Source organism: Rhododendron vialii, chromosome 9a (assembly GCF_030253575.1).
Source record: "Rhododendron vialii isolate Sample 1 chromosome 9a, ASM3025357v1".
Taxonomy (NCBI): Eukaryota; Viridiplantae; Streptophyta; class Magnoliopsida; order Ericales; family Ericaceae; genus Rhododendron; species Rhododendron vialii.
In genome coordinates this window covers 10,747,734-10,815,821 of record NC_080565.1, presented here as the reverse complement: position 1 = coordinate 10,815,821, position 68,088 = coordinate 10,747,734, and the positions used below count along the sequence as shown (strand labels likewise).

The 68,088-nt window shown below is 39.1% G+C and overlaps 3 protein-coding genes and 2 long non-coding RNA genes across 6 annotated transcripts; 2 read left to right on the top strand and 3 right to left on the bottom strand.

Moving 5' to 3' along the window:
* Positions 1-20,750: 20,750 nt before the first annotated feature.
* LOC131299445 (bax inhibitor 1-like) lies at positions 20,751-24,546 on the bottom strand. Of its 2 annotated transcripts, none has more exons than XM_058325001.1 (6): positions 24,242-24,546; positions 22,612-22,755; positions 22,438-22,529; positions 21,397-21,583; positions 21,122-21,277; positions 20,751-21,016 (listed from the first exon to the last, which is right to left on the bottom strand). In XM_058325001.1, exons 1-6 carry the CDS (start codon positions 24,362-24,364, stop codon positions 20,966-20,968), a joined length of 753 nt encoding a protein of 250 aa, XP_058180984.1. In that variant the 5' UTR covers positions 24,365-24,546; the 3' UTR covers positions 20,751-20,965. The 2 variants fall into 2 exon arrangements, with proteins under 2 accessions (XP_058180984.1, XP_058180983.1); XM_058325000.1 differs by having other exon boundaries at positions 22,438-22,532; positions 24,242-24,428.
* LOC131299460 (uncharacterized) lies at positions 21,577-22,027 on the top strand. Its single transcript, XR_009190779.1, has 2 exons — positions 21,577-21,746; positions 21,786-22,027. It is a non-coding gene; the product is annotated as an uncharacterized LOC131299460 (long non-coding RNA).
* A 1,512-nt stretch (positions 24,547-26,058) lies between the features above and the next one.
* LOC131299604 (protein FAR1-RELATED SEQUENCE 5-like) lies at positions 26,059-27,247 on the bottom strand. The gene is made up of 4 exons (XM_058325190.1): positions 27,179-27,247; positions 26,615-27,134; positions 26,356-26,496; positions 26,059-26,276 (listed from the first exon to the last, which is right to left on the bottom strand). Exons 1-4 carry the CDS (start codon positions 27,245-27,247, stop codon positions 26,059-26,061), a joined length of 948 nt encoding a protein of 315 aa, XP_058181173.1.
* Positions 27,248-28,384: 1,137 nt separating this feature from the next.
* LOC131299463 (uncharacterized) lies at positions 28,385-29,190 on the bottom strand. The gene is made up of 2 exons (XR_009190782.1): positions 28,854-29,190; positions 28,385-28,600 (listed from the first exon to the last, which is right to left on the bottom strand). It is a non-coding gene; the product is annotated as an uncharacterized LOC131299463 (long non-coding RNA).
* A 21,425-nt stretch (positions 29,191-50,615) lies between these two features.
* On the top strand, positions 50,616-51,934 carry LOC131299603 (uncharacterized). The gene is made up of 3 exons (XM_058325189.1): positions 50,616-50,750; positions 51,121-51,372; positions 51,539-51,934. The coding sequence occupies exons 1-3, from the start codon at positions 50,616-50,618 to the stop codon at positions 51,932-51,934; spliced, it is 783 nt and encodes a 260-aa protein (XP_058181172.1).
* Positions 51,935-68,088: the final 16,154 nt, after the last annotated feature.

The window sequence follows — 68,088 nt, the reverse complement described above, 5'->3', positions numbered from 1 at the left end:
GCCCCCCGCATAGCATGAGTCCAATATATGTTAGTTTGAATTATCCCACAAGTTAGTAATTGGCAACTATACCTCTGTCCCTTTCTCTAAAGTCTAAATTAACATTTGAATTTTATTCTCCTTTTATCGTACTCATGTAGGTTTCGTCACGTATTTTGGGATACAATTTGGATTTAGTTGCAATTATTTGGTACTTTTTTTTTTCAACCGATAACAGATATTATAACTCCAACCAAAGATTACATCATCTAAATGAAAACTCGTCCAAAAAGGACCAAGTAACCAAGACGGCGGAGATTCATTCCAGACTATACTCCAAACCAACTAAACATTTTCCTGCAAAAACAAGAAACAACCTAAAGCAACCCAACTAAGAGAAAAACTCACGGCAAAAAACCGGAGAGAAAACCTCTACAAAAGGGAGAAGAAAAAGCAAAGGATTGCAAACCAACAAGAAAATTAAAAAAAAAAACATCGCCATCATCATCCACTGACATGGATCTCCAACTCCGACAACCCAATCATGGACAAAAGCTACGCACCCACAGCCGTACATCTGAACCGCACCACTAGAGACGAGTCACCTGCGAACAACGGATATGATGGAGGAGGTCTGGCGGTAGAAGAATCTGGGAAGCTAAGGTGTCGGGAGGCGTGAGGGGAGGATAAGGGTGGAGAGTGATGAAACGAGGGAAAAAGAGATTTCGATTGGAGGCCGACGGAGAGAAAAACTCCATAGGGGAGATTGCCCCCCCTCCCGCCGCCCATTTTAGGGTGGAAACCCTAGGGGGAGGGAGGGGAAGAGAGAACCAAAGAGGTGTGTGTGTATGTGTGTGTGTGTGTGTGTGTGTGAGAGAGAGAGAGAGAGAGAGAGAGAGAGAGAGAGAGAGAGAGAGAGAGAGAGAGAGAGAGAGAGAGAGAGAATTATTTGGTCCTTGAACAAGTAAAATTGAGTAACCAATAGGAAAGGGGAAGAAAGACAGAGAAAGCTGTGGGTACTTCTTTTTTTATATCAAGGAAACATCTATTTCAATAAATTTATTCGGCACTTAGAGCATCCACAGTGGAATAATCAAAAGTTACCATATCATCTTTTGTTATCCATTTAAGGGGTTGCTAAGGTTAGCAATGTAAAGATCCACAATGGAACAATCAAAATTGAATAACCAAAACTTGCCACATCACCTTTTTGAATTTATAAAAATCTAGAAATTGTGACATAGAAAATAATTTTTTTTAAATAGTTTTCAAACTAATAAAAATAAGTTATTAGAAAAAGAGAAAATAGTTTTTAGAAAACTTTGACTAAAAAAAAGTTTTCAGGAAAAAGTTAAAAAAAAAAAATTTTTTTGAATAGAAAAAGTTATTTTTTTTTTCAAAAGAACAGTTTTTGAAAAAAAAAAGTTTTAATAAAAAAACTGTTTTGAAATAAAACTTTTCAAAAAAAAAAAAATGGGAAAAAAATTTGATTATTGGCAAAGGGTTAGTAGTTTTGATTATCCAAGAGCCAAAATTTGATGAGTTGCTAAGATGTTTCTAAGTTTGGTTATTCCAATGTGAGCTCTTTTTGAGTAAATGTTGCTAACTTTATAAACCTTTTGATTTTGATTATACTACTGTGGATGCTGAAGAGCATCCACAGTAGTATAATCAAAATCAAAAGGTTGCTAAGGTTAGCAACATTTGCTCAAAAAAGAGCTTAATCTCTTAGCAACTCATCAATTTATTTTTTATTTTGGTAAGCAAATTTTATTAAACTACCAAAAGCGCAAAAAGCTACAAAGAACAAATGGGGCATTCTCCTGAAACAACAAAAGCAACAAAGCCAACAGTCGGCCTAGGCAACATGCACAAAATTGTTAAGTGCAAAAAAACTAGAGTCCAACAACCAAGTATCACAAATCTGAGGATTCTGAGCAGAAAACTTGATGGTAGTCCAAGAGCTAGCTTTAGCTCTAACAGAGTTGAAAATTTCGGAAGTCACCCCATTCACATCCCTTGATTTGTTTTGGAAGATCCTAAGATTTTGCTCCCGCCATAGAACATAAATGGAAGCTGCTAACGACAACTTGTAAATTGTATCTCGAAGACTTTTACCCTCCCTATTCTGAACAGCCCATTCCAACTCTTGAGAAAATGGCAGAAGAGGCCTATCCAAACCATTCCGAGCTAAAATTTGCTGCCAAATCGCAGAAGAAAAACAACATTCAAAGAAGAGATGAGTATGAGACTCCATCCCACTCATCGATTTTTGGTCATTGGATAATCAAAGTTAGCAATATTTTGCCAATAATCAAATTTAGTTGTCCCCATATTTTCTCAATCATGTACACTATTATTACACAAAATATTCTCTCTCTTCTATTTTCAACATATTTCTAAGAAAAATACTTTTTAAAATAGTTTTATTTTTTTGTAATTTTTTTATTAAGATTGTTTTTTCAAAAACTGTTTTTTTTAAAAAAAAACTTTTTCCCGAAAACTATTTTTTTAAATCAAAGTTTTCAAAAAACTATTTTCTCTTTTTTCTAATAACCTGTGTTTATTAGTTTGAAAACTATTTTAAAAAAATTGTTCTCTATGTCACAATTTTTAGATTTTTATAATTTGAAAATGTTATGTGACAGATTTTGGTTATTCAATTTTGATTGTACCATTGTGGACCTTTGCATAACGACATCTTAAATGGATAACCAAAAGTTGATGTGTCAACTTTTGATTATTGACTTTTAGTTATTCCAGTACGGATGCTCTTACAAAGGAAATTAGATCCAAATGAACATAGAAATGATCAATCTCAAAACAACCCGACAACAAAGATATGAACAAATTACTATTCAGGGTCTTGGGCACCTTGTTATATTATCTTATATTTTCATCTCTTTTTTTGACTTTTTCAAAGCGGTGAAAGCAATATTTTTGTAGATAAGTATTATTGTTCTAGCTAGAGCTACAAACACTTACACACAAACTCATTCATGTTGGTGTAGGCCCCCACACAAGCAAGCAGTGTGCTTGTGGGCCCACATAAAAACACACTGTAATGACCAAGATTTTTGACCCAATTTTTTTTAACAAATTTATATTGTTAAATTCCTAATTTAATAATTGATTAGATTGAATGATTAAATACATTATTATGTGTATAATTGATATTATTTAACTCTTGTATAAGATATATATTTATACTTTAGATGGACAGGGAATCAGGGATTTATATTCATCTCTTATCTTTCCTATCTAAACCCTAACTAGAACTCTATTTGGACTAACTCTCCACTTCCCTTCCATACTCTACCACCTCCATCTTTATCCTTCAAACTACACCCCACATTTAAGGGATTTTGTTCCCCTATTTCTCTCCCTCTCTCATCCTATACATACACGCGTCCACATACATTAGAATTGAAGAAAACCCCACCAAATGTGGCACTTGTCCCCTATCCCTCTTATCATTATCAATATCCTTCTCTTTCACTCTCCTTCCCCATTCCACCACTTCCACACTTATCCTCTCACCTTCTCACTACCTTATTCTCTTTCATTATACATACCCACATAAATCCAAAAATTGAACACCAGTATATTATTTCACTCCCAATTCTACTGTTGAGTCTAGAGAGAGAGAGAGAGAGAGAGAAAGAAACGAGTTTCTACATAACATCACTCCGTATATCAAATTCGGGTTTCCACTCAACCAATACATCACCAAGCATTCACAAACCACTTTCCATTCAATTCGACACAGCCCCAGAGTTCCCCGATCCCGTCATCTTTTTCATTTTATCAAAATCATTCGGAACCTATTTCTTTCCGCTTTTCGGCCGGATTTAAGGTAGACAAATCATTCTCCTACTTCTCCCTAAGTATATTTAGTCCGTAACTGACGATTTAAAAGAGTTGGCATGGAAGAAAATGGCCCACGGATCAAAACCCAGTGATACAAAAAATTTCAATGTTTTTCCAAATAAACACTGTTCATAACCGCTGAAAAAATTTAAGAAAATGGTACTGATATTATAGCTTGCCTCTTGTGCTTACGTTGATTCCAAATTTGACCCTAAAACTATATTTTTGTCTCATTGACCACTACTTTTACACTTTAAAGTTTATAATGCAAAAAGTCTATGGGTACAGAAAAATTGGTACAGATTTTGTACATAGATTTTTTGTGGGGCCCACTACGGGTCTCATACAAATAATCCGAGCTGTTCACTAAATGTAAAACATTTTTTCAAGGGCCCTCGCAAAAATTCAGCTCAATCCGATACTTATAGATATTCGATCTAATCATCTAACTTTTTCTTATCCTGAAATCTAAATGAAAAATTAGATGATTGGATTGAACACCTATAAGTAGTGGATTGAGCTGAATTTTTGCAGGAGCCCTCGAAAAACTATTTCACATTTAATGATTGGCTTGGATCATTTGAGTGGGACCCGTAGTGGGCCCCACAAAAAATTATGTACAAAATCTGTACCAATTTTTCTGTACCAGTAGCTGGACTCTTTATAATGTTAAATGCATGTTAGGTATTACTAATTTGTCTTGATGTGATTATTAAATGTTTGTAAAATTTCATTAACAGTTGTCATACTTGTTAATACCAAAGAGATCATATTCTCTTTATAGATTACTGTTATTAGTTTCTTGGGTTACTAATAATAACACTAAGACAAAATAAAAAGAAAGGGTAAGTAGCTAGACTTTATTTTAGAAAGTAAACAAAATATTTTATAAATTGAGTAATCACTTATTTAACTTGACATTTATACTAACCAATCTTATAAATATGCCGAGTAAATAACCACGATGCTCCTTTATACAAAAATAGTATTTCAGAGCATAGTGTATTAGTAGTATAATGAAACTTAATTATCCTTATTTTCTAGTTTACTGAGTAAGATAAAACATTTGAAGTTTTAGGAATTAATAAAATTGGAATTTACATATTTAGTCAATAGAACATAACAATTCAAGAGGCATCGGCCCAATCCAAATCCATTATATGTTTAATTATTTGTACCTATCAATTGTTATAATACTGTGTCAATGAATTGTATCATGTTATGATTTGAGTTGTTATTGATTATATCATGTTGTATGTGCTAGAATGGATTTAGATTCACTGGGTGGTTACGAGTAGTGACTCACGTAGACGTGGTTAAGTAAAGGATAAAATGGTAAATTTGATTGAGGATGTTGGGTGCCGGTAAAGGACCCTAGTACGGTCCGTAAAGTACCTTTAGTTGAGTTGGGGAACTGTAAAGTACCCCGAGTACGGTAAAGTACTCAGAGTGTGTGGAGGACAATAAAGGACTCCAGGTATAGGATTTGGGATACGGTAAAGGATCCTAAATGTGGTACAGTGCCCAGTGTGTGTGTGAAGGACGGTAAAGGACTTCGGGTACAGTATTTTGGGAAACGGTAAAGGATCCCTGAATACGGTATAATACCAGTGTGTAGATTAAGGGTACGGTAAAGTACCCAGTGTGTAGAGTTGGGAGACGGTAAAGGATCCTGGCAATGAGATAGTGTGACCCTTAATACTGAGTTGTCATGGTGAATTGTTCCTTTATTATGGTTGTAGGCGAATCCAGACTAAATACATAATTTAGTAGTATTCGCTTAGAACCCTGGTGCAGGACAAATAAAGGGAGAGTTATTCCATGGAACGGTCAAAGTTGGTGGATGTGGTAGGAAAGGATCTTATGGAGAGAAGCCTTAGATTTCATGTATGTTGATGGATAGTAAAGAAAAATATGATGTGCTATTATTATGTACCTTCTGTGTATTATCAATTGTTATATTATTGAATTGTTAATTATAGAGTAAGGGTTGGTAGGGTTAGGATTATTCTACTGGGTGAATTATTACTCACGGATACGTTTGTATCTTGGTAAATCGGTTGCTTTGGCGATCAATTTGCCAGAGGGTGCAGGGTTCAATGATGGTGCTGTTTGACACAAGAGGAATACCAAGGCCGAGACTGAGTATGCTTGGAATCTGTATCAAGATTAGAGTCGCTCTGAAGATGTTTAAATAAATGTTAATTTTTTTTTGTATTTTTCTTAAATGTAAATTTTGTATAACAACAAATAGGGGCCTAGTAGCTTGTAAAATTGAGTGTATTTTAAGGTTAATGCTTTCAAAATTTCTTGAAAAATTGGGGCATTACAGAATGGTATCAGAGCATAAGTTCAACTCTCGACCTTGGGTAGATTGGGTAGATTACTTTCTGAGAGCGTAAACCTGAGTTATTAATTGTCGCGATTTCTTATTTTAAATCTAAATTATAAGTACTATTTAGCCGGCATCCAACTTAGACTTCGAGAGCGTACTGTGGGAGAAAACATAGGTCTTACTTGTTTGACTTTCATGTGATACATTACCTACTTATGTGAGGTTACTTATATAGCTAAATATTAGTATGATCTTACATATGTAATCAACTATTTGTACTATAAGTTGGAGAGTACGTTGTGAAACAAACAAAAATAATTGGACCACTCGTTAAAATGGACCTTATTATATTAGCCTCATTGAATTATTTTTGCATAAAATCCACCAAGCGATCAAATGCATGTTTTGTTACTTTATATTCTTAAAAATTTAACATTTCAATAATTTTTCCTAATGAAATGAGTGCAGTGTTGTCGTTTGATTCCAATGGTTTTAAGATCTTTAAAAAAAATTTGCAAATTTTGTATTTTTTTAGAACTTTGAACATACTAAAATATTAAAGCTATTGCCACCATTTTTCACTCACCTATCTCCCCATTGTTCACAAACCTACCCCCATCAAACCAAAACTTTAATATCCATAGCAGAATCAATCAAGCATGATTTTACATCCCAATGTCCTTCCTTCCAAATGTGCAAAATAAGACCTTAACCCAGGTGTTTTGTGCTTAACTGCAATAAAAAGGTGATTTGAGATTATCGTAATGTTGACTCTTGAGGTGATAAAAACATAGATTTTTATCAGAGTTTGCAGCGAAAGCGTAATTACGATTATTAAAACTCTTAGCTAGGGGTTGAAATTTTAGGTAATTAGGGTGTAAGTGTATCCGTTTGACTTTGCGCAGCGGTGGTATATTAGACTCTACTTAAATTCTTGATAACAAAAAAAAAAAAATTGAAAACTATAATTTCATGTTTGTTATCAAAATTAATTTTCATGAAAAGTTTTTATTTGACATACAGTTACTCATCGTCCTTAATCTCTTTGAACAAATCTCTTTTTGGAATCTAAATATAACTTTCAGGGATTCTTAAGATGGGTTCTTTTTCAAAAACTTATAAAAAAAACATTTTAAAAATATCTTTTATCAACATAAATTAGTTATAAAAAAAATTATGAAAAGCTTAACAACGTCCGTATATGATCTAACCAACATGACAAATCTCAACATCACATTAGGAATAGATTGACGTTCGTATTTTTATTTTAAGGGGGATAGAATGCAATACCCCGTATCTTCTTTATTTTTAAAAAAAGAAGAAGTTATTATTGTTTTAGTTTGAAATTCCGAAACACACAATTTCAAGGACGAAATTATTTTAAGGAGGATAGGTTGTAACGACCTGGATTTTTGACCCAATATTTTTTAACAAATTTATATTGTTAAATTCCTAATTTAATAATTAATTAGATTGAATGATTAAAATACATTATTATGTGTATAATTGATATTATTTACACTCTTGTATAAGATATATATTTATACTTTAGATATACAAGGAATCAATGATTCATATTCATCTCTTATCTTTCCTATCTAAACCCTAACTAGAACTCTATTCGAACTAACTCTCCACTTCCCTTCCATACTATACCACCTCCATCTTTATCCTTCAAACTACACCCCACATTTAAGGGATTTTGTTCCCCTATTTCTCTCTCTCTCATCTTATACATATATGCGTCCACATACATTCTCACCCTATACATATGCGCATCCACATACATTAGAATTGAAGAAAACCCCACCAAATGTGGCACTTGTCCCCTATCCCTCTTATCATTATCAATATCCTTCTCTTTCACTCTCCTTCCCCATTCTACCACTTTCACATTTATCCTCTCACATTTTCACTACCTTATTCTCTCTCATTATACATACCCACATAAAATTCGAAAATTGAACACAAGTATATTATTTCACTCCCAATTCTACTGCTGAGTCTAGAGAGAGAGAGAAAGAGAGAAACGAGTTTCTACATAACACCACTCCGTATATCAAATTCGGGTTTCCACTCAACCAATACATCACCAAGCATTCACAAACCACTTTCCATTCAATTCGACACAGCCCCAGAGTTCCCCGATCCCGTCATCTTTTTCATTTTATCAAAATCATTCAGAACCCATTTCTTTCCGCTTTTCGGCCTGATTTAAGGTAGACAAATCATTCTCCTACTTCTCCCTAAGTATATTTAGTCCGTAGCTGACGATTTTAAAGAGTTGGAATGGAAGAAAACAGCCCACGGATCAAAACCCCGTGATTCAAAAATTTTCAATGTTTTTCCAAATAAACACTGTTCATAACCGCTGAAATTTTAAGAAAATGGTACTAATATTATAGCTTGCCTCTTGTGCTTACGTTGATTCCAGATTCGACCCTAAAACTATGTTTTTGTCTCATTGAGCACTACTTTTACACTTTAAAGTTTATAATGTTAAATGCATGTTAGGTATTACTAATTTGTCTTGATGTGATTATTAAATATTTGTAAAATTTCATTAACAGTTGTCATACTTGTTAATACCAAAGAGATCATATTCTCTTTATAGATTACTATTATTGGTTTCTTGGGTTACTAATAATAACACTAAGACAAAATAAAAAGAAAGGGTAAGTAGCTAGACTTTATTTTAGAAAGTAAACAAAATATTTTATAAATTGAGTAATCACTTATTTAACTTGACATTTATACTAACCAATCTTATAAATATGTCGAGTAAATAACCACGATGCTCCTTTATACAAAAATAATATTTCAGAGCATAGTGTATTTGTAGTATAATGAAACTTAATTATCCTTATTTTCTAGTTTACTGAGTAAGATAAAACATTTGAAGTTTTAGGAATTAATAAAATTGGAATTTACATATTTAGTCAATAGAACATAACAATTCAAGAGGCATCGGCCCAATCCAAATCTTTTATATGTTTAATTATTTGCACCTATCAATTGTTATAATACTGTGTCAATGAATTGTATCATGTTATGATTTGAGTTGTTATTGATTATATCATGTTGTATGTGCTAGAATGGATTTAGGTTCACTGGGTGGTTATGAGTAGTGACTCACGTAGACGTGGTTAAGTAAATGATAAAATGATAAAGTTGATTGAGAATGTTGGGTGCCGGTAAAGAACCCTGGTACGGTAAAGTACCTTTAGTTGAGTTGGGGAACGGTAAAGTACCTCGAGTACGGTAAAGTATTCAGAGTGTGTGGAGGACAGTAAAGGACTCCAGGTACAGGACTTGGGATACAGTAAAGGATCCTTAATGCGGTACAGTGCCCAGTGTGTGTGTGAAGGACGGTAAATGACTTCGGGTACAATATTTTGGGAAACGATAAAGGATCCCTGAATACGGTATAGTACCAGTGTGTAGATTAGGGGTACGATAAAATACCCAGTGTGTAGATTAGGGGTACGATAAAATACCCAGTGTGTAGAGTTGGGAGATGGTAAAGGATCCTGGCAATGAGATAGTGCGACCCCTAATGCTGAGTTGTTATGGTGAGCTGTTCCTTTATTATGGTTGTAGGTGAATCCAGACTAAATACATAATTTAGTAGTATTCGCTTAGAACCCTGGTGCAGGACAAATAAATGGAGAGTTATTCCATGGAACGATCAAAGTTGGTGGATGTGGGAGGAAAGGATGTCGCGGAGAGAATTCTTAGATTTCATGTAAGTTGATGGATAGTAAAGAAAAATATGATGTGCTATTATTCTGTACCTTATGTGTATTATCAATTGTTATATTGTTGAATTGTTAATTGTAGAGTAAGGGTTGGTAGGGTTAGGATTATTCTACTGGGTGAATTATTACTCACGGATACATTTGTATCTTGGTAAATCGGTTGCTTTGGCGATCAATTTGTTAGAGGGTGCAGGAATGGTGGTGATGTTTGACACAAGAGGAATACCAAGGGCCGAGACCGAGTATGCTTGGGATCTATATCAAGACTAGAGTCACTTTGAAGATGTTTAAATAAATGTAAGATTTTTTTTTTTTGTATTTTTCTTAAATGTAAATTTTGTATAACGACAAATATGGGCCTAGTAGTTTGTAAAATTCAGTGTATTTTAACGTTAATGCTTCCTAAATTTCTTGGAAATCAGGGCGTTACACACACAGTGTAAAGTGTTTGTAGTTATAGATTAATTGATACTACTCCATCCGTCCCATTTTTATTATTCATTTTTGAATTGCGTATCATTTTTAATTGCTTATATCTTCCAATCTATAATATTTTTCATAATTTTGAAAACTTTGTATTATAGAACTAATCGAGATCTATCAAACAAGATCTATATTGCATATTTTTCAAGATTCACACTAGAAGATACTCCCTCCATCCTTTTTTAAGTGTCATGCTTCGTAACTCCAACTTATTAAAAATACATCATCATTATACATTTCACATCAACTTTTTCCTTCACTTTTGCTGCTTATCCATCATCATTACTCTTTTACTCACTAACTTTTTGAAATAGAATCTACTTTCAGAGACAAAGTAGACAATTGTGGGCTACCCGCCCGAAAAAATTGAATTGAAGAGTCGCCACCCGAGAAACCGTTTTGATTGAAAATGATGGTTTGAAATTGAAAACCAGAGATTATTTTTGGGTTTGAAAGCCATATTACGAGAGGGGAAGGGTTTTATGGCACCCCTCTCGCCCAACACGTGATTGATCTCTACTCAATGTTTGCGGGATTTTAACGAAAGGATTTGTTTCATGAAAACAGTTAGCATGTATGTACGAGTGCCAGTGCATGCATGTGTAAAGTTTACAAGATACGATAACATGCTGATGCAAGATAACAGAACAAATTATTACTGGAATCACTCCTGAGCGCTCGGGAGTGGTCCTGAGTGCTCGGGAGTTCTGTCAAGCCATCCTGCAAATTTGGTTAGACAAATTCACATGCTAGTACTGCCAGCAAAAACACAAAGAAATCTAAGTATAAATGTGCTCAGCAAGAGGCTTAAACAGCTAAGAACTGGTCTTAACTATTCAAACATTGCTTCCTTACAACCGTAAATAAACCTAACTGACAGAATACAACAATGGGATGATATAACACGAATATTAGCAGAAAACAAAATTGATGCTACTGAGATCACTCCCAAGCGCTCAAGACAGGTCTAGAGCGCTCAGGAGCACCACTCTGCTCCTGCAAATCAGAACTTAGCATTTTCGACAGTAAACAAAATATTCAAACACAGACATATGGATTAAAACAACATTTATACAGGTTTGCTCAGCATCAGACTCAAACAAATAAGAACCGGTCTTGAATGTCCAAGTGTCACTTCCTTGCAAATAGAAAATATACTTAACTGGGCTCTGGAGGGACCAGTGCACACCCAGTATCTACTGAAATACAGAAAATGCAATGTTTCGTAACAAAATAGAATTTTGGTGATAGCAGTACTCCTGAGAGCTCAGGAATGGTCCTGAGCGCTTGGGAATGAACATAGTGCCCAAAAAAAATATTTTGTTTCTTTGCATTCCTCTTGTTCTTGTTGCTAAACTAAAATCAAATGAGCTCATAACCAGTATGAAGAACTGGTAAGGGCCCTTGATTCCCCTCAGAAAGTTTGAAAACAGTAGATTTTAAAGTATAAAGTGAGCCTTTATACCTTTGCTTGATTTGAACTTGGCTTCTTGGACTAATTTGTTTGCTCGAAAATGGATTGAAAACAGTAAAAGAAGATGAAATCTAGGAAGACATTCTTCTTTAGGATTTTTTGCTTGATTTTCCTTGAGAATTAGAAATTTCCCTTAGGAAATGAGAATTGTTTTGAAAAGAGTTTGAGAGGGTTTGGAGACAGATTTTTGGCAGCAAAAAGGGGGAAAGAGAGACTGATTTTTCGTCCCCTTCTCAGTTGGTAATGAAGAGGTATTTATAGGGGTGAAGAAAATTAAGATTTATTTTTGAAAATAAAAGAAAATGGTTTTAGGGGGAAAAACATAATGATAATATTCATGCTGGTCTTCTGAGACATACAGGTTTGAAAGGATAGAAAAATCTGAAGAAAAACGTGGTCAAAGGGTCAAGCTCATTATCCAATGGCCTGTCAGTCCTCCCGAGCGCTCAAAAGTGCAATCCTAAGTGCTCAAGAGTGCCACTCCCGGGCGCTCAAGAATGCCTGCCCAACTTCAGAAGGGCGCTACGGGCACTTTCGAACTCGGTTTTGGGTGTTTTTTTGAAGCGTTGGAAAGTCGGTTAAGTCCTCTTTCAAACCCAATTGGTTTCATTCAAATATATTTTATACACTAAAATGTGTGTCAATTTTACTCTAATGGCGTTGAGAAAAAAATGCGTTTTAGTTTTGAAAAAGACCAAGAAGCATCGTTCAAGCTTTAGCCGAGTCTCATTTTGATTCCGTTTCATCATCGAGGAGTCTCGAGGGCATAAATTAAAGATAATTAATAGGTCCAAATTGGGGTGTCTACAACAATGCACCAACTTTTACCCACTAACTTTACAAAATGGACACTTATTAAGGGACATCCCAAAATGGAATACTGAACTCTAAATAAGGGATGGAGAAAGTATAAGCAAAAGATACTCCCTCCATCTCTTTTTAAGTGTCCTGCTTCGTAACTCCAACTTATTAAAAAGACATCATCATTACACCTTTCACATCAACTTTTTGATCCACTTTCCCTACTTACCCATCATTATTACACTTTTACTCACTAACTTTTCAAAATAAAATTTACTTTTAGGGACAAAATAGACAATACACCAACTTTTACCCCCCTCTCCCCCCCTAACTTTACAAAATGGACACTTATTAAGGGACAACCCAAAATGGAATACTGGACACAAAAAAAGGGACGGAAGGAGTATAAAAGAAACAAACAGAATAATGGACAATGAAAATGGGATGGATGGAGTATTACTGTATTAGAGACGAGTTGGTGAGATCTCAAAGTTTTTTTTCTGCAATGGTAAGGAGAAGTCCGTTGCTTTAGGTGATTGGTTTGTGTCTGGTAGCCTTATTTTGGCCCTGTGTGTTTGCATTTCTTTAATTTCAAAATCACCTCACTAATTAGTTCTACATAATGAATGGCCTAGGCTGTGCTGTTGAATCAATAGATGATGGGTATTGTCTCCGCTACTTTACATTATTATTCTTTAATTAATTAATAATAATATGCATTACTTTTGAGGAGAGAGAGACAGAGAGATGAACATGGCAAAGTGCCCAAAGATTGATGGATTAGTTCCCGATTATGATAATACATGGATCCATACTATACTTTAATTAGACTTTGGAATAGGCCGGTTTTCCATTAATGTATTTTTTTAACTTAACAAAAATCAACTAATGTGAGACCATATTGCCCCCATCGCATATTGAAAAATCAAAATGTGGAGTTGAGGAGGCAACACCGAATAGGCAAATTATGGCTGGATGACTACAATAATACTTTTTGTATTTGAGTTTCCTTGAAATTATGGTCTCACATTAGTTGATTTTTGTTAAGTTAAAAAAAAATACATCAATGGAAAATCTATTCCAAAGTCCAATTAAAGTATAGTATGGATCCATGTATTATCATAATCGGGAACTAATCCATCAATCGAGATCACTAAAAAATGGAGATAATGGGGTACGTGAAAGACACCTTCTTCTTCTTCTAACAAAAAAATATAGTTGAGAACACCATGCCATATATACTAAAAAAATTTCCACACATAAGTTTAGTACAAGCCAACATAACTAAGAAACCACGTTGATCGTACCAAAATACATATATATAATCGGGAACTAATCCATCGATGGTAGTATGGCTCTATGTGACCCGTTCTTGTATAAAATCTGTATAAAGTTAACAATATTTCTGAAACACAACAAATTCATAACCATTCTAGTCAAAACTAAATTAGGCTCAACTCACATAATTAAGCATGATTTAATAAATCCGAACCTCAACCATTTGATCCAAGAGGACCAAGCAGGTAGCTGACTCTTGAAACCTCAAAGATGAGTAAATAAATATCCATTCAATCAACTGAGGGAATCAATTTTTGATTTCATTCACTCCATAGCTTTCATAAATTTTAAAAAATATCAAGATCAATTTTGAAGATTCTATAAATGCAGTCTTATATTTTTATAGTACTGAGTGACGATGAACTACACGTACTCATAAAATTAATGGGGACAAAATTCTTAACATCCTCATTAGAAAAAAACAATGTAGAGTTTAACTATAATAATTGAAGCTCAGGAACAAGAAAAAATATTTAAATGACATGTGAATTGCTGTTGAACAATTGGAAATGAATGGAAAATCCCCTTTGCAATTACACCTAATTTGGCAATAGATAGTTGGAATGGTATACAACAGTAGCCAGTAGGTATACCACAGCACTTGTGGGTGAGCATTTTAAACTTTTTGGAGTTAATATCTCCTTAAAAGGGTCCACTTGAAGCTGTTAGCTAATGTCCAACAGAAGGATCTCTTGAGCTACTTAGGCCTTGTTGGTTTCCAAATTTTACTTTGTTTTAACATTATTTTTTAATCATTACCATATATCTTTCTCCAATCATTATCTTATTTCTTCAATTATTAATTTCATTTCTCTCTCTATCTCTCTTCACTCATTACCCCTCTCTCCAATCATTATCATATTTCTCTCTCCACCCATTACCAAAACTAAAATACCCAAAGTTACCAAACGAACAAGGCATTAAAGGCCGTGTTTGGAACTCTACTTTTTGCATTTTCATTTTGTCATTTTCAAGTTTTGAGTATTTGGCATGGGCAACCAAAACTCATTTTTAGAGAAGAGAAGTGAGAAAGAGGGGTAGGAGGAGCTTTTTGGATTCTTCTTTTCGCATTCTCTCTGAACATGTTTGCATAAAGACCATAGTACCCTCCCTAATTTTGGATAATACCCAAAACACCCTCATGTTTAGTACATTATCCTGTTTTTCTTGTATTTAAATTTGTAGATTTTATTTGGGTACATAATGTTTAAGTTGTATGTTTTGTTTTTCTTTTAGTTCGTAAGTTATTATTATTATTTTTGGATTGATGATAGTTTGAAGTGTTCTTGCTTTTTGGCAATTACTTGGATCTAACTTAATTATTATTTAAAAAAAATAAAAACATTGTTGGAGCCTTTTCATACCAACAAACAAAAGTAAGAACAAAAAAGACTTCAAACCAAAGAACATAATCGTTGTTCCGCATCATTATTTTACTTATCTTTATTTCTTCCTAATTACCAACAAATTAAAAAATAGTTCGAGACTTTCAGTTAACGAAGAAGAATTTTTTTTTACAATATAACTTCAAAAAAATTGATTAAAACATTATTCATGCACATTATACCCCATAATAAATAACCCGGACCAACATGGTAAATAACACAACTAAAATTCATTTTCATTACATATCTCTCAAATACTACTTTTGCTGCAAAATTCATTCTGCACATATTATTCAAACACTCTACCATAGTCAAAATATATTCTGACCATAATGGAAAAATAAAAAGGCAAAAAAATTGAAAATAAAAAGCCAAAAAGTAAAAGGGTGTCCTTAGGAGAAGGGCGGTGCGTATATGTATATTTTGGGTTTCTAATAAGGACCTAAGTTAAGGACCTCATAGTTTGGAGCCTTTTGGATCATATTTTGATAATCCAAACCTTTCAACTTGTTTAAAACATGTTTTTAAGGGTTCTCGCGAGAAATTGGCTCAAAATATAGACGAAAAGTACTTGATCCTAATATTTTTTACATAGAACAGTTCCTGTCAAGCTTTATGAAAAATTATTTGGATCAAGCACTTTCCAATCATATTTTGAGCTGGTTTCTTACGGGTACCCTTAAAATCACGTTCTGAACACATTAATGCTTTGTTTGGTTTGTGTTTTGAAATTTTTTTTGAAAAATAGTAGGGGTAATAAGTGGAGAGAGATAGAGAGAGAAATGTTGGAAGTAGGGGGAATCTAAGGGGTATTTGTTTGAAAATGAAAGAAAACAAGGCATAAACGGTTCGGATGATCAAAGTTCAATCGGAAAATTGGACGTCCTTAACTTAACTCAATAAGAAATCCCTTATTGGTAGGGGTATATGTGTGTGTGTGTGTATATACTGATATACAGTCCACTTCCCGTAAGAACCACCTTAACTTAATAAAATGTGGACCACCTTTTCCCGATAGAAATTCGAACAGGAAATAAGAGAAATGGGCAGGTCCTTATTTTAACTAAAATAAGGACCTCCTCATTTGAAAATGATAATATATATATATATATCGGGGCGGTTCCGGGGACACCCAAAAAAATACCTAAAAAAATACCTCATAGTTCCCGATCAAATTTTGATAATCCGAGCCGCCCAATGTGATCAGAACGTGATTTTAAGGGCACCCAAGAGAAATCAGCAAAAAAAATGATCGGGAAGAGCTTGATTTGAACAGTTTCGAACAGTTTTTTATTGAACGGTTCAATTAAAAACTGCTCAAATCAAGCCTTTTCCGATCATTTTTTTTTGTTAATTTCTCGCGGGCACCTTTAAAATCACATTCTGCACACATTGAACGGTTCGGATCATAAAAATTTGATCGGTAACTATGAGTTTGAGATTTGGGGTGTTTTTTTGGGTGTCCCTTGAATCATCCTGTATATATATATATATACATATAGAGAAATTTTCAAGTGAGGGATCCCTCATTTTAACAAAATGAGGGACTTTCATTTTCCGATCAAATTTTGAAAATCTGAACCGTTCAATGTGTGCAGAACGTAATTTTAAGGGTCCCCTCAAGAAATCAGCAAAAAAAATGACCGGGAAGGGCGTCATTCGAGCAGTTTTTTTTGAACCGTTCAATGAAAACTGCTCAGATGAAGCTCTTTCCGGTCATTTTTTTGCTGATTTCTCACGGGGACCCTTAAAATCACGTTCTGATCACTTTGAGCGGCTCGGATCATCGAAATTCAATCGGGAAGGGGAGTCCCGCATTTTAATAAAATGAGGGATCCCTCACCGGAACCTAACTCTCTCTCTCTCTCTGTCTCTCTCTCTCTCTCTATATATATATATATATATATATATATATATATATATATAATCATTTTCAAATGAGGAGGTCCTTATTTTAGTTAAAATAAGGACCTCTCCATTCCTCCCATTTCCCGTTCGAATTTCGATGATCCGAGCCGCTCAATGTGTTCAGAACGTGATTTTAAGAGTATTCGCGAGGAATCAGCAAAAAAATGACCGGGAAAGGCTTCATCCAAACAATTTTTATTTGAACCGTTCGATAAAAAATAAACAAAAATTGCTCCGATGAAGCCTTTCCGGTCATTTTTTTTGGCCGATTACTGAAAGGTACCTTGAAAATCACGTTCTGAACACATTGAGTGGCTTGGATCATCGAAATTTTATCGGGAAAGGGAGGTCCTTATTTTATTAAGTTAAGGTGGTCCTTAGGAGAAGGGGACTCTCTCTCTCTCTCTCTCTCTCTCTCTCTCTCTCTCTCTCTATATATATATATATATATATATATATATATATATATGTTCCGGTGAGGGATCCCTTACTTTTTTAAAATGCGGGACTTTCCTTCCCGATTGAATTTCGATGATCCGAGCCGCTCAAAGTGATCAGAACGTGATTTTAAGGGTCCCCGCGAAAAATCAGCAAAAAAAAAAACCGGGAAGGGCTTCATCCGAGCAGTTTTCATTGAACGGTTCAAAAAAAACTGCTCGGATGAAGCCCTTCCCGGTCATTTTTTTTGTTGATTTCTCGCGGGGACCCTTAAAATCACGTTCTGCACACATTGAACGGTTCGGATTTTCAAAATTTGATCGGGAAATGAAAGTCCCTCATTTTAAAAAAATGAGGGATCCCTCACTTGATAATTTGTGTATATATATATGTTTCGGAGAAGTATCCCCTTATTTCTTTTGGAAAATTAACCATATATGGCACCATTACTCAACTTTTTGCACCTCTGGAGAAAATAACTTGCTTCTTATGAAATGAAAGTTACAACTAAATATGATTGACATTGTATTGTTAAATCCAACTTTTTATTTTTTGGAAATTTATTCTTGCACATTTTATCAAGTTTTATTGCACCTTGAGTGAAAATAACTTGCTCCCTATCAAAACCAACATAGTACCTATCAATGCAGTGGTATACTTGTCTATATACATTATGAATATCATGTTTGTGCAATTATTTTTTGTTTGGAAAATCTTGTCAAATAACACTCTGTGGTTACAGTAAATTTTTTTTTTTATGTTTGATATATTTTCTGAATTTTTGATAGGTTCTCGTATATTTTTTGATTAATCGTTCTTCTCAGTAGGAGGAGTCTAAAAAGTAAAAAAAAAATTATCAAAAAAAAAAAAGTCTACTTAAGACAAAATACCAAACAACTAGTATTTTTGTCTTTATTACTGTTTTATATGATTTTTTTCAACTTTGGTTCATATATATATATATATATATATACACACACTCACACACACACACACACACACACACACACACACACACACCCCTATCTATCTTATTCTTCTCATCGGGACGTTTGATTAATCGCAAAAATTATGATGAAAAGCTAAACAAACAATTAGTAAAAATAAAAAAGTCTATATATATATATATATATATATATATATATATATATATATATATATATATATATATATATATATATATATCAGACCAAAAATTCAGAGAGAACGAGGCTAAGAAGGGTGTTACCTTAGTCCTACTAGTTCGATTAACTAACAAAAGCTCACATAGAATATGAGTTTTGCAACGTCGTTGAATTTTTATAAGAAATTTGGTAACAACTGTAGAGTCTAACGTTAGGTCAAAACTAAACAAACAAAATATAAAAAGTAGTTAATGAAGTGAATTCTAAATTACTACACTTAGGTTGTAGGCAATGGATATAAAAATTATCACTTCTGAGAGTGTAAACAGAACACGATATTGATATCAATAAATCTTTTTCTCCTTTTGTATATATTTTAATTTTTTTCATTATGGAATTTGTTTGAACTAATGTATCATGTATTGAATTATAGGCTATTTGGATTGATGGATGCTAATATGGGCTGAGTGTTCAAACAAAACTTTAAATTAAAACTACTAGTAGTAAAAAAATTTGAGTGTGCAGCCACCGTTGCAAACAATAATTTTTATTTTTTTTAGGATTGCCTTCTTGGTTAATTTATTTTTTCTTTTTTCATCACCGATTCTTTCTTATTGTGTCTCCTAATTGTAGCAATATCTCTGTCACATTGTTTTGAATAAAATGTCCAAATTTGTTATTAATCATATTCTTTTAATTGAAAAGCCAACCAGTAATTAAGTCTGGTTCTTGTAAATCCAACAGTAAGATGCATCTTATATCATAAGACTAGCATATTGCACCTAAAGTCCGAGTTAAAATGCTAGATAGTGGAACAGAGCTTTTCTCAAAACTCAGGTAAGGCAGCGGCCAACACATGGAAGCTATCTTCAATCCAGATCAAAATTGACTCGTTTGCAGGTTGCCAACTTGATTGCTGCTAAAGGCAAAGGAAGTCATAAGGAAGTTTAGACCATTCTTGAACACATTCTGGTACTTTCTTCTGACCTCGGTTCTAAATTTCACAATTTAGTTGGCTTAGTAGGAGAGGTAACTGTTGTGCTCATTGGCTTGCCTGCAATATTAAGGATGATTCCTTTCCTCAGCCTCCCCTTGCATCTCTCAGTGATGAGTTCCCTATTTTGGACTACTCTGACTTATTGGCTACCTTAAAGCCCCTGAGCTCGAGGTCAATTTACACTTTCTGTGATAAGAGTCGAGCCTCCTTTAGCGATAGAGGGAAGTGAGGAAGAAGTTGATTTTCGGATCGCCTAATTCAATAGCTCATAGGTGGAAGCTCGAGGTCAATTTACACTCTGTGATAAGAGTCGAGCCTCCTTTAGCAATAGAGGGAAGTGAGGAAGAAGTTGATTTTCGGATCGCCTAATTCAATAGCTCATAGGTGGAGTCCACCCTTCGATGCAGCATAGTGAACTGTTGCAACAGGGTACTTGTTCCGAGAACAGGCTTCGCAGCTATGTAGAAGCTCCCCTTGTTTTCTACAAGGAAAAGAAAAAACCTGCAATTCACCACCCTAATGCAACATGCACCATGCCAGTAGTTTTGATAGTAAATTTCCCATAAGTTAAATCTCAAAGCATTGTAGAAAGCAGGTAATAGAATTCAACATATCATATGCTTGCCAAATATGAAATCTATATGATACAAAACAGAAAGGTATATGCCTCCCAAAAGATAAGTTTTTGCAATAGCTAGGACTGAATTGATCCAATGACTGATGTGTGTACCCACACTCTTTCAAATTTATTACAAAAATGCCATCAATTTTTTTCCCCGCCATCTCGACTTGAGTAGTGCCGTAGGCACGGGCAAAGCCTAGTCCAAATATTCACCAGCAGTCACATGCACATCCAAACACATACCAACTATATGGTTTATTATGCCAAAGGAATTATGAAATTTGTATCTTAGTCATAAGCGGTATCCAAACAAAAGCTCACTCTCGACATCCAAACCGCAACTATTAACACAATTTTCAGTTATCAAAGGAAATGGAAAACCAGTTATATAGACAACAGAAAGGATCCATCCAGTACAAAGTTAGACAAGATCTCCCAGCTGCTTAATCAAGTTCAATTTCTTCTCTTCTTCTTCTTCTCTTGTTGCTTCTCAGAGTTCTTCAGCTGCACAACAAGAAAAACTAGTCAGTATTGACACTATCCAACAAAAGATAAGGAAAAAATTATTATGAGCTCCTAATGCCATTTTTTCAGTTAAACCTGACTCACCATGATTATGAGGATCCGGACAAAAACAGCAGCAAAATCAGTGAAAAGGGTTAGAGCATGCTTCACATAGTCCAGATCCCCAAAGTGTGCCTTCTCAATTATATCTTGGGTATCCACCACAATGTAGCCCACGAACACCAAGAGCCCGAAGTACAACTGCAAAATAAATAAATAAATCATAAAGCAAAACAGTTACAATGCAATGCCCTGTTTTGAAACATATGAGACTGCCATAACAAAGTAAACATATTAGCAAGCGAAAACAATAAATATACCTCAAACTTGAAGAGAGTGGCAGAACCTCCGAACAAGGAGGATGCAAAGTGCAACCAGAACAAGATGGAGAGACCAGATGAAAGAAGACCACCAAGGTAAAGGTATTCCCTGCGCTTTGCCAACATGGCTGCTATTGAGAAACAACCAAAAGCCACAGCACATCCCACAAAAGCACTGACCAGAATGCTGCAAACCAAAAACTCAGTGTTAAAACAGTGATTGAAAAAATGATAAACGTCATGCACCGGGGAAAAAAAAAAAAAAAGAAGCAGCAATTTCTAGTCTTCACAACAATGCTGTGGGCATCAACAAACCCTTGAATTAAACCAAACATGACTTGTGGGGGTTGGTGGGGGGGGGGGGGGGGGGGGGGGGGGGGGGGTGTAAGAATCCACATGCTGCGACGCAGACAATAAATGAGAAAGCACTATAACTCCATCAGAACATGATGGAAGTTCATATCATGCAAATATCTAGTTCAGGATTGGAGTAATAACAAGGATAAGCTGATCAATAAAATAAGTAATAACGAGGATAATTCAATGATGATGATAACAGCAACAGCAGCGAGAGTGACACAATTAGTTAAGTATGATCTTCCACCCCCAGGGAGAGTACACAAAATGACAACAAAGTTTCATCTAGGGACTAGATCTCAAACAACACCTAGTGACCACAAATTGCAACTTGAACCAATGGAGAGTACACAAAACTAAGTTTCATCTTACCATGAACTGTAAAACAAAAAATTCCAGGGGAAAGTTACTTTTCAATAAATCACACAAGATAACTGAAAGCCGCAATATGGAAAAAGAAAAAGAAAAAAGACAATTATCTTCTTCCCATCAGAACTCCTGTCTCGCTCATGATGTTAGAAGCCAACAAAACCAAGACAGCAACAATTTCCTAAGACAAACCAACCACCCACCCACCAACCAAAAAACTAACACAAACCAAGAGAAAGAACACAGAACCATTCTCGAAATAGAAACAACTAGGGAACAGATTAAAGAAATAAAAGAGATGAAATAAATACTTGCCTTGGATCAATTTCAATAGCCAAATCAATCAAGGGACCAATTGAAGCCCCTTGCAAGAGTGCAGTGGCCATCAAGAGTGTGACTCTCTTTTGCTGCTTGAAGAAAGATAAAATTCAACATCGCGTGCATGACAAAAAAAGCAAAATGTAAAAGAAACTGAAATCAGAGTCTTACCTCTTCATATGGCGGGGTTGAAAGTAGCCAAACAATACTTCCCATGCAACCAAGGGTAGTAAGTAGGCCACCAATGTTCCAGAGGATATGCAAATAGGCTCCAACTGCCGAAGCAATCAGAGCACAACATAGCGTGAGATAAACCTGTAAAGCAACAAAGTAAACAATCAAAAATCAAAATAAAGAACGAGAAAACTCAAAAAAAAGCAGTAACATTAACCTGTAGAAGAAGAAAAGTAAAACTCTAAACAAACAAGGATGATCTCCACCAATAAGGACTTCAAATACCATTTTCTCCCCTTTTTTCTTTGTTTTCTTGTTTTGGGAAGTGGTGGTGGTGTACAAGCTGGAAAACCAGTGATGATGATAGCAAGACTATGACAGCATATGATCAAACCCTAGCCCACCACCCCCCTTTCCCCCCGAAACCAAACCAAACGAAAAGTCGCCCAATCGGGGACGGCTACATGAATTTGTTCTCCATTCAATCTCTGTCAAAAGCATTGGGTTCTGTGTTGTCCGAAAAACCTATATCTTTATCAACTATTGCATCTAAAGTCAACCAGAAAAACCCCGACAAACGCAGTAAAATTCAAATAAACACAACAAAGCTGAGTAAAAAAGTTGAAGAACCGCTCTAAACAATAACACAGAAAAGAAAACCATAAAACTCGAACATAAAGTGAAAAGAAAACGAGATCCCTAAACCATTGGATGGAAATCTACATCAGGTCTAATTCCCAAAAGATTTCGATCTGTTTGGCGGAGATTATGCGGTTTTCTAACTGGATGGCATAATGGACTTTGAACTTGGTAAACATGAAAAGTAAGAACCAAAAATCATAGGTCCTCTTCTTTTACAAGAATTAAGAACCTTAGGTGTTGTTTCTCTTAGCTTTTTTTGGGCTTTTTGAGTTTTGTCTTCGTTACAAAAATTCTGCATTTGTTAGTATTCCGCCTAATTTTTTTGGAGTATTGGTTCATCACAAGCTTTTTGGGCTTTATCTTTTGATTATTTTAAAAAATATTTGCGTAAAAATTGTAATTTTCTACTTTTTCCTATCATCTATTATCCACAAAAATTTGACACAAGACAAAACACGAATTTTTTCGAATAAGGACAAAACGCCCAAAAAACTAGGGGGAGGGGGGGAACTGTACAAAAGACCAAACAAATGCAATACCAGAATCGATTATCTAGAAGACCCTATAAGGCACGCAAACAAGGGAAAAAGGGTGGAATTCAGGAAACTAAAACTGGCAACAAAATACAAAACCCTAAATAAGCCCTAGGGATGGTGAGAAAGGGAGAGAGAATTAAAAATGGATCAATAAAATAAAAGCCTTATTCTTCATCATTTCCCATCTTTTCTAACCATTTCCCACTAATTTTACTTAATAAAACGACAAGTGATAGAAACTCCTTATTTGTGTATCCTTTCTCGTAATACAAAGGGGCAAAATTCCTTCCAAATCGACGAAACCAGAGCAAATTTGGGCCAGTTAACGCCAATTTCGTCCTTCTCACAATAAAATATATGAAGGAAAAGAAAAGGAACAGACAAAACAAACTAACAACGATTTGTCCTATCTTTTCGATCGAGATCGAGATCGAGAGAGAGAGAGAGACCTGTTTGAGATGAGTTTGGACGAGGGGAGAGATCTGACGGAAGTTCTTGAGAGAATCATAACTCCAACCGTTGCGAGAGGCCGACGATTGAGTTTCACCAAAGAACGACGAGAACGCTTCCATTTTTTCTTTCTTATTTTCCGAGAGAGGAGAGAAAGCGGAGGGCGATCAAATATGGAGTATCCAGAGGCTTCTCGGGTATTTATATCCCTAATAATAATATAAAAATAAACTACCCGTAAAAGATGTAGCAAGTTCCGCGAAGTTACTGGACGGCCGGCGAGCGAGTATCTTTTCTTATTCATATATACTTTTCTTTTTCTTTTCTTTTAAGTAATAAAGTCAATTCAATTACTACAGTACTATTCTTTTTTAATTTTACCCAACACTCTGATGACGAAACTACCGTGTATAACGTGTATCGGGTTAAGGCTCTGTTTCAAAAATCTTCTTAAAAAATAAGCATCTTATTTCACATTTTCAAACTCAAAAATAAAGTAAATGAAAAATAATTTTTTAATTTTTTTTACATCGTATAAAAGATCTCATCAAGATCTTCCAAACAAGATCCATATTGCATATTTTTAAATTTCAAAATAAACCTATAATTTTTTAGCTTGAAATTGCCTTCTTAAAAAATAAGGACTTATTTTTTGTTCCGGAACGGAGCCTAAGCTCCCCTCCATGCCTAATTTTTGTCTTTATTCTGAAATTCGATTAATGATCCGAACCATTCACCTTGTGGCCTAACAAATCAGTTTAAATGGACATAAATAAGTATATTATTATGTTTTTTAATAAGAAAATGTTTTTTTGCAGCAAGTTTCTTCCCAACTCTCTTTCAATGTCTGATTTTGTGAAGTTGTAATTCAATTTGTAAGTATTTTTATTTGGATTCATGGATGAGAGAGTGAAGGCCTTGGGTGAAATTTATAATTCCTACCAATAGCAGTGCTATGAATTTGATGTTCTTGGCTCTGTGCTTGTTTTGCTAGAAAAAAAAAAAAAAAAACTCACGAGCTATATAACATCATTGAAAAAAACCATGATGAAATTACTAATATAACATCAGTGAAAGAAAACATACTGAAAGAAAAAAAAATATTACAGATATATCATTCAAAAAAAATCCCCATGAGGGGATCAGGAGTAAGGCATCACATATGAAATTGCTGTAGATGAAATTCCTCACAAGTTCAACTTCTTCAGGATTCATCCATGATAAATTCCACTTCTTGACCGCTGCCACTATTACTTGCATAAAAAGTCTCGCTATAGTCCGTTCTATCTCTCTCTCTCTCGAAGGAAGATGGATTTGTGGTTATGGAACAAGTCTTCCAAGTCTTCGCATACTTTTCCATAGACCATATTTGTCTTGATTGGAAATTAAGGCAGAATTTTCTCTGAGAAAATAGACATGATAGAGTAGAATCCCTAAAAACAATACTCCGTATCACATATCATACGAAAGGGATTTTACTCATGAGGGAACTTCCCAACAATTTTGGAGGAAACATTTAGTACATTATTGTAACCAGAGCTCAAAGATTGCATTTGGTTGCCACGAAAAAAAGTGGGAATCATCAGTGCGCGCATAACGGAATTACCTTGTATGCATTGACGGTAGATTTTGATTGGAGCATACAACCAATTTTTGTTTATGGATAGCTGTTATATCATGGCCCTAAATGATGAGCAACACAAGTTATAAACCTTCCAAATTTAGTCAACAGGTAGATACCAATCTTAAGAAATAACTTCTCATTTGGAACAACTTCTGCTGATCCACCCTTTTTTTTCTTCCCTTATTTCTCAGTCTAACTTTTTGGTCTTCTGTTTCCCTTGTGAGGAGCCTGTTTTTTCTTAAGTCCTTTTGGCCGAATGGCAACAAAATTTTCCAAAGGAGCTTCATGTGGAGAGTCTTGTCCTTCATTAGTAGACTCATCCACATCTCGTTTGTTCTTTAAGATATCTTCAACCTTTTCAAACATCTCATTCATATAGCCAGCTACCAAGGCAGATGCCTCTTCACATTCTGCCGCTCAGGATGCAAGTTTTTACCAATTCAGGGCATAGCATTCTATATCTATTGGTAACCTTCAATTTATTGTCACCTTCAACCTCACATCCTTCAAAGTCATTCACGATTCCAGCCTTCGCATCTCGTGTCCATCTCTTTAGAATATATCTTTCCGGTATGAGCTTAATATCCATCACGTACAAAACCTTTAGAGCATGGCTGCACAATATTCCAACTGCCTCAAATTTACAACAACTGCAGGAAACAGTTTGTTCTGAACAGTTAATTGCCTAAGACTTTGTAAGTTTTAGGTTGACCAAGTATCGCAACGGTGTATTCACTTGTCGGCAAACCTTCATTGATACGGTCCTCTATATAAGTTGCTTGGTACACTTCATACTCAGCCTGAAATTTCTCAAATACTTTTGATGTGTACACTTCCCCAGCTTGTGTTAACATCGGCGTGTTCATCTTTTTGCGAGGTAACTTTTGCCTTAAGTTATACTCAGCTTTCAATTCATTGTACCGCTTTTTGTGGACCTCTCTTTCAAAATGTTCGAAAAATTGAGCTAAGTCGAGGTCTGATTTCAAGTAATGCCTTATATCAGCATTCAAACTTTCACTTAGCTGTGTAGTTTTACTACCAGCACAAAATGTACTTTTGACATAAGCTTTGGCCCATTTCTCTCTTACTTGAAAAGTAAGTTGTATCCAATTATTATCTTCAAGATCATACTTAGAGACCATGGCATCCCAAGCAGATAGGAATTCATCCTCTTCCAATATATCATTGATAAATGCATGAAGATGTCCTGCAAACTCAGAGCCGTCTTCTTTATACAAAAATATCCAAGATGTTTCATTGCATTTTGCCTCATATGCCACGTGCAAATTCAATGATATGTTTCTGGCATTACCAATGGGATGGCTTTTGCCATAGCGGCATCTTGATCAGTAAAAAGGGTCTTCGGCCTTTTACCGGACATGACAGTAAAAAAAGTGTTAAACAACCATCTATTCTAATATATAAAGGGAGAGCACCACTTTGGTGTCTCCCTTCTTGTCGTGTATTTTCATTTTCCAAAAATGCCCTCCAAAAGAAAGTTTTCACGTACTGCTCTTTAACCACCGAAAGGATTAACTGTCAGGTAATTGTGCAAAAGCAGTCTCACCCAACTGCATTAACTGACAAGTAATTGTGTAAAAGCAGTCTCACCCAACTGCCATACCCACGTTCCCCTCAAATTTATAGTTAAGTCGGAATTTACTTTCATAGTGAAACTAGACACCTTTCTCCTCTCTTTCTCTGAAAACCTAACTGAACGAATCTGTCTTCTATAAGGTAATAATTACTACCTCCGTCCCCATTTTAATGTTCAGTATTCCATTTTAGGCTATTTCTTAATACAAATTCAATCAGGTAAGGGCGCCCTTACCTTGTTAAGGTAAGGACCTCCCATTTTCCGATCGAATTTCGATGATCCGAGCCGCTCAATGTGTTTAGAACGTGATTTTAAGGGTACTCGCAAGAAATCGGCAAAAAAAATGATCGGGAAGGGCTTTATCCGAGCAGTTTTTGTTTGTTTTTTATCGAACGGTTCAAATAAAAACTGTTCGAATGAAGCCCTTCCTAATATTTTTTTTTGCTGATTTCTCGCGGGTACCCTTAAAATCACGTTCTGAACACATTGAACGGCTCGGATCATCGAAATTCTATCGGGAAAAGGGAGAAAAAGGGAAGCCCTTACCTTAATTAGGTAAGGGCGCCCTTACCTGAAGGGGACTGTCTCTTAATAAGTGTCTATTTTATAAAGTTAGTAAATAAAAGTTGGTATATTTTCCATTTTGCCTCTAAAATTATATTCCATTTTGGAAAATTAGTGAGTAAAAATGTAATAATGATGTCTCTATAGAAGGTAAGTAGGGAAAATAGAGGTAAAAATTGATGTGAAAGATTTAATGATGATGTTTTTTAATAAGTTGGAGTTATGAAACGGGACACTTAAAAAAGGACTGAGGGAGTACTTTTTTCGCTCTTCCTTTATTTGTTTTTTTTTTTAGTTCTTTTTGTTTTCTGTATACTTCACAAGTAGGAGTAGTCAAGCTTTTTTAATTTTTTTAAATAGCGACAAATCAAAGAAAGTTGTAAGAGGCTATACTGCCACACAGTCTCCTACTGCAAGGTATCTCATCTTCTCTCTTTGCCTTTTGTTTTCAATTGCTAGTTTGGAAACCCTATAGATGCACCTAGAGCGTGTAGTGCAGATCACAGTAGTTCAAAAGTGTTTTATGGGAAAGTTTTATTTTAAATTCAGACCGTTGAAAGCACGTTTGGACAGCTGTGATCTGCCCTACAAAGATTTGCCTGGCTTCTCCTTTTTTACTTGGCTTCTCCTTTTTTACTTTCCTTTACACTGGATTTATCTTTCTGGCCACAAAACAAGAGGAATTAAACTCTATATATGTAATTAGTTGTTTTGTAGAAAACCCCCCACAAATTGATGAAACTGGAAATTGAATTCTATAAATTGGAACCATTCGGTTTTGTTTGATCGAATTCTTATAAATTTTGTCAAAATTTGACTTGCACACGCATCGCCCTGGCCTTGAGTTATTCAATTATTAAGACACAACCACACCACCATTTTGACACATCATTAATATAAGAAATAAAAAGCAGGGCAGGAAATTAAAATTTTGTAAATACACAAACTAAGTCTCTCATCTTGGATTTGCATGAAATATGTGTCTGTTTCCGTCTTTGATTATAGAATGAATCAAATAGTCATCCAATGGGACACCAAAAGGATGACCTCATTAGCCATGTTTTCAGTTTTGTTATACGACTATGGGCCGGGCACACGCAATGAGTGTGCATGTCGAATCCCGTTTATTGTTTGATTGATTGAACATTGACAAAAAATAATAAGAGAGATTTGACTTGCACACGCATCGCGTGTGCCCGTCCTCTAGTTCGAATGAAGCAGCAGTCTCATCATATAGAAGAGCAGCACCAAATACAATTGTCTCTCTGTGATGATTAAATCCAGTAAAAATGCAAGTGGGGCTGGCAGTACTCTTTATTCATTCTGTAGGTTGTATCAAAACTTAGAACATCACCGAAATGGCTGTAATCGATAATCATCTTTGCATCTGCCCAAAATATTAAATTAAGATACAGACAATATCAACAAAAATCGAATCACTGCACAGAAAAAATCATAATTACACACCAAGCATCTACTAGCTAGATAGACTTCACTGAGACCTTTTATTTCGAGTAGAAGGATCATTGATATGCCTTCCACACACCGAGAAGGCTTGAATCCCATTCTCAATCTCCAGAAGAATATATATACAAGGCAAATTGTGGGGGCGTGACTTCTTTGTGATCCTTCTCGTGTAGCTGTTCGCACGTGAGATGGCGTCGATCTTGATGTACCTGCAGAACCGGAGGTGGTTGTTCCTCCGGGAAGAAGCTCCGACGAACTAGTCAGTAGGTGGAGAAGAGAAGAAGAAGTTTAATGAGAGAATATCTTAGAAGAGAGAAGAATGCTGTTGCTTTTTCAGTCCAGAGAGAGTCCCCTTCTTAGTGGTGTTGCTCTTCTATTTATAGGCAAAGAGATGGAATGCTGAGCAAGTTGGTCATACTTTCCACGTGTCACGTTCTGCTCGGTTGGCGCCTTCTAGCAGGGCCATTTAATGAACACCACTTTCCTAGTCTTTCAGAGCCACATGGGTTGATGTCAGAAAGGTCACATCATCCAGAGATGTCACTTCGAATATCAGAAAAGACAACTTACTTATCAGTAGATATTTATGGAAGGTTCCACAATCGTCTAAGCTCGGCGGGACCCACTTCCGCCCTACGAATTATCCGAGCGTAGGATGTCCCTACCGAAGAAAAACCTAGCCGAACAAGCGGATGTTCCCACCCGTGTGATTGATGAGACCCCGAGCGAACTCAAGTGTCGTATGTTCGGATAAAGCTTGTAACGTTCGGTGAAGTATTCGTGGTTCCGAAGATATTTACAGGTGAACTGACATAGCTTAGATGATGGGTCAAACAGCGTGTGAACCCTCATTCCCCCTTTCTGGACCTTGTGACCCCTTCGGATATTTCGGCCCCTTACACAAACCGATGAACTTGTGCTCTTAGAAATCTACGTACCCGATTACGTATACAACAAGTTATCCCTACCACTTCTCCTTTCAAACACGAGTCGCTAAGCATTGGCATATACAAAGCGGAAGGCTAACCTGTACATAGTTGATTTTTTTTTTGGGTCTAATCCTCTCTCCTTCTCCCTTACATTTACTTCAGTCAACACAAACCAAAGCCTCTGATCAAAATCGAAAATAAATGTAGCTACAGATGCAAGAATACCAAAATTACTAGCTTCAAGTCTTCATGAAAATCCGAGTGCTTTTACCTCAATTATCTTTAACTGACTGAATCTGGGCAAACCGTGGCCTATACGCCAAGTCATAAACAAATGGAAAAATAATCTGGAGAGAGAGAGAGAGAGAGAGAGAGAGAGAGAGAGAGAGAGAGAGAGAGAATGATAACATAAGTTACTTGTACAGCACAAATAAGAGGGTAAGCAACTAGAACATGAAACATAACGAAAAACAAAAAAGTCTTGGAACACAACTTTGAAATGCAACTCCGAACACAACTACGTTTGTGTTGTTTGACACATGGAGACTCATATTTATCAAACAGTTCCGGACACAGCTGCGACCAGAGTTGTATTTTAAAATTGTGTATGAAACATTGAAAAAAATATAAGTCACGCTCATGAGGTGACTAACTCAGGACCTAATTAAGTCCAAAAATCACATATACGTACCCAATAGATTAATCAAGGAAAAACTCTGAATACCCTCGTTAGCGAAAACAACAATACCATCGTTCCCAAAATCAACGACAAAAAAAATAGAGAACCCGAGTTGCACACCGTATCAACTGGCCTTATTTTGTTCAGGGCGTTCAAAGATTGTTTCGGTGTGGTTTCTCTCGCTTAGGTTTTTTTGATTGGTTCCTTGTCTTCCATTGGGTGTGGTTCTCGGGTAGCGTTTTCACCGATGTGCCCTTGATCCTTTAAATGTTTGTAATCTTTTTCAAAGATTTATAAAAAAAAACTGGCCTTACACAAGGTACGGCCTTCTCCAAACCATTCTCCCTGGATGAAAATAGTAAATGTGGTTTACAAGCCCCATGTGTGTAAATTTATTGGGATTCGCGAAAAGAAAAGGAAGGCTTTTAGCCTTCAATTACAGCTTAATGTATATCACAAGAACTCATCTTAAAATGAAACTTACGCTGCCCCAGTCAACCAGAATTATACGAAAAACTCGTTTTAACAACAGCAATAAGATGAATTCTACACCGATCCAGAGCTTTAAGGGTTATGTAAGCTAAAAACAATCAAATAATTTTGGGCCCGTATTTTCCCTTTCCCCAACTGTATGGTCAGGGGCTTTAGTGAAATCAAACATCCCCATTAATCAAGGGGTCCACCCAGTCCCCATCTCCCCTGTTGGAACAAACAAATCGATAGCATATGTTTAAATAAATAAATAAATAACTATACTCTCATTAATTCGCACATGCATATGCCCGATTTGCGATTTTCTGAAGTAAATTAGTTTTCCATATATAAAAGGTACTAAGTAGTTGAGAGGAACCAGTCTAGTACATTGACAACATGATTCATCAAAAAGAAGCAGCAAAACCAACGAACATAACTAATTTCCAAACATAGAGTGAAATCGCAACTCCTAAAAACCCTAGAACTCTAGCAAAACCAATCTAATTTCTAAAGCGGAAGAGGGGTATTCACGCAAGGTAATTGAAGGGCTCAGTGCTAAAGGCGATGAGAGCAAGTGGAGAACGAGCCGTCGCCCGCAAGAGTTCAACGCATAAATCGTTTTTGTGTTTTTGCAGAACGGATGAGAGTGAGAGAGCTAAAGGAGATGGGTCTTTGTTAGTAGGTCTGTCAATGGACCGGATCTGATCCGAAAAATCCAATCCGAATTCGATAACGTCGATCCGATAATCCGAATCCGGTAATTTAAATTCGGATCGGATCGGATTAAATCCGTTATCAATCCGAATCTGAACTTTATTTTTTTTAATTTTTTTTAAAAAACAGTAAATTTTTTTTTGAAAAAAAATGTTTAAGAAGTTGTTTTTTTATTTTTTTATTTTTTTTGGAAAATAAATTTTTTTTGAAAAAAAATATTTTTTTTTTGCTAAAATTTTTGAAGTAAAAAAGTTGTGAATTGATTCGGATTTTCGAATCGGATCCGAATTACCACTATCGGATTTGAGTCTTATTGGATTCGGATTTGTCGAATCCGGCCTATTGACAGGCCTATTTGTTAGTCATGGAAAAAATTGTGGGGAAATTGCGTGGGAAAAAATTGGGGGAAATACTATTCCACATGCTTATGGTGGTAAATTAAACCCAAATTCATTAATCAACACAATCCATCAACTAAAAAATAGACCCAATCCAGTCCATTTATTAATTGGGTCAGAATGGGTCCAATCAATATAACACATTTATTAATTGGTTTTAATTTGATCAATTTAAATGATCCAATAAATCATGAACATAACCCAACTAAAAAATTAAAAGAGGAATACACGGAATCCCCCAAATGACGTCACGTGAATCCCCTCTCTCTCTCTCTCTCTCTCTCTCTCATCTTCTGTGTTTTCTTCTCCAAGTGCGCTCTCCCCCCCTCCCTCTTCTTCTGCGTTTTCGGCCTAGTTCGGCTAAATAATTTATCCTGGATTATTTTGTCTTTATTAAAAAAATTCACATTTGTTAAGTTTTCGTCAATTTTTTGAAGATTATTGCTTTTCGTCAATTCACATTTATTGTTTCAAAATTTTATTTTTTATGAATAAAGACTAAAAAAATGGCTTATTGACTTATTTTGTCTTTATTCAAAAAAATTGAGTTTCGGTTATAATTTTTTACTTTTTAGATTTCTTTCGTCATGACGAAGCAATAATTCTTAAAAAATTTGACAAAAAAAAAAATACAAGAAATTTTTGAATAAAGAAAAAATAATCCATGGTGGATTATTTAGCCGAACAACCCGCAAGTGCTAAAGTATAGTGATGCAATGCCCCATACTAAAAATCTGCTCCCGTAATCCCCCATCTACCATGGTCATCAGGCAATACAGAAAAGTCGAATCAAATATCAAGAACCCATATAAATCTATGCTTGACTTACGTGACTCATCAATTAGTAAACTAGAGTGAATCTCATGAACCCAAGACAGAGATCAAATTCTTGTCATATTTTTTTCCCTTTAATTGCTCTAGTCCCTCTTTGATTATTGTTGCTGCTCATGTCTTCTTGTAAGTTGAGGGGTGAGTTGGAGGATGGAACTTGGAGAAGAAAACGAAATAGAAGAATAGAGAGAGAGAGACCAACAAGTGGGGAATTCCCGTGAATACGAGAGAGAGAGAGAGAGAGAGAGAGAGAGAGAGAGAGAGAGAGAGAGAGCAACAAGGGGAGAATTCCCGTGAACACAAATGCGCAATTTAAATACACCCCAAAACGCAAAAGAAATATTTTGGTCATTTTAGTAGTAGAGGGATAGTACAGCAATTTTATAGGGGTATTTTAGTCATTTAAATTCACAGAGGTAATATGGTCATTTTAGTGTACATTAGTATTTTAGTCATTTTAAATTTTAGTATATAGTATGTAATTGGGTTAATAGGCAGGTCGGGATTGGTTTTAGATAAATGGGTCAGGTTGGTATGGGTAATTGAACGCACAATTAATGGGTCTAAATGAATCAATAACTCATTAAAGACACAACCCACTTATAACTTACCTAATTTGGCCCAAATCTACTCATTTGACACTCCTGAAATAGCCAAATTTAGCAACCTCTTAGCAACTCATTAATTTATAACTAAATTTAGTTGTCCACACATTTTCTCAATCAAGTATACCATTATTACACAAAATCTTCTCTCTCTTCCATTTTCAACATGTTTCTAAGAAAAATACTTTTAAAAACAGATTTTTTTTTTGTAATTTTTTTTATTAAGACTTTTTTTCAAAAACTTCAGTTTTTTTATTGAAACTTTTTTTCAAAAATTGTTCTTTTTTTTTTTGCAAAAACTTTTTTTTAAAAAACTTTTTCCCGAAAACTATTTTTTTAAATTAAAATTTTTAAAAAACTATTTTCTCTTTTTCTAATAACCTGTGTTTATAAGTTTGAAACTATTTTAAAAAAATTGTTCTCTATGTCACAATTTTTAAATTTTTATAATTTGAAAATGTGATGTGATAGGTTTTGGTTATTCAATTTTGATTGTGCCATTTTGGACCTCTGCACAACAACCTCTTAAATGAATAACCAAAAAATAATGTGTCAACTTTTGATTATTAACTTTTAGTTATTCCACTACAGATGCTCTTACAAAGGAAATTAAATCCAAAGGAACATAGAAATGATCAATCTCAAAACAACCCGACAACAAAGACATGAACAAATTACAACAGAGTAGGAGAGTTTTCTAATGCATCTAGACATATGAAAGGGAAAGAAATAGGGAGAAAACTAGTTGTACCATAAAAATGGGCCTATTTTTACCATTGATTCTCAAAATATTAGCAAAATGTCAATTTGGGCCCAAGTATACAAATTGCATCTATTGCATCCTTGACATTTACGATGCACGTTTAAATGGTTCCCGAAACTAACTCCATCCAAATTGACCGTCAAATGCATGGGTATTTGTAGAACTTAGCTACAAGTCATCTCACCTTTAATTTCCAAACCTCTATCCTAACCCTACCAAAAACCTAGCCATCACCTAAACCTACTGCCCCCGCCGCTCGAGTGATTGGAGATGATGATGGCGATAATGTGCCTACAATATGGTCACCGATTCCGGAAGCTCATTCATTGTTGCAGTGCTGAAAAATTAGCCTCACAAAATCAAACACCCACCACTACAAACCTCCGAGATTGGTAGCTCACCACTACGAGCACCGCCACATAGGGCTGCTCAAAACATCCGTTGAACCGTGAAACCGGTCCGAACCGAATCGATCCGTACCTTTTGAATTTTGTCTGTGGATTAATGGTTCAGACATGGATTGAAAAATTAGAAAACCGTGACTCGCAGTTCGCCACGGATTTTCATTACGAACCGTGGATTAACCAAACCGGACCATGAGATATTTATTTTATATAAATAATATATATGTGTGTATTTATATAATAAATTATTAGTAATGTTAACACTTTTTTCCACCAATTTTAGTATTTTATCTTACTAATGGAATATAGTGTAGATGTACGTAAAATATAGGGAGTAAATCGAAGTTTTTTCATATAAATTATGGGTAATCCTAGTTGAGTTTCAGTAGTTCGTTTCTTTTCCGGTTCTTTTATGTTATGTAATGTACTACAATGATACAATCCTACTAGTGTTTTAGATTCTTTTGGATTTGATTTCTGAAGTAAGCCTTTAGTAGTTTATGTAATAAGTACTTTCTGGTGGTGTTAAACTTAATTCTAAATGTAGCCTTCTTCCTTTTTATTGTGGGATATATGCTTGAACTTTATTTTTGCTAAAATCCGTGGACAAAACCGTAACCGATCTGCGAGTCACGGATCCGATTGGCACCGGACTGTAGGACTTTTGGTCCGGACACAGATTTCATTTTGTTAAAACCGTGACTAGCGGTTTGGTCCTCAGATTCCTAGAAATCCGAACCGAACTGCGAACAGCCCTACCGCCACATATTGTCAGAGGCACTGAAACAAACACAAATAACACCCCAATACACCCAATCTCGGGTGTTTCGCATGTTTTTGGTAACCAAAATATTTGTAGCGATATTTTTTTTTTTTTTTGGGTTTCGCATTGGTTCGTGAAAATACAAGCCAAATTGGACTTTGTGATTTTTTGTCATGTCAAAAGAAAATAAAACCTTTTCAAAAAAAGAAGAAGAAATAAAATAAAACAATGACAGTGAAGTATGTTTGGTTGGGCCTTTAGCCAATGATCACCAGCGAGCATCTATTTGGCTTCACCCCTGAATATTCCCTTCGAACATCATTATGATTTTGACACTCCAAAAATTGATGGAGGAGCTTCAAACGACTTTACACGATGAAGTACTCTCTCCAAATTTGAGTCGCCGTAATTACTCTAGAGCAAATGCTACTTTCACAATTTCAAAACACAAATTCTAAACAAATTGTGTCCAAACTAGTGTTGGATGTACATGAATCCACATGCATCCAACGATTCTGGAAACAATCGTGTCCGAAATTGTGTTTTATAGTCGTAATCCTAGACATTTTGATTACTGATGATTGGTTATAAAGAGGAAACCAAGTGTGTTACTCTACTGAATTAAGTGTTGGATACTTCTTCCGTTCCAAATTCTTGGTCTTTTTTTCATTTTTTTGGTCACTCAAACAATTGTCTGTATCTCACAATCTATAAACTTTTTTACGATTTCGAAAACTTTGTTTAATAAAATTATATGAGATCTATCAAACAAGATACATATTTGATATAAAAAACCATTATAAATTAAAAAGATATAGCCAATTATTTGAGTGACACAAATAGTAATAGTAAAAGAGTATCAAGAATTTGGGAAGGATGGAGTAATATTTTAGGATATGGTATTTTATTTGGAGTGTGAATGTAATTAATTGACTTTTGATTTGGAGTCATGTCTTTTTAGTGATACTTGTTCATGGTGAACATATCTTTAATAAACAGAGGTGTCCCTTCACGTGGGTCTATATATATTGCATTCTTTATTTATTTCTATTTTTTTTTTGTCAATCGATAGAAGATATTATTTACATCATCATATATGAAATACTGGAAAGTACAAATCTGGGATACTACATCAACGGTGAGAGTTCACGAGACAACTAAGTTCAACAACTCAACTAATACAAGAAATAGCTCATTAGAGCATCAGTAGTGAAATAAGCAAATGAGAATAATCAAAACATGCCAAATCAAATTTTGATTATTCATTTAGAGGTTGCTAAAGTTAACAATGTCAAATCCCACATTGATTATTTTTTGCCCATAATCAAAATCAATGGGCCCTCCAAACTTTTTCCCTTCATTTCACTCATATTTTTTGAAAATTCGGTTTTTGAAGGAAAAAAACAGTTTATGTTAGAAACAGTTCAAAAAAAGTAATTTTTCGAACCAAAAAACAGTTTTTCAAAAAACACACTTTGTTCACTTAAAAACTATAAATACAATTTCGAGAAATTTTGAAAGAATTGTATTTACACAAATAATTTTGAAAATTTAAAAACTATAAATACAGTTTTTTAAAAACAGATTTTGTGTAAAAAATAGTTTTTTTGAAAAACACACTTTATTTACTTACAGTTTTTAAAATTTTTGAAAAAATTGTTTTTTGTAAAAAAAAAGTTTCTGAAAAAAAAAACAGAAAAAAAATCTAAAAGTTACAGTTTTTTAACATTATTTATTGAAAACATTGTTGAGAGATAGAATGTTTTTGTGTAATGTTGGTGTACTTGATTAAGAGATAAAATTTGGTTATTGACAAAATATTGCTAGTTTTTATTATTGAAGAGCCAAAATTTGATGAGTTGTTAAGAGGTTGCTAGGTTTGGTTATTCCAATGTGAACACTTTTTTGATCCAACATTGCTAACTTTGATAATTTTTTGTTTTGCTTATTCCACTGTGGATGCTCTTATAGGGTAGAAATAACCCATACGCAAGTTGGGGGGGATTCGAACTTCTGATCTCTTAGTAAGATACAAAAGTCCTGACTAACTGAGTCATCCCCAGTTGGTTTCTAATACTTTCATTAAGTCAGAGATTTTTTATTTGAGAGAGTACAAACACAAGTTTAGTTCACCAAACCCATCGATTGTAGTGTTGTTTAAGGTGTTCGATCAAGTAGTGCATGTAGATAGACGTCCATATAAATCGTAAGCGCCGTAGCGGGGACGAATCTATTAAGTACAAAGTGCCACACGTACTCATCTTAATCACCATGTTATTTCCATCAATTTCCATCATATTTTGTAACATTAAGAACCAAAAATTCTAAACAAAACTCAAATACTGTGGGTCAATTGATGGGGCCGGATAGCTACACGTTTGATAAACCTCTAGGGGGTTGGGATTGGATTATCCATCCCATGGGATTATTAATACTGTGTTTGGTAATTCAGAATGGGTTGGTGTAGACACCCCAATCTGGGCCTCCGAATAATCTTTAAGTTCCCCGATGATGAAATAAAGGAAACAATACCTTTGAGAGCTTGAATAAAGGACTCCCTCAGCCCAAAAATCCAGAATTGAAACTAAAAAAACCCAAAAGCCCAGATAAATCCAAAAGCCCAGAATTGAACCTTTAGTACCGCGCGGTGTAATAAAATTGATTACACCGTATGAGGTCATGAGGTTAACCGCACAGCATTTTTGGAAAAGTTCTGACTGGCTCAGGAAGCTGTCGGCCACGCCCACTTGTGCCACAGCTACAAAATGGCTTAGCTGAAAAGGGCACTTCTGGCCCGCCAAAAAAATACCTCCCTCATTTGAATTCAATATCTTAGCTCTTACCTATAAATATATCCCTCTACTCAAGAGAAAAAGGTCCTGAGCCTTGATCCCAAAACTCTTTCTCTCTCATTTTGCCCATACATCCACTCTTTCCATTCCCCAAGCCTTGAGAATGTTGCTCTAAAGACATTCTCTAGGCGCTTCCTTCTTCAAAATGCTTCATTTTTTTTTCTTCTCACCATCAAAGTTAGTTTTTTACTCATCTTGAGACCTTACCAACCAAAACACCCAATAACGACTCACACCCACACTCATTCTTTCTCATCCGATCTTGTCCGCACTCATCCATCATCATCCGTCCTCATTCAGGCTCAAGATCAAAGGTAAAAACTAAGTTTCCTTAGGCTAGGCTCTGTCCTGGCCCTGAGGGGACTTTTCTGTAGTCAGGCTTACCCATTTTGGTTAAAGACTGACTTAAAAAAACTGTCTTTGAAAACAAAAGCGTGCACTGTACTGGACATTCCACGCCACGCGGCGTTCTGGTGCATCGCACGGCGTAGTATGTTCAGGCGTGCGGTCTTTGCTTAGCCTTCAAACCTCGCCTTCAAATAAGGTTGAGAAAAACCCCAAGCGTAGGGCTAAGTCGTCGGTAGCATAATAAACCGGTAAAACCGGGATCGTACCCACAGAGAATCGAAAACGGCTTAATTGGATTGTAGATTTTATATGGTAGAATGCAGCGTTCAAGACGGCCAACTTGGTGATGCTTTGAAACGGTGAAAATTGCCAAGGCAAAAGACTAGGAAAATGCTTAATAAACTAAAAAAGGCAAGTCTAGGGATCGTCTAACCCTGGACTTAAGCCGTTATCGGTTCTCGATTATAACTCAGGCGAGAGTCACGACCGCGTGCTCATGCCTGAAGAATTTAGCTTTAATGACTTCGTTTATCGAAAGATGTGATTAACCAGAATTAAATCAACCTATTCTTGCTAATGTATCTAACACGTAGGAGGCCACGAGCCCTCAATATGCCACTTGTCAAGACAGCTTGACTAAACGACATACTAAGGAGTTAACACCCCTCGCTTAGACCAAAATGGCTAGATTAATGAAATTCCGAAAACCATGATTTTAAGCCTGAGGACTTGAGAACCAAGTAACCACCTAAGTACTCGGGAAAGATTACCCCGAGACTTGGCCAAAAGACTACTCACACATATTGAAAATACTAGAAATTATGCTAAGAATTGAAAACATGATTAACCGATAAAAACGGAAATAAACTTGATTTATATGAAGATCCAACTAGTAGCTACAACTTTAATAAACGAGAAAACATCAAACTAGGAATTAAACTTACAAGTATTGAAGCTTGAAACTAAGAACAGCAATGGAGAAAAACTAGAGAGAAAACTAACCTAGAACATAAAGTAGATATGAGATAAAGTGGGAGAGAAGAGTATTTATACAACTCAACTTCTCTCCCAACAAATATCTTAAAAACATACTATAAGTAGCAACTATTCCATTAATGGAAAGTCCAAAAAGCAGCAAATATCTGGCCGAGAGCTCCCCGTATCGATACAGATTATGCAAAGTATAGATACCACATCGCTAAGCTGAGAAGACCAATTTCCCGTAACGCGCCCGTATCGATACGGTTTATGGCCGTATCGATACGGAACTCTCTGCCTGCCCAATTAACCAATGCGTATCGATACGGCCCTTAATCCGTATCGATACGCAGAGCTTATCTTCAGAAAGGAAAGCTAGCCTCCAAGACTTGACACCCGACGGCCCCGGAGCTCTACAACATCTTATTTTCATTCTCTAAAGTTAAGTAAAGAAAAGGTAAAAGAAATGTTTAAAATGTAGTAAAGGTAAAAGAAATGTTTAAAATGTAGTATTTACTTTAATTTATTTAATGAAAATAAGAAAGTACCCCCCATTTGAAAACAATGGCATTACCAGAATTTGAAGATTCCAATTAAATCAAAATGTCAACCCCTCACTTTTAGTGTAAAATGGAAAACTGCACATTTTTCTCAAGAGAAAATGGATCAAAACATGACCTTGCTCTTCAAATAAAACCTTGTAACTTTGTAGTTACTCTAAGAAAAATTCATGGATCAATTACTGCCATTTTTAATCTCGAGAATCGATACTTTTCCTGAAAGTCATTTTTCCATACTTAGATAGATTTTAAGGGGCCGACAGGGTCTTCGGGTACTTGGAAGCATCCGGAGCATTCTTTGGCGTTGAAATGCGCCTTATTTGCACGGTTTACCTGAAAACACTAAAAACACACCTTACGTGCAATATCGTTATAAAAGCTAAACAAATGCAAGTTAAAGCAACATAAAACGGGACTAGTCGCACCAAATATCTACAATATTGGGTGCTCATCAGTCTTTCGTTAGTTTTTCTTTATTTGTTTAAGCTGTCCGGATCATGGATGTTCTTCATCAGGCCTGTTTGTATTGCTGAAAGACCGTCATCAATACTTTTCAAAATAAGACCATATTTACAAGCCATATTTTATGTCCAAAAGGGGTTTTCTTGATCATCTCAAGTGATCAAATACACCGAAAATTGTTCTACATTCATGGCTTGAAGAGATGGTACTATTCCAAGACGGATTAGCAGTTGTGTGTCTTTTGACATCTTTAAGGAACATCGCATGGGATATATAACAAACCGGGCGTTATTCTAGGTATTGATGATAGTCTGTTAGCAAAGCAGGTAAACCGCACGACATATCATAAAGCAGTGCGCGACATTATTGTAAGTCGTGCGAGAATGGTTTTGATCTGGACAGTTCGTTGATTAGTTATTTCATTTCACAACGTCATACTCTTATTATTTCTATAACAGACAGCACCACATGCACGCCAATGTGATATATCTTCCCATGACCCTTCTTCCCTTACTTGTTTATTAAAGAGTTCTATTTTTTAAAAGATGTACGAAATTTTTCCCTTAGAAAATATTTAGTAGAGACCAGTTTTACCGGGTGAATGGGGTGCTTTTCAACAAAACCTTCCCCGTTCGTAACGTGGCTCCTGAACCCAAAGTCTTGATGTTATCGCTAGACCAAAACCCTTTTTTCAAATGAATTCTCGATTTCTCAGATCATCCATCTCAAAAATTCGGGTGGCGACTCTTCGAGCGCGCACCAGGCAGGTAGCTCACAGTGGCGACTCTACTCGGGAGGTTCTATTAATCGAAACATTTGGAACTTTTTTTTTTCAAAGAATTGAATAATTTTCAAGAGCCAAGCTTGAAAGACATTTTTGAAGGGAAAATTTTAATATCTTTTGGAAAATAAAACTCTTTTATCCTGTACACTCTGCACCGCACAAACCTCGCTAGTGTATTCTGGCAATCTTGCCTGGTTCGCCTGCGACAAGCTCTCCTGGATGCCTAGCAACCCTCGACTATGATGAGCCATCGTACTGCCCGACCATTATCTTGCAATACACTTGACAATGGGAAGTACATCTTGACTCTAGTCTGGGGAACCCTGTTGAGACCCAAACCAGTCTTTGCACTTGTACATAACCATAGAACCATCCCAACTAAGACAGGAACCCGCGGTTAGGACTTATGTGATATATCCTGCTTATGTGCACTCATTTTTCTATACATACATCTCATTCATGCATCATTGCATCCTACAGGCTAGAGGATAGGACTCCATTAGGATTCGGTCAGTCTAGGAGACTCTAAATCCATGGAGTTTGAGATACCTTCGGCGTTTGCCGTGTCCGAACGGCTCCCTTGATCTAGAACTAACCTTAAGGGTGTGCATATTTGGATTCCGGCAATCTTATTGTTCTACCTCAGATGGTCAAGGTAAGGAGATTGGCTCTGGTTCCGAAGCATTCGAAATTTAACCTGCTTGACAGCAGCTACCCGGATTGTTGAAAATCTTCTGTACAAACACCTTAATTGAGATTCGGATCATGGAAGGTCCTAGGCTTAGTTTCTAGGAGGCACGAAGAAAGGTAGGACAAGTATCCGTTATGAGTTGAGAGTTTCCCCTTTTGCTTTGTTGCCAATTCTGAAACATTGGTTGTCCGCGAGAAGAGGCTGTACCCAATTGGTTTCGTTCACTCCAAAGACTGGTTCGCATAGACACCCTGGAAGACACTCAATTATTTGAAATTCCAATAGCACGGGAAGAACAACCGTCAACAGAAACATTACAAGAACCTTTAGCAGAGATGTTATTCGAAAATCCCTTACCAATGGCTGATCAAGAAAGTGGGGTAGAAGAGCTTAGGAAAAACATGGCTGCTTTGGATACCCAACTCAAATAGCCCAGTGCCAATGTTGATGCGCAACTCAAGGCTTTTGTTGCATCCATGAAGAATGACATGATCATGGTGATGGAGACCATGCAATAAATCAATGATAAGCTTCAAAACCAAACCTCCTCCATAGTATGAGCAGCCCAAACAAAGCACCAGCTACAGATCCTAAGTTGGCTGCTCTTATTACCAAGATTAGCAAGCTAGAGGAGTCTATTCAAGAAACTAAGCGACTTGGGAAGGGAGAGGTCGATATGAACAAACTGTGCTTATTCCCAAACGCCAAACTGCCGAAAAAATGCAAAGGTGTAGACTTTGTGAAGTTTGACTGCATTGATGATCCAAAGGCACACCTTCAGGGATATGATGGCTCTCTCACCATGCGAGGAATTGAAAAGGAAGCCATGGCGCAACTACTTCATGAGTCTCTGTCCGATCCCGCCTTGCAATGGTTCCTTACTCTTAAACCATCCAAGAAAAGGATTTGAGAAGATATTAGGACAGCCTTTATAGCCTAATATGACTTCAATGTAGATTTGAAATTGACCACCAGGGAACTAGAAAGTACTAAGATGAGTGAGAAAGAGAGCTTTGCAAATTTTGTAAAACGTTGGAGGGCCAAGGTCGCCCAAATGCAAAACAAGCCAGATCTTAAGGAGCAAATACGAATCATTACAAATAACTTTCCAAGCTCTTTCGCCCCATACATGGTTCTTTCCTAGGCCACCCCAAATTTTGAAACTTTCTATGACTCTGGATTGGCTGTAAAGGAAGTTTTACGGGACGACACCCTAGAGAAAAAGGAAACGGAGTCAAAGTCCAAAAAAGCATATTCTGGTAACAGTAACGTTCTTTCCGGGAATGTCAATCAGGCCGGAACTTCATCCGCTAAGCCTGTAGAAGTGAACCAAATTTTCGAAAAATCAAAATCCCAAAATCGAGCCTTCACCCAATTCAGCACCCCAAGATCTGCATTACTTAAGAAGCTCACAGAGATCGGGGTGTTGAAACCTCTTTAACCACCACAAACCATTCCACCAAACCTAAACCAAAGTGTCTAATTGTGAATTCCACCAGATGCCTGGCCATACCACTGACAATTGCATTCACCTTCATCATGAGATCCAAAACCTCATTGACAATAAGGTTATTGACACCCCACCTTCAGATAAACCAAATACCATTTCAAACCCTTTACCACAACATAACACCCCATTTCGTATCAACCAAATCACCTTAACCCCAGATCAAACCACCCAAGATTTTAATCCAACCTTTTTCATTACCTCTGATATTGAACCTAAGTCGATTGTGAAAATTCCCAAGGACATTGCTCTTTGCATTTTGTGGAAATGGGAAAATACGTGGGGAGACCTCGTTTCAGATTGGAAAGAATTTGAAGCAGCCAACTTTCAGAGGGATGCTGAACCACCATTCGAGCCTGGATGGGAAGTTGATTGGCCGAATGTTCATGCTAACCCTATCGATGGACTTTCTCTATACATGATGTTCGAAGGCCAGAACGAGAACTATCAGATCCCTCAAGAAGTTCCTGAGTAGGAATGGGACCCAACCCCCAATGAATATCAACTTTTAGCCAGGGATGACCTATTGGATATGTTTTCTCTACCTGTAATGTTTGCTGAAGAATACCAATTCGAGATGATAGCCTGTGGTTGGCCAGAATTTATTCTAGAATTCTACCATCTCAATAATTTTGATGACTACGTCGGCCATACCCCATGGCATCCGAATCTAAGGCTCCTAAAGCCAGAGGAAGAGCTCGCCAGTAGCGAGTTTAACCCCATAGATTACATTGTGGAAGAAGCAGAATCAGAACCATCAGTCACCTTCCCGAAGGATGTTGATGTCGCCATGATGAACTTATGGGAAGACGAACTGGGAGCCATAGCAAGACCATGGGTCAGCTCCGAATTTATCAACATAAAAGTGGGAAATGAGGAATGGACTGTGAACAAGGCAGTAATGGAAGTCGAGCAATGGAAACCAGAGGACCTTTGGGAAGATCTGGTTATCGCTGATCTAGCGTCCAACCTCCAGGATACCACCATTGGAACCAAGCGCAAGGCTCTGATCGACTTATGGAGTGAAGAATCAAAGTACCACCAGATTGACCACCTGACCAGGAGTGGCCATATCTATTAACCTCCCAACCTCCAAATCGGAGAATCCTCTAACCTCGGAGCTCTACCAGCCAAAGAGCCCTCAAACCCTTTCACTAGCTCGACCAAAAACACTTTTCAATCTTTTGCTCCACCCGCCAAAGAATCCTCCCGTCCTGAGAAAAACCCTGAAGGAATGATCAAACAACAACTCGAGCAAACCCAGGCTAAAATGTCTGTTTGGGATGTGCTTGTTCATTCCACTCGCCATCGAGAAGGGTTCATCTAAGCCCTTTCCCACCTAAAAGTTCCCTCCAATATAACCCCTGATGATCTCGTGGCACTCATTAAGACCATACCATCAAGCATGCTATAACTTTTACCGATCGAGATTTGCCCGCTGAAGGAACAGACCACAACAGGCCACTTCATGTCACTCTGAAATGTCATGGTAAATGGATCCCGGTGATTCTGATCGACAATGGGTCAGCCATCAATGTTTGCCCACTCCGTGTTGCTTACTACTTAAGGTACAAAAATAAGGATTTCTCTCCCTCAAAAGTCAAAGTCCGAGCATGTGACAACACTTGTAGAGACCCATATTTATTTTAATTAATTTTAAATGTTTATTGAGAAAGAAGTATGGAATAATTGTATTTATGTGATTTGAGGCTAAAATGCTAGAATTGATTGTGGAAGGATGCAATGTGTAATTTGCATGTGTAGGAGTATATATAGGAGGGTGAGAGAGTAGAGAATTATTTTCCCCTCTCTCCCTCACCGGCTCTCTCCTCCCTCTCTCGGCTCTCTCCCTCTCTCTTGCTTTCTCTCCAAATTTCACCAAAATAACCCAAAACACACTCAAAACAACCTTCAATCCTTCACCCTCTACGCGTATTGTGGTTCGTATTTCGCCGGTTGTAGCTCATGGAGTCGTATCGCTCTCGGTTTTGATTTTCGAAAGCTAGGGCTCAAAATTCTCGTGGGTTTCGTTCTTTGGCCTCGAGGTAGGGATTCTACCTCTCAATATATGTAATAGAAGTGCTTTCTAGCCTTAAATCGTGTCCTTGGTTGTTGTTGTTGTTGAAATCGTCGAATTTTGCAGAAAATCTGCTCGAACACCCATTTGTATCGATACTGCTCTACTCAGTATCGATACAATAATCTCTGGAACGAACTTAGTTACTGTTGTATCGATACTAATTAAATCAGTATTGATACAATCATCTCTGGAACATTTTTAAGCATGGTTGTATAGATACTGAAATTCCTAGTATCTATACAACAGTACCTTAAGGCCAAGTTTTGTTCTTTGTTTCGAACTCCATTGTTTTGACCCCCGATCACTTCTAACTTATTCTAATCATCGCCAAATCATTCCATAACATTGTGAATCATATTCGTTGAGTTCGTGGAGTATCTTTGCATCCCTCGCCCCCTTGTTTGGTATAATTGAACGTTGATTTCCATATGGACTTTGATTAAATTGAAATGACACGTTATGTGAGTACGAGATTCTTGGACACTTATTGACACAACGAGAACATTCGGGGCCCATCGACGGATGGGTGCCTGGCAGGGGATATCGGGGTCCTATAATTAGCCCGGCAGGAGCTAATGCTCATATTGGACACTCAAGGCCCAACCTTCTAGTTGGGCGCTTGGTAGGAGGTATCGGGGTTCCATAATTAGCCCGGCAGGAGCTTTGACTCATGACACATAACGCGAAGTGACGTTGGACACGTGGGGAGTTGAGATGATTGGAGGTTGAAGTGTTTACTAGATTTCGTATCGAGTATATTGGATTGTTGAACCTTGGTTATTGCCTATTATTGGGTCTCCATCCCGTTCTTGCCTTATGATCATCTTTGCATCTCTCTTGCATATAATGTTAGCGTAGAATTTCCTACTGAGCTAGTGTAGCTCAAGCCTATTATCATTTTCAGGTACTAACACAAGGCAATAGCATGCATGGTTGAAATGCTTGGAGGTGGAATTATTTTTGAAAGCTAACAATTGAGGAGTTACTTAGGCATCTTTGTAAATCTCTTTTGAAGATGTATATGTAACTTTGTTTGTAAATCTTTTAACTATGGAATATTGTAACCCTTAACTCTTGAATATTCAGTACTTGTGTTAATTTGGGCCTCGGAGCCAAAGATGTAATATTTTGAGAATGCTACATTATTTTGGTTATCGTACGGATTATGGCGAGGTTTTATTTATGGAAATCATTTATATTTATGTTAAAAATCGAGGGTGTGACAACACTTGCCGCGATATGGTTGGAACCCTCATGCTCCCTATGACCTTTGGATCTTATCAAACTGAGGTAGAATTTCATGTGGTGAGCATCCCCGTTTCTTTCAACTTGTTGCTAGGAAGGCCCTGGCTGCATCGACTAGATATTATGGCTGTACCCTCCACCCTTCATCAGAAAATCCGTTTGGGACTTAAGACAGGAATGCTTAGTATTCACGGAGACTCTGGAATTCGTGCACGTACTGAAAACAATGCCCCACTTTTGGAAATCCAGCATGGGGAAGAAGACATTGCTCTGGGAGGTTTTCGTTGGATACTTCCAATGCTGTCTTTTCAGTCAAGATTGATGATGATTTCGTCATTAGCAATGTCGCCATAAAGATAATGAAAAGATGTCCTACATGCCAAGTCTAGGGTTGGGAAAGAACCTGCAAGGACCTGCAAAGTTTGAGGCCCGTGGACCCTCATGTGCACCACCGGCCTTGGTTATTTACCCTCAGACAACAGTAAAGTAAATAAGGGAGACAGATTGGAAGACTATTTTGTTAAAGAGAAAGCAAAGCAGGTCTACCAAGGTCAGCCAGGACCGTTTTGGGATAAGGAAATTAATACTCTACTGTCAGGATTCAAGATATTCGCCAACAATGTCTGGCCAGAAAGTGAAGAAGAATTCGAGGTTGCCAAAGAACAGGAGAAACCAACTGATTGGATTGAGGTCTTTAACATGGGAAGTCTAGCGGTCCTGTTCAAGGAGGACAAACCAATGGGTACAGTCATGGAAGCTGAAGTATTGATGCTGTGATAGGAGGTCCCCGAAGACCCAACTTCGCTCATCATGGATGCCACGAGAGATTACAAAAACTAGACTTTCATACCAAGTGCAACGTGCCAAGGGTCTGATTTTAAGTCCGAGTCTGAATCTGAGTCTTCTGAGTTTTCCGAGTCCGTTGAGTCTAAGTTGGTGCCTCTTGGCCCCACTCCTCATGGTTTTTACTTTGAATTTGAGTCTACCCATGTGTATGGTGCCCTCGAGGCCTTTGCTAATGATAAAATAAATGAATCTGATTCCGCTTACTTCCCTGACTTTGAAATAAATTGTGTCGACCCTGGTGATGAAGAGATCGATTTCGAGGGGGACATCCCTAAAGAAATCTGATCCCTAGTCGAAAGGGAAAACGAAAGGCATGCTCAGCCTATAAAAGAAGAGTTGTTTTAATAAATTTGAGAGATGAAGGGAATCCCCGGATGATTCAAATCGGTTCCGCGCTATCCGCAGAAGAGCGTCAAGCTCTCATAAGTTTGTTGAAAGAATTCAAGGATGTTTTCGCATGGACGCATGCTGGCATGCTCGGAATCGATCCCGAAATCGTAGAACACCGGATTCCTCTTCATCCCGATGCAAAACCTGTAAAGCAGAAATTGAGACGCATGAGACCTGATTGGGTACTTGAGATAAAAGAAGAGGTCACCAAACAGATCAATGCAGGATTCCTAATAGTAACTAAATACCCTCAATGGGTCGCAAACATCATTCTTGTCCCTAAAAAGGATGGAAGAATTAGGGTTTGCGTTGATTTCAGGGATTTTAACAATGCAAGTCTGAAAGATGACTTCCCATTACCGCACATTGATGTACTGGTTGACAATACCGTTGCACATGCTTTACTTTCCTTCATGGACGGTTTTTCAGGATACAACCAAATCCTCATGGCCCCAGAGGATCGGGAGAAGACCACATTTGTCACTGAATGGGGAACTTTTTGCTATCGGGTAATGCCTTTCAGGCTGAAGAACGTAGGATCCACTTATTAACCGGTCGCTATGACCTTGTTGCACGACATGATCCACGAGGAAGTAGAGGTTTACGTTGATGACATGATCATTAAGGCCAAGGAGCGAGAAGGACACCTACCTGCACTCAGGAAATTCTTTGAGAGGATTAGAAAGTACCGGATGCGCCTTAACCCGGCCAAATGCACGTTTGGAGTCATAGCCAGAAAAATGCTCGGATGCATGATTACCACCTGAGGTATCGAGGTCGATCAGTCCAAAATCAAGGCTATTCTAGAAATGGAGCCGCCACGGTCTGAAAAGGATGTAAGGAGCTTCCTCGGCAAGGTGCAGTTTATTAGTCGGTTCAGAGTCAAACTAACTTCGACTTGTGAATCAATCTTCTGCCTGCTCAAGAAAGGTGTGCCATTCAAATGGGATGACAAGTGCCAGAAAGCTTTTGAGGCGATTCGGACTTATCTGCAAAATCCATCGGTATCAATGCCCGCTGTGTCAGTCACTCCGTCTTCTATGGGGTGTATGTTGGTAATGGAAGGAGACAATGGGGTTGAAAGGGTTGTCTACTATCTGAGAAAGAAGATGGTCAGATGTGAGGAGCGTTATACTTCGTTGGAAAAGATGTGCTCGACACTCGTCTGGGCTTCCAAGAAGTTGAGGCACTATATGCTAACCTATCCAATAAAGCTAATTTCTCGAATGGATCCCCTCAAGTACCTGTTCGAGAAACTGGCCCTTACGGGAAATGGCACGATGGCTACTGATGTTATCAGAATTTGAATTAAAGCACGTCATCAGGAAGTCCATAAAAGGAAGAGCTGTTGCTGACTTCTTAGCCGACTGCCCAGTTGAAGGAGGTGAAGATGCTGAGTTTAAGTTTCCTGATGAAGATATAATGAATCTAGCTGAAGATGTTTGGAAGTTGTACTTCGACGGGGCTGCTAATCAGAAAGGGTTTGGAATTGGCGTGTTGCTAATAGCACCCGATGGATCTCACATTTCGCTCGCGTTCAAACTAAATTTTGAGGTCACTAACAATCAAGCAGAATACGAGGCTTGCATTGTAGGTATAGAAGCATCAATTGAAATTGGTATAGAGAAATTGGAAGTGGTAGGAGATTCCAACTTGGTAGTGTCACAGGCCAATGGTGATTGAAAAGTCAAAGAAGAAAAGCTAAAGTCGTACCATCAAGATCTTGAGGATCTCATCCCTCACTTCAACAAAGTAACCTTTACTCATGTACTGAGGCTCAAGAATCAATTTGTGGATGCCTTGGCAACACTGGCATCCATGGTCAAAATTTCTGTTGGTGTGAAGCTAAGGCCGATAGTGATCGAACAAAGGGATACGCCGGTATACCAACATGTCATGGTCGTCGATGAGCCTGATGATGGTCGCCCTTGGTACTATGACATTTGGAGATTTGTGAAGAAATGAGAATACCCCATTGAAGCAAGCAAGAAAGACAAAGTCACTCTCCAAAGAGTGGCAGCTCAGTACATCATTTGTAGAGGAAATTTATATCGGAGGTCGCACTGCGGCATGCATAAGTTATGTATCCATGGTTCAAAGACAAAGAGGGTAATGGAAGAAATCCATGAAGGTGTGTGTGGTCCTCACATGAACGGCATGATGCTCGCTAAGAAGATCCTAAGGTAGGGATATTTCTGGTCCACCATGGAGACAGAATGTGTGGAATACGTGCGGCGATGCCACAAATGCCAAATCCATGCCAATCTAATGCATGTTCCACCATCCGAACTACATCAAATGACCCCACCATGGCTTTTCTCAGTATGGAATCGACGTCATTGGAGGGATTGTGCCGGCGGCATCTAACAGTCACAAATTCATTTTGGTGGCCATTGATTACTTCACAAAATGGGTAGAAGCTGCTTCTTATGCCACTTTAACCGCAGTACAAGTTGCTCACTTCATCAAGAAAAATGTCATTTACCGGTATGGAGTCCCTCAGGCGTTCGTGTCCGACAATGGGGTTCATTTCAAAGGACGAGCCAGGGAAGTCTTGGACGAGTTCCAGATCCAAGTACACAAGTCAACAACTTACTGACTGCAGACCAACGGAGCGGTGGAAACAGCTAACAAAACAATCAAAGCTATTCTAGAAAAGACCATTCAATCCGCAAGAGATTGGCATGAGCAGTTGCCGCTAGCTTTATGGGGGTATCGCACATCCGTACGTACACCAACAGAAGCAACCCCCTTACTCTTTGGTCTACGATATGGAGGCTGTACTTCCCATTGAGTTAGAAGTTCCAAATCTTCGGACTATGATTGAGTGTGAGGTCCAGGATGAAGAATGCTTAAGCAATCGATTTGAAGAGCTCATGTTGTTCGATGAACGCCGGTTGAGGGCTGTCTATCATATTCAAGGGTATCAGAGGAGAATTGCGCGCGCGTTCAATAAAAAGGTGAAGCGTAGGGACTTGTCAGAAGGCGATATGGTTCTAAAGGAAATCCGGGCACCAATTTATGATCCACGTGGAAAGTTCCGGCCAAAGTGGTCCGGCCATACATCATCAAGATCATCCTATCTGAAGGAGCTACACAGCTCATTGACTTGGACGGAAACAAATTTTCAACTCTAGTCAATCTGGATCAGCTTAAGCGCTATTATCCCTGAGAGAAGCTCGCTAGGCTAAAGACCGCAAGGGCGGACAGTCCCAAGCAAAAATTAGAGCAAAAGCCTGCTAGGTCGAAAACCCGCAAGGGCATCCTAGGCAAAAATTAAGGCGTATAATGGATGAGCTCATTAGGCCAAAAACCCGAAAGGGCAGTACTAGGCAAAATTTAGAGCTCAAAAGGAGAGTGTCAAAACCAGAGTGAACCCTATCCTGAACTATATTATGACCTGATTCCTTTGCTATAACGATACGTAGGCAGCCTTATTCTGAGGCTCGATCACGATCAATCAAAATAAAAATCTAGGTTGTGAGAGTTTAAAACACTGAATCAAAGAGGGCGAAACCCTCCACAACTCATTTTATTACGATAACTGCTTACAATACATAAGGCTGAGCATGACTTTCGAAAACGAAAAGTGCAACATGATGAAAGCAGATCCACAATTTATTCCATGGTCGGGGTAGTAGGATCGAGTTAGTTTCCTTGAGCCCTAGCCTTCGAAGCAACGTCCCTCCTCAGCCACTTCCAGTAGCTCCCGCGAACCATCACAGATGGGTAAAGATGCACATCGGTCACCTCGCGAGTCCCCCAGAATCGCTAATAGTTGCAAAGAACAGAATGACAAAAAAGGTGCAGAACGACATCCACCACAACCTTTGCAGGGGCCTCTTGTCTAAGGCCAAGCTGACGGTGAATCCGGTAGGGAATATAGAAAGTGAAAGCCTCCAAACCAGCAAAGACGACCTACTGGGGGCCCATGAAGTGCACTATCATAGGGGGAAGGTCTAGCCACGGACACCTCCAAGAAATAGTCTCAGCCCGCAGACGCCTGAAGAAGTTGACCCACTCGGAAACTCGTCTGTCCGCAAACTCAAAACAACGCAGAGACATCAACCTAGCCTCGTATGCCCAATTACCAAGAGGGATTGTCAGCACATTCACCTTATCACGAAGCCAAATCTACAAAAGAGAGAAAAACAAGTAAGAAATCATAGGAAGCCGAACCGAGCATTGAGGTAAAACAAGAACGTGAGACAAAATCGAAAAAAGTGAGCTGAGTGAGAAGCCAACCTGTAGGAGGAGAGGACTACCCTCGAAAGTCTCAATCTCTCCAGAACAAACCTTGTCCAAACTCATCAATGTCTTGGCCAAGACCATGGGAATCATGTCCTTTCAAGCCTCAATTTGAACGGCAATGCTGACCAGTGCTGAGCTAGCATGACCGGCGGAAGGTACCAAAAGGTAGGCCGCTGGTAGGCACATGCAAAGGGCAGTCATGCGCTGAGTTTGATAGGTTATGTCTGCAAGATCACCGGGAGGAGAGAACATCTCAATGAGCCGCATCACGTTGAGATGACCATCGCTGACTAAGTAGAGGGCAACACCGCCACTCAATCCAAGGACCGCGGTCAAGACCTTATAGACGCTCTCACGTATAAGAGGGATGATGACTTCTCCCAAGCCGAAGCCTCCAAGGTAGACATGAAACTCCTCTACGGTAGGACAAAGCTCTTGCTCGCCAAACGAAACACGTGGACCTCGGGATCCTAAAAACTCACGGCTGCCCTCAAGAGCTCGGGGCGAAGACGGATGTTGCGAAGGTACCTCATGGAATAGAGGTCATGAGCCTGGAAGTTGAGCCAATCGACGCCCTCCATTGAAACCAACCATGGGCGGAGCAAACTTGTGAGTGAAAGGGCCATTGGAAGGAAGTCAAAGTTTTAGAAGAATGAGAGTTGAGTGGGATGAAGAGAATTTGGAGTTGAGGGGCCTGAATTTATAGGAAGAGCGGAGTAAACAACTTCAACTTTCAAAGAGCCTTGGGTTTCAAAAGTGAAAATTTTCCATGAGTCTTGCATAGGAAAAGGCTTAGTCATAGCATGGAAGTACAATGCAGACATGCATTGGCTAAAAAATGCCATTGCACAGGTCAAGCTTCAACCATCATGCAATCTGCCTTGGGAAATAGCAAAACAAAGACTGTCAGGAAAATAACAACGCGTGGCATAATGGAGCAACACGCGGCATATAAAATCCAAGAAATCAACACGGTGTAGCATTGGTACCCCGTGAAACCTTGAGACATAACTCACGGCATTTTGAAGACACGCACGGCATACTACGTCTACATTTCTGCAATTTTTGACAGCAAGGGTATGGAATGGATTTGAGGTGTCTTGGGGTACCATCAACTGCCAGAACTCACTCCAACAAGTGTTTGGGACTTCAAGGATCTTTCGTTTCGAGTCAACTCCCAAAATTCAAGGTTGTGGTATAAAAAGTCGACATAATCTCATTCTTGAGTCGTGTCAAGGCATCGAATTGAGTTTTAAGCCGCTTCAAGTCGCTTTCTTGAGTCACACAGGTCATATTGGTCGAAAGTGACTTAGTCCAAGTTCCAGCTCGATTCCGGGTTAAAATTTGAAGTTCTCGCCCTTTAAAGTCAACGTTTTCTTAGTTTTCGAGTGTGTCCTAAGCATAAGGTCAAACTTTCAAATCTCATATCAGGCTTTGAGAATTGCCATTGTCATATGTAGTCGTGTTGAGCCTGCAGCAAGGGCATTTATGTAAATTCTCATATGTAGCATCAATTTTAAAGTTCGTTCGATTATTCTTTTGATTTCTATTCCTTTGTCAATATATTTCCCATTGTAAACCACGTATTGGACTCAGTTTTATGATCTATGGCTAGTTGTACATTTTGGCAAGCTTCTTAGTTATTCCATTCTCATTGAACAACAACAATGAAAGAAATTGAATGATAAAGACATTGAAAGAACGATTTCCATTTATAGATATATAAACCCCTGGGTATCTGTGAGTCGAAGTACATAGCTAAACAAGGCTTGTAAGCCTGATGCTCAAAATCCTATCTACCAAGGGTAAACAGGCACCCTACAAAGGGAAGCACGCAGGCTCCGTCAAAAGGTAAAAAGCAAAAGAAGAAACTCAATCCTCATCCTCGTCCTCGTCCTCGTCCTCGCCCTCCTCGTCCTCCTCAGAAACCTCCTCTTTCACCTCGGAGCTAGCGACCTCCTGGGTACGAGCAACCCTGGGAATGGTACTCTTAGAGGTATCCTCCAGATCAATGTCCGTAGGCTCTTCGGTCTCGTCGGAAACGGCGATAGGCTCCTCCTCGGTACCACCGGAGTGTCGTTGTCTCTTCGATAGCCTTTCCTCCCGAGAGCCAGCAGAAGAAGCCTATTGCACAGGCATGCGAATAGACTTCCGGTGTAGCCCTCGTGAAGCCCCTCCTCCAGCCTGCAATAGCGTAACATTCATATAGTGTTTGGGTCATAATCATGGACAAGGATAATGAGATAAATGGCTAAGATTCAAGGGGTTATCATCGTTCCTCCAACACGAGCCAGTACTGACGAGGATGACCCATGGCATATTAGCACACAAGCTGCTTCAGGCCCATCATGGCCGCCGCCATCTCCCTAGCATATTCTGGAGTCACCTGCGCAATGAAAAGGATAATTAAAATGTGCGTTGACGATAGCAAATTCACGAATGAAAACATGTCATACCTGAGTAAGGAACTCTAGAGGCTCGACTAGGATGTGGAACCTCCACTAGGCTAGGGACTCCCTGAGCGGTCACTACATCCACTATCCAGGAAAGTGCAGGCAACCTGGCCCCGCTCTGGCCTGCGACATCACTGCGACCTCCATCTCCTCTTCTTCCTCCTCATCTTCCTCTACCACCTCTGCTACCCCGTGCCTGCTGCGTCGCCTCCTAAGTAGCACGGATTCCAAAGCTCTTAATCAGGTGCTGACACCTTTACTCCGTGTAGTCAGTACTAGCTTGAAAAAATGGCTCTAGCTGAGGGTCCGGCTGTGTGAACCGCTCAACTTCCTTCAGCATATACTCGCTCGTCGTCAGCATAAGAGAAGGGAGTGGTCCAGGGACTAAGAAAGCGTCCAACCCTAGCGATTGATGGGATACCCGGTCGCCCAGGTACCACTGGCAGTCGTAAGGGGACTCCAAAAGCACTCTCCCTCTCGTCACCTCCCGGTTGCGAGCTACGTAAGGGACATCGAAACGATCCCAGATATGCCAATAGACCTGCAGTCAAGAGTACCGGATATTAATATACTGATAGGGTGAAGTGCACAGAAAGCATGAAATAAACCATCAAGGAAGTACCGGTACCCGGTCAGGACGCAACTTGTCCAAATAGAGGCAGTAAGCGTTCAAGTCGCCATTCACTTTCTTCACTCCTCGATACTCCTTTGACCAATGGAGCGCTCGAAGAAGTATCACATCATTGGGACACGACGTTGTGGGAGGGTACATGTCTAGTACCACATACGGCCAAAGCTGCAAAGTCTAAAGCATTAAAAGTTAGCACAGTATATACAAAGAATGATGAAAGGCTAAATAACTAAAAGGAAAAGCATGGTTTTGGGCTATACCTCCCAGACTCTCCAGTAGCTGCCAAGGCTCTTCCCCGCTCCTCGGGAAAGAGACCCCATGAAGGCGTAGCATGCCTCCAAAGTTGCGCCACCTCAGTCAAAACGGGCAATCTCCCCAATATTCCTCAACGCTGGTAGGAAAGAAAGGTGTACTTGGTTGCGCCTGTTGGGAAATAGGGACGCACCAAGTATGTACAGCAGGAAGCACCTCGTCATCTGCTCCTCCTAGACCCTATCCACTGGAGGCTCTGTCCAAAAGTCTAGAAGTTGAGCGTACGGTGCATCCCCCTTCTTGGCCCTCAGCTTGTACCCCAGGAGATGCCTCTGAAGCTCAGGATCCCTCCTCGCCATAGCATCATAGGGGATGGGGTCACCTCCGACCCTCAAACCAGTAATCGCCGAGAAGTCTAAAGGCATCACTGTCATCTCGCCAAAAGAGAAGTGAAACGAGTTTGTCGTGTCCCACCACCTCTCTGTGAGTGCCCTCACTACCTGGCGATCATTGCTCGCCCTCATCAGTACACTAACATACTCTTCGAAACCTGCCTCCATCACCATCTCCCTCGCTGCCTCCAGAAGTCTCTGCCAAAATTGGGGCACATCGCCCACACCACCATAGCACGAGATCCTTATTTCCTGTTACAATAAGAGGTATGATTCGATGAACAGGCATGATATTCAAAAGCATGGAATTGAGAAGCATAGTGCATTGTATTGAAATGCGAGTATCAAAGCATACCTCATCTCATCACAAGGACAAGTGCTGCTGTGGGTCCCTCAGGACTAAAGTCTCGTCGTAAACAGTCCTCTCTGGCCTGTAGGCGTTCAGCAGCGAAGGCACCACCGCGTGCCGAAGTGGCACGTAAGACTTCTCGGTAAAAGGCCAGTCCCACCCAAGGACCGCTGTTGCCTCGTCCACCACGGTCTTCCGTGGAACCAAAACCTCCTCCTCCTCCTCCTCGACCTGTGGCCCCTCAGGCGCTCCAGTGTCAAGCTCAGCTCGCAATTCCCTCTCGCAGGACACAAGCAAAGCCTCTACCAGCCCAGGTACCGCTTGCAGTGTCTCTACCAAGTTCGCGAGGGACGCTGTCTCTAAAAAATCCCCTACACCTATGGGCCGCGACGACCCTGCACCTGCGCCACTGCCTACGAACATGGCCGGTGTCTCCTGCTTCTCCACTTGCTCCTCTTCAACAATGGGGTCCTTCCCCAAATTGGCCCGAGGTTGTCTCACAGGAGAAGCCTCCGTCTCCTCTGTTGCCCCTTCCGAGCTGCCACCACGGCTTTCTCCTCCAAACCTATTGCACCCTCCTATCAGCCCGGTGTCTCGTCCTTACCCCTCGATGCCATTGCACCCGGACTCTCTGAGACTCGGTCACCACCGACCGCACCTCCATCGCCACCATCACTACCCACCATGGCAGTCGGGGCCGCGGCCTCCTTGGCCGAGGCTGCCGAAACCGAGACCCCCGTGATCTCCGAAACATCCCTGATCGCTGTATCACCCCCCGGAGGGACTGGGGACGGTGTAGCCTCAACCCTTGGTGGTTGATCACCATCGGGCACGTCAATATCACTCATGATCGCAATATGAGAGAGAAAGGGCGATCGGGAGAGAGAGAGAAAAAGAAAGAGAGAGCAGAGATGGAGGCAAGAGAGAGAAAGAGATGTAGGGAGGTAATCCCGAACAGGTCCAAAGAGGGTCCGAACATGTTGTGAAGGAAAGTCATCGCGCTATGGACCAGTGACATGAGAAGTCATTGGTCCAGAAAAGTTGTACGAGTCTTGGTTCAGTAAACATGAGAAGTTATTGGACCAAATAAAAGGAAAGTGACATGTGAAGCCACTAGTCAAGTAATTTGTTCGGCAATGAGAAAGCCGAACAGGAGGAGAGCTCCTAAGAAGGCAATGGTCCAAATAATTGATAAAGGACCAGTTACATGTGAAGTGACTGGTCCAAGCCGTCTGTTCGGCCATGAGATGGCCGAACAAGGAGAGGAGTCCAATCAGATGTTGAAGTAGAGGGAACACTCTGGAAGGGTCCAGAAACAGTGGTATTCCGTTAAAGAGTGAGATCCCGAGAATGTAAGATCTGGAAAAGATACCCAACGGGAATGGGAAGTTCGGCTTGTTATGGAAAAGAGTCCTACAAGGATTAAGGTAATGAATTGATAAGGGAACGAGAATCCAAGATATCCTGGATTTCCTATACGAGGTAGGAAACCTAGGGCAACATGGATACTTGGGCAGCAAGCATCCATGAATCTATAAATATAAGGTAAACCTAGAGGTGAAAGGTACGCAATACATTGCACTCATACGTGACTTCCTATTGATATTTAGGGTTTATTACCAGTACGTGATACTAACTAAGGCATCGGAGGGCCTTTGCCACGAGAGGCAAAGGTGCGCTCACTCCTTGTCTGTTTTGCAGATCAGGGGTTCCGACGACGAATTAGGGTTCCGGTCAAGAGGCACGAGAAGCCGTTACATTCTAGTGCTGCTCAAAGCACTACTAGAATTTGTCCACCTATGATTGGCGCCGTCTGTGGGAAATGAAAGAGTTCCCTTTGAAATACGACCATGGTGGAAGTAGATCCAGCAACACCGCACGACCCAAAGAATGTGCTAGATGGAAGAAGGGATAAATCTCCACCTGGGGCTCCGAGAAAGCCCGAAGGCGGACACAGGAGGACCACGAGTAAGGGCCGCCCCCTTACCGTTCACGATAACTCCAAAAATAGAGAGGGAAAGACGGCTTCGAGATCCACGAGAAGGAGTAAATCCCGTCGAAGGGATGAATCAGTCTCACACTCTAGGAGGGTGCACCGTAGCGAAGACGTTCTCGATAAAAAGAGGCAAAAAATCGAGGAGTATGCTCGTCTGATTAAAAAACGAGAGCATGAGATCAGAGAACTAGAGGGAATCAGGGAACATCCAGAGGATTCCAGATTGTCTCAAAGAAATTCTAGAGGCAATGGGTATGCTATGATAAAATACAGAAAAGCTCCTTCACGAGGAAGAAGGAGCACAAGTAGAAGTCCAACCCCAAGGCGACACAAAGCTTCTCCACGAAAAGAGAGGAGCAAGAGCCGAACACCGGAGTGAAGGAGGGTTTCTTCAAAAAGGAGGAGAAGCAGAGGTCGAAGTTCTACCCCTGAGGAGGAAAGGAATAGGAAGCATCATAGGGACAGGTACGAAAGACCTGATTCCGATTGGGAAAGAACTAGACCCAACAAAACGAAAAGACCAGAGGATGAAACCATGACTGCACGAGAGGCAGCACGGAAAGCACTCAAGAATATTGCATCCTCCCCTTTTGTAAGAAAGTTACAGGAGGCTAGGTTGCCGACCAGAGTGAAACACGGAACGTTCATCCTCTACGAGATAGATGCTGATCCCGTGGCACATATAGAGCATTACCAGCAGGCAATGTTTATGCATGAAGGAGATGATGCAATTATGTGCAAGATGTTCCCGTCAAGTTTAGGGAAGGTAGCCTTATCTTGGTTTCATAAGTTAGGTTCACGCTCCATCCGAACATGGGTGCAGTTGGCCGAGGAATTCACTGCACAGTTTTTAACAAGCAGAAGAGCTCCAAAGACTTTTGAGAGCCTCTCCTTTATGAAACAAGGCAAAGATGAGCCGATTAGGAACTATGCAAAAAAGTACTGAGAAACCTTCAACGAGATTGAAGGTTACAGCGAGGAATACGCAATAGCCATGTTTAAGACAGGTTTACCTGTACGGGGGGAGCTGCGTAAGTCCCTGAACATGAGTCCAGTACAAACACTGGCAAAGTTAATGGAGCGAATTGAGTAGCACGCCAGAAACGAGGATGACATACTTCGGGAGGATGGTAAGGTGGCGGCTGAGCAAGTAAAAGGGCCTGTAAAGAAAGCAGACAAGCCGGAACCCAAAACTTACCGAGAGAGGAAAGACTATGGGCAGGCAAAGAAAGAACCGTATAAGGATAAACAAGCTCCGGATCCCAAGTCTTTCTTCTCTATAAACACAGTCTGGAAGAAACCCATCTACAGGATTCTTTATCGAATAAAGAATCAACCTTATTTCAAATGGCCTCCAAGTCTAGGTGGGAATAAAGATGCAAAACGTGCTACGAATCAGCACTGCAGCTACCATAAGGATTGGGGCCATATGACTGAGGATTGTGAGATGTTTAAAAGTCATCTTGATGATTTGGTCTCGTGAGGTTATCTCAAAGAATTTATTCAGGAAGATCCTAAGGATAAAGAAAAAGCAATGGAATTGGATTACGAGCAGAATCCAAAGGGAGTAATCCATATGATACATGGATTGGCCGAACCTTATACGAGAAATGAGGTGAGATTACTTCAGAGACAGATCAAACATGACCAACATGTGATGCAGTTGGAAAAGAAAAGAAGGCGTAACGAAGAAGCATGCAACGAGGGCATAGTTTTTACGGATGAAGATCTGGGAGGAGTCCAGGTACCTCACAATGATGCTTTAGTCATAACCCTACGAGTTCGGGAATATGACATGGAAAGAATCCTGGTGGACTCAGTGAGTTGCACTGAGGTGCTATATTACGATGCATTCAAAAAGTTGGGACTGACTCAAGAAGATTTAGTACAATTAATAACCCCCTTGGTTGGATTCGGAGCAGGAGCAGTTTGGCCATTAGGAAAGGTAACTTTGCCTGTTCGGGCTGGGACAGTGGTACTACGAACTGACTTCCTGGTGGTGGATGTGCCATCCTTCTATAACGTGATTATAGGGAGAACATGATTACACAAGATGAGAGCAGTCTCTTCCACTTTCCATCAGATGGTAAAATTCCCAAGATCCAATGGGATTGAAAAGATCAAGGGTAACCAAAAGGTAGCTCAACAATGTTTAGTATCCATTGTAAAAAGAATCCATAACGCCCACCATATCAATACAGTGGAAATCCCAGATCAACCGACCATCTAGGATATCGCAAAGGATCCAACCGAGAGGGTAGTTGAGGGTTTGAAGAAACTACAGATCAACGAGACTGATCCAAATAGGTATTTTTTAATTGGGAAATCACTGCCAGCAGAGGAAGAGACTAAATTGATAAGTTTCCTAAAGACTTACGTCGACATATTTGCCTGGACACCAGAAGAAATGCCTGGGGTGAATGCAGACGTTATCTGCCATCATTTGAATGTAGATCCACAGCATAAGCTAGTCATTCAAAAGAAAAGAAGGGCAGCCGTACAGCATGTTGACGCTGTAATTGAAGAGGTAGACCGTTTGTTGGAAGCCAAAGCAATAAGGGAAGTTTACTATCCAGAATGGCTATCCAATACTGTTGTTGTCAAGAAGAAGAATGGAAAATGGCGTGTCTGTGTGGACTTCACAGATTTAAACAAGTCATGCCCAAAGGACAGTTTCCCTCTTCCAAGGATAGACCAGTTAGTTGATGCAACTGCAGGATATGAACGAATGAGTTTTCTCGATGCATATCGAGGATATCATCAAATTGCCATGTTCGGGCCAGATCGAGAGAAGACTTCTTTTATTACACCACGAGGGTTATACTGTTATAATGTCATGCCCTTTGGATTGAAGAATGCAGGGGCAACATATCAAAGATTGGCAACCATCATGTTCAGAAAACTGCTCGGCAAAACTATGGAGGTTTACATAGACGACATGGTGGTAAAAAGTAAAACTGGGCAAGGCCATATAGTAGATTTGAAGGAGGCTTTTGAAATTTTGAGGAAGTAAAAACTGAGACTCAACGCCTCGAAGTGTGCGTTTGGAGTCGATTCTGGAAAGTTTTTTGGCCACCTTGTAACCATAAGAGGGATTGAGGCGAACCCCGACCAGATAAAGGCCCTACAGAATCTGCAGAGTCCTCGGACAACGAAAGAAGTCCAACGATTGACTGGGATGGCAGCGGCTCTTAATCGATTTATTAGCCAGTCAAGTGATAAGTGCAGACCCTTCTTTCAACTGTTAAAGAAAATGGAAGGATTCAAATGGGGAGCAGAGTGCGAACAAGCCTTCCAGAATCTGAAAGGGTATTTGGCCTCCGCACCACTTCTTTTGACTCCAGAACCAGGTGAGTCCCTAGTTTTGTACTTAGCTGTTTCTGAGCATGCTGTGAGTGCAGTCCTCTTAAGAAATAAGGGATCCGAGCAAATCCCTGTCTATTATATGAGCAAAACGTTATTAGATGCAGAAACAAGATATTTGCCCTTCGAGAAATTAGTCCTGGCATTAAGAACAATAACAAGAAAATTGCCACATTATTTCCAGAGCCATGAAGTTGTAGTCTATACTGAGTTCCCATTGAAATCGCTGCTACGAAAAGCAGACTTCTCAGGAAGGATCTCAACTTCGTCCGTTGAGCTTAACCAATATGATATTAATTATCAACCGCGCACAGCAATCAAAGGCCAAGTGTTGGCTGATTTTGTGGCAGAATTCTCACCCACAGTAGCACCTATGCCTCCTACGAGAAAGGAGCAGGAAACAAAACCACCAGTAAAAAAGAAACAGGCCCCAGCCGAACAAGATCCCCAGGAATGGAAGCTATTCGTTGACGGGTCAGTTTGCAACACTGGATCAGGAATCGGGGTTGTGCTTTTACCCCTTGAAGGGTCAATGCTGGAACTATCTGTTCGGCTAGGGTTTAATGCATCAAATAATGTGGCGGAATATGAAGCACTCTTAGCTGGCTTGAAAAGTGCAAAAACCCTAAAAGCAGAACGGGTTAGGGTATATTGTGATTCACAGCTTGTAGTCCATCAACTTTCCGAGCAATATGAAACCCGAAGCGATAAGATGACGGCCTATGCACAGGCAGCCAGAGATCTGCTCAATACCTTCGAAAGGGTGTATATTGAGCAAGATAAGTTCTGGAAAGAATGCTCACGCAGATTCATTAGCATGGTTAGCCGCAGCCATGCCAACTAAGTTTAAAAGAAAGATAGCCGTAGAGTATCTGACTGAGCCGAGCATTGGGAGACGTGACGAGATGGTCCTGGACGTGAACCAGGGACCAAGTTGGATGGACCCAATTGTGGAGCTTTTACGAGATGAAATACTCCCTTCAGACAAAAAGGAGGCTCATAAAATAAGGACCAAATCTGCTAGGTTTTGGTTATCCCCAGAAGGAAAATTGTATAGAAAGTCTTTTACAGGTCCCTATTTGCTTTGCGTGCACCCTGAAATGGTGCAAAAGTTCCTCCACAAGATTCACGAAGGAACATGTGGAAGCCATGCTGGGGGCAGGTCTATCGCCCATCGAGCAATCACCCAAGGTTACTAGTGGCCGTACATGCAAGAAGATGCTAAGGTATACGTAAAAATTTGTGAGAAGTGTCAGAAGTTCTCACCAATGATACGAATGCCAGTAGAAGATTTGGTACCACTATCGAGTCCCTGGCCATTTGCCCAATGGGGCATGGATATCGTAGGTCCGCTCCACAAAGCAACGGGAAATAGGAGATTTTTGTTGGTAGCAACAGATTATTTCACCAAATGGATTGAGGCGAAACCTTTGGCTAAAATAACTGAACCTATGATCGAGAAGTTCGTATGGAAAAGCATAATTACTCGGTATGGGGTCCCTTATTCATTGATTACAGATAATGGATCCCAATTTCAGAAAAAGTTCAAAGCATTCTGTGCCCAGTATGGAATAAGGAACTACCACTCGACCCCAGCCTACTCTCAAAGTAACGAACAGACAGAAGCTTCTAACAAAACAATTCTTGATGGGATCAAGAAAAGATTGGATAAAGCAAAAGGGAAGTGGCCTGACGAATTGCCATTAGTTCTATGGGCATACCGAACAACGCCTAGGAGGTCTACGGGAGAGACCCCCTATTCATTAGCATATGGAACGGAGGCCGTTATTCCATTGGAAATAGGTCTGCCGACCAACAGGACCACTTTGGTTGAAGGTAGAGGTAATGACAGAGCTCTGGAGATTGAATTAGATCTTGCCGAGAAACGACGAGAGCGGGCCCTGGTGCATTTGGCCTCATGCCAAGAGCAGCTAATAAAAAGCTACAACAAAAATGTACATCCACGAGAGTTTGGTGTTGAAGACCTTGTGCTTCGAAAGGTGCTCAGCAACACTAAGGTGGCCAATGAGGGAAAGTTAGGAGCCAATTGGGAAAGCCCCTATCGAGTTACTGAGATCGTGGGCATTGGGGCTTATCGATTGACAGACCTAGACGGGAACCCGGTACCAAGGCCTTGGAATGTCCACAATTTGAGAAAGTTCTTTAGTTGAATATAAATCAAATATATTTTTTATAATGCACATCGTGATTGTGTGGGGGTTACGAACAAAACTCTCTTATATTTTATTAGTTGCAAGGGGTACGAGTAACGCCCCCTTGAGTTTTGAGTTATGAAACTCCAATTTTGAATATTGGAATATTCTTCTTTTTCAAATTTTTTTTTTTTGAGTACTGGAATATGAAGTATGCCGCTTATTCTTTAAACCGTCCTTCATATTGGGGAGCAGAGAATGGGCCCATACGTTTTCTTTGCATACATACGAGATATGTAATTGATTGCTTCAAATATGAGTAAACTTAGGCATATACCCATACGTTTTCTTTGCATACATACGAGATATGTAACTGATTGCTTAAAGTATGAGTAAAACTTAGGCATATATCCAAGCACGAATTAAAACTTGGGATGCATACGAGAACATGCAAATATAGTTCAAGTACGAAACACTTGGCATACATACAAGTACGAGAAACTTAAATAAGTACGAAAACACTTAGCTAAATATGCACCCTGGAAAGAAGACAAAGTATCAAACAAAACAGTATTCAAAAGCCACACAAGGCCACAAATGGCCAAAACACCTATGTTAAAACAAATTTGAGCCATGCAAGGCAAGTTCAACTATTTTGGATGGCTAGAATTGTCTGTCAAAGAAAGGAGATTAAACTTATTCATCTTCAGTAAGATCTTGAACGGTTGCAGGCGCCGCTGGTGCAGTAGTATCCTCCGTAGCATTTTCTCCCCCTGGATGACCACCACTGACTTCCTTCTGGCTAGGGTTGGTCACGTCATCACCTGGTTCGACATCTGCGGCAGGTTGTTCGGACGTGTGAGCATCTTGTTCCCTATCTCCATCCTCAGCAACATCTTCCTTAGGCCTAGCAGTTGAACTTGGTAGGACAATGTTGGTCCAGAGAGGTGACGATTCGGGTACTCCAGCTTGTGCAAGACACGCTGTCCATGAGGCAACCCATATCTGATCTTGCATCCCGGGCATTTGATTCTTGTAGCTCTCAGTAGCTACTTTAATTCCTTCATTATAACCCCGCTCAAATGCAGCTTTGGCTTCATTCTGACTTGCTTCTAGCTCCTTCAAAGATTGGTTCAAGCTATCTTTGGCCCCCTTCAGCTTGTTTTTCAGCCCATCTGCTACCCCCAAGGCTTGATCCTCTCCCCTTCAAGCCTAATGATAGTACGTTGAAGTTTGGTGTTTTCATTCACGAGCTTGGCACGTTGGGGTTCGGACTGGCTGAGCTTCTGGGCCATAGCCACCATCTTTTCCATTACCTGAAACATCCAAACAGTCAAACACAAATACCAAAGGATATGGTTTACAACGGGAAATTTTACCTTGGCATTATGGGACATGAATGAGCTCAGAAGGTTGTCAGGAGAGCATGCCACTTCTTTCTGCATATCTCCAGGCAGCAGAAAGGCTTGAGACAGAGCAAGAGCAGTACCTTCAGACTCAACACTATCCCGAGCAGTGACAGCTTGATTTTCGTGAGTAAAAGAAAGAGCCCATGTAGGAGCTGGAGATGAAGAGGATTGTGGGGGCCTTTCCTGAGATTCCTCCACTCGCTGGTGTTTGTCTCGGTGGAGGGCCTCGATTTCTTCTGGGGAGAACCCTGGAGGAGCATCAGTCTGGATCTGGGCACGGCGACCATGACCTTGAGAACCACTTTGGCTCCGAGCAACATTACGACCCCGACCGGGAATGGTAAGAAGGCTCCCTAAGTCAATTGGCCCGTTCATTTCTGGAGGAGAATAGGTGTAGCCGCTAGAAGAGGACCTGGATGTGGAACTGGTAGCTTCTTCAGCGAGAGGAATTGGCTCGTTAGGAATTGGAGGTGTTTGAGAATGCCTTTCTTCTTGCTCGGGGAACGGTCTTGATGGACCCGCTAGAACAGGATTGTCGGCTACACGAGTACGCCGATCAATGAAACCACCATATGAAGCTTTATAACTAAGCAGTATTTTAGCTGCTCTTGCTCGGCCTGAAAGGTATGTCCCTTCACCGTTGAAAGCAAGTGCACATCTGATATCTGCTACATGAACTTGTGGGGTTATGATGTTATGGCCTTGATTGATGTTTGGAGCTGTAACATAACACAATGCACAAATAAATAGAAGCATGAGAAGGCTTTTTCTAAAAAAGAAGAACATATGGATTAGGAGGAAAGCACTAACGTGGGCTCCCGAATATGTGAGGAGCATGAAAACCAATCACTTGGCCGTCCTCATCTCTGGGTTCGAAGTTGCCCGTAACAATCAGAAAATCATCATCATCCCCTCGAGCAGAATCAGAGAGTTCAAGGATAAGTTTCTTTCTAGAATCGCTACTTTTTAAATAATATGTGAGGGCATCCCCGGTTTTGGAGATGCTGTATAAATGGTGGATGTCATATAAACCTAAAGAAGTCCCTAACATTTGATTTAGGGCATTTATACCCATAACCACTCGAAAGAAATTGGCTGAAACCTGCATTCGGGAAAGCCTATAGTATGCCAGGACCTGACGAAGCAGGGGAGCTAAGGGAAACCTAACTCCGCCCTCAACGATGGCTACTACAAGAATGTGAAGGGTGTCAAAGTCAAAACTTTCACGGATGGCATCCTCATGAGCCAAAGCAGTAGCCACGTCATCAGGAATCACGTAACGAGATCTGAAACTTGACATGGTCTGAGGAGTATTACAATGCCTCCGAAATCTCCCCATAACCGAAAAAATTTGGGTTCTTCGAATAAAGAGAAGGGGGGACGGAGAAACCCTAAAAACGATTGTAAGCAATCAACGAGAGAAATGGAGCAGAGAGAAGAATGGTGACTTACGAATTGGTAGATGGAATCCCTAAAGCAGAAAAGAAGAGGTCTCGAGATGGTGAACAGAGCTTCAATGGCGGGTAAGCTCGAACTTTCTTTCTGCAGAGGGAGTCCAAGAGAGAGAATGGGATTTTGAAAATGGGACGAAAACCCAAAAACACCCTAAAAAGTGGGGTGGCGTATGCGAAATGTCACCCTAGACGCCGTTTGGGTGTTCCGTTCCCCAAAATACGTCTGTCCGCATTTAATGTAAGCAAAACAATGAACGCCACGTGTAAAGCTTAGGACTAAAAGCCTGTCCAGGCCGAACGAAGAGATGTTTTTGCCTTTGCTAAATGATGAAACTTGCACCAAATTTATGAAATAAGGTGCAAGAACAGAATAAATTTGCTCGGTAATTAAGAAGCTTTACTCATTATCTGAATAAAACATAACGAGTAAAGCTGGGGAGCAATTGTAGGGAGGTAATCCCGAACAGGTCCAAAGAGGGTCCGAACACGTTGTGAAGGAAAGTCATCGCGCTATGGACCAGTGACATGAGAAGTCATTGGTCCAGAAAAGTTGTACGAGTCTTGGTTCAGTAAACATGAGAAGTTATT

What these genes read in the sequence shown, in the direction of transcription:
- LOC131299445 (XM_058325000.1), bottom strand. Translation starts at nt 24,364, where the DNA reads ATGGAAGCGTTCTCGTCGTTCTTTGGTGAAACTCAATCGTCGGCCTCT. An exon ending in CAACCCCGCCATATGAAGAG is followed by an intron (nt 22,533 to 22,611) that starts GTAAGACTCTGA and finishes TCTTTCTTCAAG; the next exon opens with CAGCAAAAGAGAGTCACACT. An exon ending in CCACTCTCTTCAAGTTTGAG is followed by an intron (nt 21,278 to 21,396) that starts GTATATTTATTG and finishes TTTATTTTGCAG; the next exon opens with TTGTACTTCGGGCTCTTGGT.
- LOC131299604 (XM_058325190.1), bottom strand. Translation starts at nt 27,247, where the DNA reads ATGTCCGGTAAAAGGCCGAAGACCCTTTTTACTGATCAAGATGCCGCT. An exon ending in TGGCAAAAGCCATCCCATTG is followed by an intron (nt 27,135 to 27,178) that starts GTAATGCCAGAA and finishes GTGGCATATGAG; the next exon opens with GCAAAATGCAATGAAACATC. An exon ending in AGAGGACCGTATCAATGAAG is followed by an intron (nt 26,497 to 26,614) that starts GTTTGCCGACAA and finishes AATTTGAGGCAG; the next exon opens with TTGGAATATTGTGCAGCCAT.
- LOC131299603 (XM_058325189.1), top strand. Translation starts at nt 50,616, where the DNA reads ATGGTCAAAATTTCTGTTGGTGTGAAGCTAAGGCCGATAGTGATCGAA. An exon ending in ACTATGACATTTGGAGATTT is followed by an intron (nt 50,751 to 51,120) that starts GTGAAGAAATGA and finishes GGCTTTTCTCAG; the next exon opens with TATGGAATCGACGTCATTGG. An exon ending in TGGACGAGTTCCAGATCCAA is followed by an intron (nt 51,373 to 51,538) that starts GTACACAAGTCA and finishes GTACACCAACAG; the next exon opens with AAGCAACCCCCTTACTCTTT.